The 70,887-nt window shown below is 48.1% G+C and overlaps 1 protein-coding gene across 1 annotated transcript; it reads left to right on the forward strand.

The window, feature by feature from the left end:
* Window positions 1–4,227: 4,227 nt before the first annotated feature.
* SEC14L1 (SEC14 like lipid binding 1) lies at window positions 4,228–55,849 on the forward strand. Its single transcript, XM_082861287.1, has 16 exons — window positions 4,228–4,252; window positions 6,744–6,836; window positions 38,398–38,547; window positions 38,662–38,793; window positions 40,036–40,164; window positions 40,920–41,154; window positions 42,374–42,483; window positions 43,923–44,112; window positions 44,954–45,042; window positions 46,142–46,212; window positions 47,154–47,325; window positions 47,630–47,764; window positions 49,650–49,784; window positions 51,828–52,079; window positions 53,200–53,378; window positions 53,604–55,849. Exons 2-16 carry the CDS (start codon window positions 6,774–6,776, stop codon window positions 53,707–53,709), a joined length of 2,148 nt encoding a protein of 715 aa, XP_082717413.1. The 5' UTR covers window positions 4,228–4,252; window positions 6,744–6,773; the 3' UTR covers window positions 53,710–55,849.
* Window positions 55,850–70,887: the final 15,038 nt, after the last annotated feature.

Below are 70,887 nucleotides of genomic sequence, written 5' to 3' on the forward strand. Positions count from 1 at the left end.
GGATTGACATATATACATTACTATATATAAAATAGATAACTAATAAGAGCCTACTGTATAGCACAGGGAACTCTACTCAATACTCTATAATGACCTATATGGGAAAAGAACTTTAAAAAGAGTGGATATATGTGTATGTATAACCGATTCACTTTGCTGTACACCTGAAACTAACACAACATTGTAACTCGACTGTATTCCAATAAAAATTAATTTAAAAAAACCCAAAACCCCAAAATTATCAGACTTTTAAATTTTGCCATACATTAAAAAAAAGTTTGAATGTTGTAAAAAAAATAAAATAAAGATACTATTTGTAGTATGGAGGTTCCTTAAAAAACTAAAAATAGAACTACCATATGACCTAGCAATCCCAATACTGGGCATATGCCCTGAGAAAACCATAATTCAAAAAGAGTCATGTACCACAATGTTCACTGCAGCACTATTTACAATAGCCAGGACATGGAAGCAACCTAAGTGTCCATCGACAGATGAATGGATAAAGAAGATGTGGCACATATATACAATGGAATATTACTCAGCCATAAAAAGAAACGAAATTGAGTTATTTGTAGTGAGGTGGATGGACTTAGAGTCTGTCATACAGAGTGAAGTAAGTCAGAAAGACAAAAACAAATACCATATGCTAACGCATATATATGGAATCTAAAAAAAAAAAAAAAGGTTCTCATGAACCTAGGGGCAGGATAGGAATAAAGACGCAGATGTAGAGAATGGACTTGAGGACACAGGGAGTGGGAAGGGTAAGCTGGGACGAAGTGAGGAAGTAGCATGGACATATATACACTACCAAACGTAAAACAGATAGCTAGTGGGAAGTAGCTACATAGCACTGGGAGATCAGCTCGGTGCTCTGTGACCACCTAGAGGGGTGGGATAGAGAGGGTGGGAGGGAGACGCAAGAGGGAGGGGACGTGGTGATACATGTATACATATAGCTGATTCACTTTGTTACACAGCAGAAACTAACACAACAATGTAAAGCAATTATACTCCAATAAAGATGTTAAGATCACATGACCCAGAACTGCAAAGTGAGACCTCTGGATCCCCCTGATCAAAAGATTGGTTCAGGGATGGGCATGTGATCCAGGTCAGGCCCTGGGATTACTGTGTGTGTATCTTATTTTCTTGAGACATTTTTCAATACCTCATTTGTGATTATGCCATGATTTGGCATCCTCAGTGGTGACAAGCCATCTTTTCTGTTAAAAATATTTTCCTGTAGGTAACGTCAAGCACATACAAAAGTGTACAGAGGAATATAATAAACAATGATCAATTTACAGCCAACCTTCTTTCATGTAGGCCCTTCCTCCTCTCTTTCCCCATCTGGATTATGCCGACACTAATCCCAGAGATCACATCATTTCACCCCCAAATATTTCAGCGTGTATTCCTAAAAAGAGAAGGCTTCTTTAAGAGATATCAATATTAGCCATAATACCATTATCCCACCTAAACAATTAATCATAATGTTTTAGTTATTTTTTATTGACGTATAGTTGATTTACAATGTTGTGTTAATTACTGCCGTACAGCAAAGTGATTCAGTTATACATATATATACCTTTTCAAAAATATTCTTTTCCATTATGGTTTATTCCAAGATATCGCAGAGTTCTCTGTGCTATAGTCGGATCTTTTTGTTTGCCAATAATAATTTCTTGTTAATAATGTTTAAGTTACCCTGTTTCATAAAAGTTTCTTTTACTATTTTATTAAAATCAACATGGAAATAAAGTTCATATATTGCAATTGGTTGCTACCTCAAGTATCTGGGTTTTTTTTTTTTTTTTAGAAATTTTAATTGAAGGGTGGGCACCACGGCGGAGGAGCTGCTTTCAGGGGTGTGGCAGGCAACCAACTTCAGGGAGCAATTCTCCCACTTAGAGAGCGAGAAGCAATGGAAGGTCCACGTGGAATTCACCCTGTGTCACCTGTCCAACTAGCGCGACCCACCCAGCATCTACCGCTGCCTGGCCAGCTGCTTGTCCCTCTCCATGGTCTGGGCCAACCACTTCTTCCTGGGTTACAGTTACAACAAAGACCTTTTAGACAACGTGATGGAAATGGCTGATGACGTTGAAGTGGCAGACCAGTCACAGTTTACTACCAGAAGTCCTTTAATTAATGAAAAACCATCAAAGCTAAGGCAGAAGATTCATCACATTTTCATCATCAGCTGCAGACTGGAACAGGAGGCTGGCATGAATGCCCACATTGACAACAATGGCTCTTTTAAGCTCTTGGTATCATCAATGTGTAGGAAAGAGGCATTGGAATGGAAGAAAATCTTGTCTAGATTGGCGTTTTAAAAAGTCTCATTCTGGGACATCCCTGGTGGTCCAGTGGGTAAGACTCCATGCTTCCAATGCAGGGGGCCTGGGTTCGATCTCTGGTGGGGGAACTAGATCCCACATGCATGCCACAACTAAAGATCCCGCATGCCGCAACAAAGGTTCCATGCTGCAACTAAGACCCAGTGCAGCCTAGATAAAAAAAAAAAAAAAGTCTCATTCCTCCAGTAGCTATCATTCTAAAAGCATGCGTGGGTATTTATGTATTTATAAATCCTGCCCTCTTTTTTTTCAGTTTTTGAGTGTCTAAATGTTTGTTAAAAATGCCTATTTATTTAAATGTTAATGTAATAATGGCAGGTGATGATTTTTACAGTTTGGATTTTTCAAAAATGTACATTTAACTGTGAAAAAAGTTTTAATTGAAGTATAATATATACATAAAAAGCAAACAAATCATAAGTGTATGGCTCAATAAATTTCTCAATCTCTTTTGATCTGTAGTGTGGCGCTTTCCCTATTTTTTCCTTTGTACTTTGATAAGGAATGTGTTTGTCATGCAGTATTTCCCATGATTTATGCTTGGCTGATTATTTCCGCCTGGTATTATTTAACATGTTCCTCTGTTCCTATTTCTTGTAAATTGGCCGTTGCCATCTAGAGGCTTATCAGATCAGGTCAATTTCCATAAGTGCTGCTGTTTACTGGGTTGTCTCTTTCTCGGACCATCTTTTGAAGGTGGATGTGATTTTCACAAACAGGCAAAAGCCAGCCCTAGCTGAGTCTAGTAAGCAGGGTGGGTGATCAAGCTGGAAAAATGATGGTTTGAGGTGAAAAACAAGGTGTGATCAAGTAATGAATGATTTTCTTGTGTGGCTGGTAAACTGGCCCTGAAGGAAATTCCGAAACTGTTCCAAAAATGTGCTGTGCACTGGCAGCGTCGAAGGCACAGCCACCGAGGGTGACTAACGCAAACGGAACAACAGTGACATTGATGGAGAAACTGTATGTTGGCTATAAAACCATCTTTGTTGTGTGGGTGGACATGCGTACTGTCCTTCTCTAGTCATTAGCTCCTCTTAAGAACCCCTAAATGTCTCAGTGTGCATCACACTTGTGCTTCAAAGTTGGAGCTCTTGCCGAAACGCCAGATCCACTTGTCTTAGGTCCATCGAACAACTCGAACGTGTTGACAAGATGCTGCTGGGTCCCACCCAGCCCCTCCCCAGCCCTGGCGTTTGCCTCATCTGCATTACTCGGCGAGAATGTGGTCAGGGCACCGCAGAAGTCAACAAAAGATGAGGAAGTACGGGGAGCCTCCTGCGCCGATCAGACAGACCAGCTCGGCCCTGAGCACCCGCAAAGCCGGAAGGCCCGGGCTATTTTGATGCCTCGCAGACTTCCCAATTCCAAGTCAGCGGAACGCCCCAGGGCCACTGCTGGACGCCCCTTTTCTGTCTCGGCAGCCTCCGCCCAGCTACTCGCGAGCCCCGCCCCTCACGCTAGGCCCGCCCCGTGACGCAAATCTGGGTGCGGCCAAGCGCCTTTGGGCAGACCTGCCTTGCTTCTGGGCCGACGCCTACTCCGAGCTGCTCCCACGCCCTCCGGCCTGGAGTTGGCGCCTGCGCAGCTCGGCTCGGCCCAGGTTGTCACCCCTCCCCCCTTCCTAGCAACCGTCGTCGCTCCTGCTTCTGCCCCTCGGCCGCTTTCGCGCACGCGTACCCCTTCTCCCGGCCCCGCCCTCCCCGTCACCCGTAACAACCACAGGAGCCTCGCTGGGCCCCTCCGGCTCCCGCCCCACGGCCCACTCCCCGGAACCGGCTGCTGAGCTGCCGTCGCCTGCAGTGGAACGGCGACGGCGCCGCGGAGCCGCCGGCATGAGCAACCCCCGCCGCCCCGCATCCCCGGCCGGGCCCTTCTGACAAGAGGTAGGCGCGCGTCTCCGTGGCGGGCTCCGAGCGCGCCCCCGGCCCGGCCCCTCCGGGAGGCGCGAGGCTCTCGCCTCCGCCTCCCCGCCTTGCCTACCCTTCCCCGGCCCCCCGGCTCCCCTCGGCTCTCCCCGGCTCTCCCCGGCTCCCCCCGGCTCCCCGACTCGGGAGCGGACTGTCTTCCCGCCCGCCTCCGGCCCGCCGACCCCCGCGCCGCTCCTACTGTATTGGTCGCCCCCTCCCCGCCTCCACCCGTCGATATTCCCACCCGGGACCCCTCCTGGGGGAAGCGGAGTTTGGGGTCCCAGCCGGCCTCTGGCGCACCTCCCCGGGTCGGCCCGGGCTGGGGGCCCGAGGGGCCGCCGCGCCGGACCCCCGGATCGAACGGAGGGCCCGGCTGCCCCTTGAGCCTGCTCGGGGTGGACTCACTGGGTTTGGCCATTGGCTAATTTTTAAGCACCGATTGTCATGCAGTAGAGGTTGCCCTGGTCCACGGTGCCACTTGGCGGTTGTAACTCCGGATTCCCACGTAGGACGTTTCTTCGGACCAGAGCATCGGAAGCTGGGAACTGGCAGGAGTTCAGAAGCTCGTGAATTAGCAGGTTCTCGAGCGTAGTCGCTTTGGGTTCTGCCGGGCAGCGGAATCCCGAATGGGTGTTACCGAGTCTTAACCGAGCATTACTTTTTTTTTTTTTTTACATTCTCCCCCCACCCCCTTTGATACCCCGTAATCACCCTCTCCTTCTGTGGGAGACACCCTAAAATTAATTTTCCTAATTAAAAATTTAAAAGGTTGTTGAATTCCTGCTGTGGACAGGCATTATCAGGTTGGCAAAACTAAATAGAACGCGGTCCCAGCGCACCAGGACCTGCCAGTCCCAGAATCAAGATTATAGAACACGGTCCCAGCGCACCAGGACCTGCCAGTCCCAGAATCAAGATTAATGACGGCAGTACAGTTGATTGTGGTGGATTCAGGAGTTTGTCTCTGAGTTTCATGATTTTAGAGCTGGAAGTCTTTCAAGATTATCTCACCCCAAACCTCACTTTGCAGAGGTGGATCTAATTCCGGGGGAAGTCAAATGACTTGTTTGAGGTCTCCCAGAGTTATTCTTTAGCAGTTTTCAGAGTGCCAGATATGGCTGTTTTCCGCCAGAACCTGTTCTCTCTGAGAGATATGCGAAACATACCAGAGGAGGTTCCAGACCTGTTTAAATGTAATAATATAGGTAGGAATCTTATGATATAAAACGTATCTTCGTAAAGTTTTCTTTTTTTACAGCTAGACTTTGGACTCCTTGAGGATATTACATTTTGTACTTCTGAATATCCTCTCACCATATTCAGCATAAAATAACATTCTTAATGATTGTCCTCCGCAGGACAGGTAGCCTCTTTGGATTTATTTTTCTTCCTCCCTTTTAAATAGGGAAGTGAAGTCCCATAGAGGACTCCAAATAAAAGTGTGTTTTCAGAAAAATCCAGGTAGGCTGGGGCCAGTGTGTAAATGTGTCCCTGGCAGGAGGATTCCTGACTTTGAAGCAGGCTTCAGCACTTAGTTGATTGCTTCCTGATATTACAGCTGTTTGAGGCTGGAGAAGTCAGTGGAGCCTCTAGCCAGAGTGCTTGGTGGTATCTCCGCCATTTGAAGGTAGATCCCTGAAGTTGTCTTTAAAAAAAAAATAATAATAATAATAATTAATTAATTTAATTCTTGGCCGCGTGGGGTCTTAGTTGTGGCATGCGTGATCTTTGTTGCAGTGCACGGGCTTCTCTTTAGCTGCGGCGTGCGGGTTTTCTGTCTCTAGTTGTGGCACGTGGGCTCAGTAGTTGTGGTGCGTGGACTTAGTTGCCTCGCGGCCCATGGGATCCTAGTTCCCCGACCAGGGATGGAACGCACTTCCTGTGCATTGGAAGGCAGATTCTTTACCACCAGACCACCAGGGAAGTCTCTGAAGTTGTGGTCTTGCACTTAGAAAATGGGGATTGACAAGTTTCCTTTCAAAATAGCTTTTGAGGAATATCCCATAATTTGAGACACACTAGTGTTTTTTTCCACTTTTATTTTTGTGTGTCCTGGGCTTAATATCTTGAAGTGCCACCATTTTAATTTGGCTTCTAATGGAAGTTGTTGAAGAGAAAATGATTCAAGAACTAATTGTATGGGTTATCAGAATAATGGAATCATGACATCTCACTGCTGGAAAGGACCCAGGGCAGCCCCTGGAGAGGCGGTGAGGCAGGTAGGGCAATGGAGTCCTCCAGCCCTCAGACCAGAGCTGCTTCCCTCACTCCACTTGGGCTTTTCTCACCTTTTCTTACTGTCTTTATCGCCTTCCCTTGTCCTTCTATAATTAAGCCTCGTCTTTTGACTTTTGCGTGCATAGAATTACGACCCGCTGAGATTCCTTAGACTGTAGTATGTTGTGTAAATGCAGATTTAATTTTTTCTACATCATGTTTATTTATCACAAATGTTTGTGTTTTGCAGGTGTGAGAGGATTGCTGTTTTATTGCAATCATGGTGCAAAAATACCAGTCACCAGTGAGGGTGTATAAACACCCCTTTGAATTAATTATGGCTGTAAGTACTTTTCCGTTTACTATTCAGCTTCTTATTTTTTTAGGTATTCAAATTTGGTGACCTGTTGCTCCACTTTTATTTGTTCTGTTTTTATACTTTTGAACTTTATCGAATTTGTGAAATGTTTTTAAACTACAAGTCTCTGAAAATCAAAATCTGCATGTTTATTTTTAAAATAATTCACCTCAGGGTAATGTATGAATTTCAGTTAATTGTCCATTTGAAAACACAGAAGTGGGACTGTGACTAAATAATTCTTCCTCTGGATTTGGCTCTTTTTTTGTTGTTAAAGTAGAAAAGGGGCGTGGAGGGTGGGTTTTCCCTCTGCAGCTCATGTAGATTATGGATGAGTTCACCATATGGAACTGACACTATAGGATGGAGTTTAATTTACCAGATTCTAAGGACTCTGATGAATGAATTTCCTCCGCTAATATCAAATTCATGAGTCATATTAGAATTCTACAAATGGGGTAACTAAAGTCTTAATTTTCTTTGTTACTGCCTAAAGAGTTGGGTTCAAAATAAGCATTTCACTAGAGGCAAAAAAATCCCCCCAAAACCCAAAACAAACTTTTTGCCAATCCCTTTTAGATTAGTATAAGGTATTCTTTCCTTTCCCTTCTCTTTTGTGTTATTGTTAAGGTGTAATATAAGTGGATGTACAGGAAGATGCCTCTGTCGTGAAGTATGCCCTGATAAAAGTGTCAGTCTGAACCGCGATGAGAAACCAGAGCCTTCCAGCCCGACGAGAGCCCCTCTGGGCTCCTCCTGGTCTCGCGTAGTTAGCCCCTACTCTGACTATGACGCGGAGATGAATTTCTGTGTCTGTTCCGTGTATAAATAGAAACTCAGGTGTTTTTGCATATGGCTTCTTCCTGCTCAGCATTGTATGTGAGATTTATCCAGATCAATTTAGTTTTGGAAAACAAAACAAAACTCAAGTCTTCTCAAGGGAACAATTTAGACTTAGGGCGTCTGTTTTTTAAATTGATGTATAATTTATAGACAGTGAAATGGTCACAGGTTTATAGTTTGATCAGTTTTCACTGAAGAGTGACACGCATCTCTGTCAAGATGCAGAACCTTTCCATCTGTTACCTCAGAAAGTTTCCTTGTGCCCCTTCTCCATCAGGTGTGAGGTTTGGGTTTTTTGTTGTTGTTGGGGGGGTACTCTTTAGTTCTGTATGTTCCTTCAATACTAGGACTGTTCAGTATTTTATGTCTAGGGCTTATCAGAAAGGCTTGCTTCCTGTTTGCATGTTCTGGGTGCTGGTTTGGCATTTGGTCACAAGGAGCAGAGGCCCACTCCGGCCTGAGAGCGGGTATTGTCGGTGGAACACATGCTGTGTGCGATGAGATCGCGCAGAAATCCAGGAATGCGAGCCGGCAAGGCTGAGCTCCAAGAGCCCCGCATGGGCGGGTGGTTCCTGGCAGCAGTTGTCCCCGGAACTCACCCCCCCCCCCCCCCCCCCCCCCCCCCCCGGCTCTGCCTCCTCCATCTGCCTCTCCCCACCCCACCACCAGGCTGCTTTGCTCTCTCCTGCCTTTCCCTCCCCTGCGCCTTCAGCTCCTGTGCTTTTTCAGCTGGTCATAACCCCTCTGGCTCCAGTTTGCCTTTGTGGCATTTCTTGTTGCCTTCTTTCAGTTTCTAAGTGACCGGTTCTTGTCACATTTCCTAGTTCAGATTCTAGAGAGACTAGATCTGGTCCTTCCCCCTGGGCCCAGGAAGTCGGTTGCTGGCCGGCCTGTGGATTCCTTGTGGGGCTTGGTCACCTATCCCTTTTCGGTTGGCAGGGGCTGGTGGCGCTGGGGGATTGGTGTGGGGCCGTGGAGGGCAGTGAGCCCGGGAGGTGCCCGGGAGTGGAGCGGGCAGGCATGAGACTGGTGTCTTATGTTTTACAGAACACTAAGGACGATTTTAAAATCTTGATGCAACCCTGATCATTTGAGGCAAAGACTAATCTCTTATGCAGACACTAGCTTTAATAAAGAGGTATTTTGATTGTCTAATGTTCAGCTTCCTTATTTCCCTTTCTTTACAGTTTTCAAAGTGGTACAGTTTGCCTTGCCACTTTTATGCATGGATTTACAGAAGAAATTGAAATTGAAATTCTCAGCCACCCCTCAATCTTTTAAAATTAACTGATTTTTCACTTGCTTTTGTTTTAAGCAGTAGTAAATTTTTTTTGAGTTGTTAGAAATTATCTTTTAATCTGAAAATGAAATGTTACCTTTCTCCTTCCAGAATTAGAGACGGACGTGCATGTTCGTTAAGCCTGTAGTGATTTTTGTGGTGCCACTTGCCGCTTTTCTGATTGTAATTGCACAGCATAAAATCCTCAGTATTTTCCTTGCTCTGTTTTTTCTCTTGTTGATGAAAAACAGTGGTATAAAAGAGTTACTCTAAAAACGTTCTTTTCATTTCATTCAGGATGAGCAAAGAGGTATATAGTTAATGCAAGAATGGAACTATAGCTTCAACAGAAATATTTTTGAGAACCTCAAAAAGTGATTGTGCTTCAGTAATCACAGCATGTGACAGTGACAGAAGTGTTCGTCAGGTGATCAGCTTGTGGTATTGACAGGTGGATCCAGGTCCTAATTTACAGGGTCCTGTGATGACCGCTGGCGGAGATGCTGTCGTTCACTTAAGGCCTTTGTTTTAACCAAGAGTTTTGTTGTAATTTAGCATTGCCAGGATATGCTGAGGTAGGAAGTGCCTATGTCAGTAGGTATACAGTGGGTATCAAGTATGTTAATTGATTTTGATTGATTTAATGACAACTGATGATTTGTTTTGGGGTCAATATACTGGTAGAATTAAGAAATCATGTAAATGTTAATGGTGAACAAAAAGAATTGAAGTGAAGGTGTTTCAGGAGGCATTTGTGGCACCTGAGGGACATTCTGTTGTTAGATGTGAGCCCAGAAACAATTGTTGGAGCTTCAGTGAGTTGAGAAGTCCCCCAGCTCAGCCCCCTTTGAGGGTGAGGCATCTGAGCCTCAGAGAAGTTAAAGCTTCCACAGTTAGCTGAGGTAGAGAGTGCGGTGTTCTTTTTATCATAATGTGTATCCTGGAATGTGTTATGAGGGTTCTTGTCCTTGAAGATGTCTGTGACCTTTCCAAGCTCAACCAGAAACATTTCCTGGGGCTGCTCTGCCTGACTTGTGGGAGGAGAACTTAATCAGTGAAGAACATTCCAATGGATTGTGCCTTCAAGGATCTGTGGTCTCACCCGGGCCTAGTGAGGTGCCCGCAGAGAAGGGGCTTAAGGTGGGAGGCGTGGTTCCGAGATGCTTGGGTTTGAGTGTTTCATTTGGGAATTTCTGAGGTAAAATTCAAATTTTGGAACTTTCAGCTTTCTCCCTCCTGGTGTTCATGGCCCTTTCATAAGGGATACAGAGGGAGGACGAAGGAGAGAGTCCATGGAACAGAGTAAAGTGCAGAGGCAGGGGGTCGGGGCACGGGCCGAGGCCTCTGTGGTCACAGTGGCGGGGGAGGTGAGGACCTGTCTCTGATCCTTTTCTCGCCGGGGGACAGCTGCCGTTGGGACTAGTTGGAGCGCGTGACAGGAGAGGCCCCACTGCTCTCTGTGACGTGCCACGAGTCGCTGCCTTGTCCAGCCCCGTTTCTAGTGGGCTTCCTGTCATCCGACGGATTTGGTCACGTCGCTCTCTCCTCTCCGCACCCGCACACTCTCCCTGTTCTCTCCATCCTGTCATCGTGCTCCCAGACCCCCTTGGCCATCTGTATCCCTAGCAGGTGCCTCTTTTAGATTGTGCCCTCAAGTCACATCTCTGTCCCTTTCTCTCCTGAGTACCGCCTTCGGTCCAGCCTTTGGAGGGCATGACCAGAGCTGTTATTTCCTTACTTACACATGCCTCCCTTTGGTCCGTACTGTGTTCTCCTGCCAGACACTGTTTCCACTTGTCAGCCCTCTGTTGAAGTGATCTCTTATCAGTCATATCCGCTCTAAACTGCTTTGCTTTTTCTTCAGGGCCCTTATGTCCTACCCTCTCTGTTTAAGCTTATTTCATAATTATGCAAACTTCCCAGCATGAATGTTTACCTCTATTCTGTGCTGTCCCTGTTTGCCACTCGGTGTCTTTTCCTGCCCCCACCCTTTCTTTTGACACTTCCTCCCCCGCGTTAGATGCTCGCCTCCCCCAGCTGTCTACTCCTACTCCTGCTGGCCCACCCGCTGCCCTCATGCTGCTCAGAAGCCCTTCGCGTTTCTCTCCCTTTCCTCCGACTCCTCCTTAATGGTGTAGTCAGTGGCAGGTGATTAGTTTCTTTTATTCTCTATTTTGTATGTTCCTCGAGGGCAGAGGCTTTGTTTTTTCCCTTGTTCCCTCCAGCTTCAGTACCAAGCACATAGCGGGCACTCAGATATCTTTGATCAGCTGGTGTCTGTTTGTTCACTTGAGCTTTTCGTGTGAGGATATGGGAAGTGGGTTTGGTGGCTGAAGCTCAGATCTGTGGCCTGTCTTCAGACAAGGGCTTTATGTTTTCTCCACGGAAAAGAGGTAACATGCTCTGACCCTTCAGTTAACCAATGCCTCCCTTAGGAGCAAAGCCCTTTTGTGATGAAGTTGGCTTTTTTTTTTAACATCTTCATAAATTATGCAAAACCCATTTGATAAATTTCGTAGTAGTTTAAGTGATGTACTTTTACGAGTTGAGTAACCGAAAAGCCCTCTGTGCAAGCGTGTGGTTGCTGATTGAATGGCCCCCAGAACAACATTTGCTTCTGCTCTTTTCATTCTCTTGTTTGTTTCGTTCTCTGGTTTTTTCCGTTCATTTTCTCTTTCCTCAGATACCTCATGTCTTCCCACCAAGACTAGAGGATGAAGGGAGGAGAAAGAGATTTGATGTGATACTAGGTGCAGAGCTGGGCCCCGCCACAGACGTGCTCTGTAACCTAGTGTCTAGGCCGGTCACTAGTGGAGACTGTTGTGAGGACGTGATAGAACTAAGCAGACCACAGACGTGACGGTGGGTGAGGCAGGGCCTGGAAACATCCACAGCCTCCCCCATCCCTTTCTGACAGCCAGCCCCTGTCCCGCTCCCAAATACAAGGTGAAATGAATCAGCAGAGTCATATGCTGGCATATAAACTCCGAATGTGTGTCTCTTTTAGATTAAATAGACATTTGTATTTATATTTAAGCTTTATTTCATCCATTCACAGTTTATACATCAGGACAGCTGGGAAGATACGTGGGGGACCCCAGCGTAGGCTCGTGTATCACAGCGTAGTCTGAGGGGAGCCTCACACCGAGGGCAATCAAGTTGGCTCTTTCTGGGGCGGGGGCGGGGGCGAGGTGCACAGAAATCCGAGCAGCAGAGCGCTTCCCAAGGAGGGCCCCCCATGCAGCCCTTTCCAGATTGTTCCTCTGTTGGTTGGGGTCCTGCCGGAGCCCGGCTTGCTCTGCCTTCTTGCTCCGAGGCGGCTGACTGCCTCCTGAAGCCCCTGTGTGTTCACCCACCCCTTCCTCCGTGCCTGAAGATATTGGGAGCCCCAGTCCCCTTTCCTCTGATTTCGTTTTCTTCCTCTGACCTGAGTCCCATGCATATTGGGTTTTTACCTTTATTTCAGTTACGAAATATTTTCATTCCATCTTTTGCTTTTCTTTTCGAAGCACATCCTTTTCCTCTCATCCTAGATTTTATCCCTGGGCCTTTTTGTAGTTTCCAGGTTTCTGATGGTTAGGTGTGATGTTGAAATACATCTTTTTCATTAATTGAGGTATTGTTAGATCTTCAGTGAGCCTAATATGCAATAGAATTTGTTTTTACTCAAAGGAATAAGCAGTCTGCATTTTGCGGTCGCTAACTTTAAAACCAGTTTTATTCAGTCTAGGAGTGAAGGGAAATGGTCCAGTTTCTCTAATGTTATATTAAGGATCCTGGGTAGTTTTTAGTGGGGGAGATTGTACTCTTTTCATTTATCAAGTTTTTGAATGCCATAGTGTAAATGCTATTGCATTTAATCAAAGCTGGGAGTGTAGTCAGACGTGCTTAGCTTTGAAAATGAGCAATTATAGTGTACTTCCATTGTACACTATTTTGTACAGAACCAGGCATTTTCCATTCTCTTAAACCCACTCTCCCAATACATTATGCACTCTGAATTACTTTTAATGTGCTAGGGTGAAGACAGTTATGGTTCAGTAGGAGATATTTCAAGAAGAAATAAAGCAGGATCTGATTCAGCTCCTTGCCTCTTTGATTTACCTGTTTTTGTCTAAAAAAACAAACAGGTAAACCCTGTATTATGGAAAATTTCAAGCATACAGAAGTAGAGAGAAAGGTACCCATGGCCCAGCTCCAAAAGCATCAACATTTTGCCAATTTGTTTCATCTGCTCTCCCCACTTTTTCCCCCGCTGGTGTATGTAAAGCCGATTTCAGGCATCTTGTTAATTCATCCCAAAACACTTTAGCATGCACCTCAAACTATAAGGACCTTTTTCTTTTTAAAAGGTAACCTCCGTGTCATTATCCAGCCGGCAAGAGTACTGATAATTCCCTGATGTCATCCAATAGCAAGTCCATGTTCAGACTGTCTCAGCTGTCTAAAACAATGTCTTTTTCTTTTAAATTTAATTTATTTTTGGCTGCGTTGGGCTTCGTTGTTGCGCATGGGCTTTCTCTAGCTGCGGCGAGCGGGGGCTACTCTTTGTTGCTTTGCGCAGGCTTCTCATCGTTGTGGCTTTTCTTGTTGCGGGGCACGGGCTCTAGGCGTGCGGGCTTCAGTAGTTGTGGCACGTGGGCTCAGTAATTGTGGCATGCCGGCTCTAGAGCGCAGGCTCAGTAGTGGTGGCACATGGGCATAGTTGCTCTGTGGCATGTGGGATCTTCCCGGACCAGGGCTCGAACCCGTGTCCCCTGAATTGGCAGGCAGATTCTTAACCACCGTGCCACCAGGGAAGCCCCTTAAGCAATGTCTTTTTATAACTTGTTTGGATCGTGCTTCAAATAAACCTTTGTGTTTGGTTATTATGTTTCTTCAGCCTCCTGTGTTCCTTTACATCCTCCTTTTCCTTTGTTTCCTTTCCTGCCATGGCTTTGTTACAGAAACTGGGTCACTTGTCCTTTTCAATTACCTTAACCTTTTGCTGATTTAATTGTTCATGATGGCAAATAGGCACAGGGAGTACACACAGGCCTCAGATCAATCAGTTCATCTACTTTTTAGCAGCTCTGTTTAAACATTCCCTGATAGAGATTGAAGTGAGTGGTTAAAACCGGCTGCTCCTTTTTCGTCCTGGTGATTATCCTTTGTAATTTTGAGTTGCAAATAGGATGCAAAACATTTTTTTCCCAAATTAAACTGGGTTTTTCCATTTATAGTTACTTTGTAACCCACTTCATTGATCCTACTGTTTATAGTGAGCAGTTGAAAGGAGTTAATTTATTGGCAGGTCTGATTAAGAGGGTTTCTGTGTAGCGTCTGCTGTGAGCGCTTGGGGACCCCTGAGGTGGTGGGGGTGGCAGTGGTGCTGGCCAGTCCTTTGTGCTTCTTTCATTAGAGCCCCGGATAGGGATGTCGGTCTAGTTGGGGAAGTGCCCACAGAGAAATTCACTGAAGAGAGGATTTGCCTTGGCAGGTGTGATAATTGATCCTTCTATCTTGATTTTTAACCTGTGCGAGAGTGAAACTGACAATTTTATATACTTCTAGTGGAATAATTTTACATGTTGCAACAGAAAGCATGTATCGCATTACAGTTCTCTTGAAAGGTACAATTTGATGTTAGGAGTACTGGCCTTGGTTTTGTTTTTCGTATGTAGGTTTATGTAATTATCACTCTGTAAGATAATTGCTATATATATCGTGATATGTATTGAATCCTTTTTCCATTCCGAAGTCCGCCACGAGTATTTCATAGATCTCTCCTACATGGTTTTGCACTAGAGTATCCCTAGTGCATTGTTCACATGCATAGTGCAGATCTGAGTGATTGACAAGTGTCCAGTTCTAAATGTCTCACATGTTTGATTAGACGGCTGGTGGTAGCTCTCTTCCTCTCGGGTCTCTGGCCCTCCCTCTGGTCGCCCTTGCTTTTGTTACTCCACCTACCTCCTTGCCTTCTTGGGTACAGATGGACTCTTCCTTTAATGATAACTTGTTTTGCTATTTTGAGACCCCCTAGTTGAATATTTTGTGTTTTCTGGACATCACAGGTGTTTTAATTGGTAATTAATGCTATTTTAGGAATATCCAACTCTCTCTCACCCGACGTCTCTTCCTGGGCAGCCTCATTTAAACCCATGGCTTCAACCGTCACTTTATAAACCACAGCTCTGAAAGCTTATCTTAAGCCTACACGCAGGAGCTTCCAGATTTCCAGCCAGCTCCCTGCCAGGACATCTCCACCTGGCCATTTCAAGGCAGGTTTAGTACATCTGAAACAGAGTCCACACTTTCCTTCTGCCCCACAAAGAGCACACCAACAGAAAACACACACACACACACACACACACACACACACACACACTAAAATTCCTCTGAAAAGCTCTACTTTTCCTCCGAGCTGCTGCTTCTGATGAGTGCCACTGCCACGTGCCCAACCCTCAGACCCGGAACCCAGACATCCCTGACAGCCCCCCTCCCCCCTCAGCCCTGGTGATGGCTGGACCCTTGCCAGTTGAGGAGGTCTTCTGACCTGGGTCTGAATCTGCTCCTTTGACCCTGTTGGCTCAGCCTCAGATCACAGCTCGTCCCTTCACGTCCAGGTCCCTGCAGTGACCTACGGGCTCTGCATCTCAACCCTGTCTCTCCCACCCGCTCTTTCTGAGGGTTGCTGCCGCCCAGGCTTCCAGTTGTACATCTGACCATGTCACTTGCTAGTTTAAAATTCTCAAGTGGCTGCACCTCACCTCCGAGACAAATTTGGACCCTTTAGCTCCATCCCGGAGCCCTTCTCCTTCTACCTCTTAAGGTCTTCTCGTAGCCTTGTCTCCGCAGGCGAGACCCTCACGTGCTCCCCGCTCGAGTTCTGTAGGGTCACTGGCCGCTTCCCAAGTGTGCCATTCTGCTTCCTGGCCTTCGTGCCTGGAGAGCCTTTCTCCATCCTTCTCACTGGTCAGATCCTGTTCTCAGAGGAGTTCCTGCTCTGGGCTCTGGTGTCCCACTGTCACCTCGCCGGTCCCTGCCTTCCTGGGGTCGCTAGGCTTGTCACCTTCCCTTACACTCGAGCATCTTGAGGGTGGGAGCCAAATGTTCTGCTTTTTACCCTGAGCATAGAGGAAGGCCCCAGAAATTGATGTGTCTAAAGAATAAGCGAGGGCTTCCCTGGTGGCGCAGTGGTTGAGAGTCCGCCTGCCGATGCAGGCGACACGGGTTCGTGCCCCGGTCCGGGAGGATCCCACATGCCACGGAGCGACTGGGCCCGTGAGCCATGGCCGCTGAGCCTGGGCGTCCGGAGCCTGTGCTCCGCAACAGGAGAGGCCACAACAGCGAGAGGCCCGCGTACCGCAAAAAAAAAAAAAAAAAAAAAGAATAAGCGAGTCCTGGGATGCGTGCTCTCGCTTCCTGCATGACTCTGCTTCTGGCAGTGAAAATTTCAACAAAAGGTCACATTGGAACATACTCTTTTGGTTGGATTTACTGCTTATACTTATATCGTGTTTTGAAGGAATCTGATGCAAATTGGTTTTTGTAAGTAAAATAGGGTTTATGATCAGTGAACTGAAGCCTATAATTACTATAGTTGACTGACAAACGTGTCCTGGTTTATGTATCACTTGGTGTTTGAGTGGCTTTTTTCGCATAGCAATGAATGCCAAGTATATAAAAAATTTTGTTTCTGTGGTTCTACAGAACATAAAATTCATTTAAAAATTCTTGACTCTGATAGAATAGTATTCTAATTTTCTTTTTGAGATCTCTACAGGTTTAAACCTGAGAGGTTGGTGATGCATGACTCTTCTTTTCTTTTCTTTTTTTTTTTTTTCCGGTATGCGAGCCTCTCACTGCCGTGGCCTCTCCCGTTGCGGAGCACAGGCTCAGACGCGCAGGCTCAGCGGCCATGGCCCACGGGCCCAACCGCTCCGCGGCATGCGGGATCCTCCCGGACCCGGGCACGAACCCGCGTCCCCTGCATTGGCAGGCAGACTCTCAACCACTGCGCCACCAGGGAAGCCCTGACTCTTTTTCTTAATGAATAAGTTACTCTGTAACATAAGGTGGTCCTAATCATAAAATGTGTGTTTTTCTTTTTGCTTGTTTAATGCCTATATATGTTTTAAAAATCAAGTCCAGAACTAAAAGCTACAGGTACATATTTTAAGAAGTAAATTGATTTAAGAGATGGTTGCATTGCAGGATATATGCTGTTAATATTGAGAAAGCTCTTCCCCAGATGCATGTTATCTTCATTTTACTGAACACAGAGTTGGTTTAGAATGCAAATTCTAACAGTTCTAAATTCTGATTCTCTACTGAATCAGGATTTCTGGGGGCAGGCCCAGCAGTCTGGTTTCACAAGCCCTGGAGATGGTTCTGATGCCTGCTTGGGTTTGAGGACCACTGGTTTAGATGTCCTTAATTTGGTTTGTAGTAAATGGAATAGGAAGAAAGGAAGTTGGTTTCAGTTATAACTTTTTTTAATTTAAAGATTTTGAAAGGATAGATTATTTAACAGTTGTGTAACAGAGACTCTTGTTACATTTTGTTTTCTTTTGAAGGATTGAACATACACTAAAAGGAGACTGTTTGCTTTGTGTGCTTCTCCAGACTGCTGTTCTTGAGTTTATTTAGTGATACCAAAATTATATTAACAAGCATGTGCTTCCTTGAACTGGTCTTAACTGAATTATTTGTATGGCTTTATTTGCTAATTTTCAGGTGGAGTAGATTTGCACTTTTTTTTATGTGGTAAAATATACATGACATAAAATTTACCATTTTAACCAGTTCCAAGTGTACAGTTCGGTGGTATTAAGTACATTCACATGTTGTACAGCCATTGACACCATCCATCTGCAGAACATTTGCATCTTCCCAGGCAGAAGTTCTGTCCCCATTGGACACTAACTCCCCTCCCCCTCCCCCACCCCCAGCCCCTGGTACGCCCCACCCCTTTTCTACTTTCTGTTTCTATAGATTTGACTATTCTAGATACCTCACATAAGAGAAATTACACAACGTTTGTCCTTTTTTGACTTGCCTATTTCACTTAGCATAATGTCTTCGAAGTTCTTTCATGTTGTAATGTATCAAAAGCTTTTTTCTTTTTTAAAGTTGAATAATCCCACATATGCGTGTATATATAGATATACACACTACAATTTGTTTATCCATTCATTCATCAGTGGACAATTGGATTGCTTCCACCTTTTGGCTATTGTGTTTACTGTACATTTTTAAAGTCTAGTTTTTGACTATTATGTCAACCAAAAATAAGTGCATATCTCTCTAGGTTTCTTTTTTTGGTCTTTTATATTTGATAGATTCCAGATCCAAAAGACAAGTTCCTTGAGTTCAACCACTGTATTTCATTCCACCTGTTCAAAATAGATCTTTAAAGTTACATCTCATGATTGCCACTGCTGTTAGTTTCTTAACAAAGAAAGAAGAGCATCTGAAAGTAGATGTAGAATGATGAGCTGGGGGGCATGCACTGAAACAGAATGGGGGCTCCTGCCATAAAGGAAGGGAAGTGGTAGAGAAAACAGAACCGAACACGTCAAGGTCTGTGAGGTACAACTTGTATCATAGGCGTTTAATAAGCAGCGCTTGATAGATATTTTCCTGATACAGTAACCCAACTCCTACTATCAGCCTACTGACGATAGATTTTTTTATTCTGGTTCATGAGACCGGATAATATTTCCATGGCTCATTATATTCTTTTATGTGGGCAAACACATGGCATCTTTAAAAGCTGACAGCTGCAGGTCCCTGGAATATCAAATGCTCTTCTGAAGTCCACGAATTTATTTTTTACACTCTGGAAAGTAAAACAGTTCTCTGCCAAATACAGCTTAATTTGAAGAAGAATATGCAAAACTGCTATTTTTATTGTCACATATACTCAGTTTGCTCTCTGTTAGACAAAAGATTTCATGGATTAGGAATATTTTTGGAAAATCATGGCATGTTTTGGATTCCGTTGGGTCACGGATCAGTCATGTGACTGTTTCAAAGACAAAAAACGAAGAGAAGAGAAACCCTTCATAGCACTCCAGACATTCCTGTTTGCCTAGGACTTAAGTAACTGTGGTCTGTGAAACATTTGACCTTCAAGATTTATTGACAGAGACAAGATATCTTAAGTATAAAGATGTACTTAAAGATGTGTATACCTCTATTTTTTCTGACTATTATCCTTTAATTCTCTAACACGATTGGTTAATGTTGTGCTTTTATTTATTTGTTTATTTATCTATCTATTTATTTATTTATTTATTTTGCGGTACGCGGGCCTCTCACTGCTGTGGCCTCTCCCGTCGTGGAGCACAGGCTTTGGACGCACAGGCTCAGCGGCCATGGCTCACGGGCCCAATCGCTCCGCGGCATGTGGGATCTTCCTGGACCGGGGCACAAACCTGTGTCCCCTGCATCGGCAGGTGGACTCTCAACCACTGCACCACCAGGGAAGCCCTTGTGCTTTTATTTTGATAATTGAAAAACATAAACACATTGAGATCATCTGGATACCTATCATATTCATAGCTAAGTGCTGTTATATGTTTTCTTTTAAGTTTATTTTGGGGGCACCAAACAGTACTTTTTTCTTTTTATTGAGGTATAGTTGATTTACAATGTTGTGTTAGTTTCTGGTGTACAGCAAAGTGATTCAGTTATACGTATATAAATTCTTTTTCATATTTTCCATTATGGTTTATTACAAGATATTAAATATAGTTTTCTGTGCTATACAGTAGGACATTGTTGTTTATTTTATATATAGTAGTTTGTATCTGCTAATCCTAAACTTCTAATTTATCCCTCCTCCACCCCCTTTCCCCTTGGGTAACCATAAGTTTGTTTTCTATGTCTGTGAGTCTGTTTCTGTTTCATAAATAAGTTCATTTGTGTCATATTTTAGATTCCACATGTAAGTGATGTCGTATGGTATTTGTCTTTCTGTTTCTGACTTACTTCACCTAGTATGATAATCTCTAGGTCCATGCATGTTGCTGCAAATGGCATTATCTCATTCTTTTTTATGGCTGAGTAGTAGTCCATTGTGTGTGTGTGTGTGTGTGTGTGTGTGTGCGTGCGTGTGCGCATAAACACACACCACATCTTCTTTATCCATTCATCTGTCGATGGACATGTAGGTTGCTTCCATGTCTTGGCTGTTGTAAATAGTGCTGTGATGAACATTGGGGTGCATGTATCTTTTTTTTTTTTTTTTTGCAGTACGCGGGCCTCTCACTGTTGTGGCCTCTCCCGTTGCGGAGCAAAGGCTCCGGACGCGCAGGCTCAGCGGCCATGGCTCACGGGCCCAGCCGCTCCGCGGCATGTGGGATCTTCCCAGACCAGGGCACAAACCTGTGTCCCCTGCATTGGCAGGTGGACTCTCAACCACTGTGCCACCAGGGAAGCCCATCTTTTTTAAAAAAATTTATTTATTTATTTTATTTTTGGCTGTGTTGGGTCTTCGTTGCTGTTCACGGGCTTTCTCTAGTTGTGGTGAGCGGGGGCTACTCTTCGTTGCGGAGCTCAGGCTTCTCATTGCGGTGGCTTGTCTTGTTGTGGAGCACGGGCTCTAGGCGCCCGGGCTCAGTAGTTGTGGCTCGTGGGCTCTAGAGCGCAGGCTCAGTAGTTGTGGCGCACGGGATTAGTTGCTCTGCGGCATGTGGGATCTTCCTGGACCAGGGCTCGAACCCGTGTCCCCTGCATTGGCAGGCAGATTCTTAATCACTGCAACGCCAGGGAAGTCCCTGTATGGATAGTTTGAATTTTATAATTGTATGAGTTTTTGCCCAGTTTGTTTGTACGTATTTAAGTAACATTATAGTAAAAATAACTGGTTAACATTAAAGGTCCAAGGAAACTTTTATCTTTTAAAAGGAGTTGGTACGTTACTCAAACCGTTTCTCTGAGATAGATTTTGCTACACTTTCATGAATCCAAGTCAGTTAGGTCCTTAAATTGGGTTTTGTTTGACACTCTGCCAAGGTTGAAACCAACCCGAGGGTGGGGAGGGAGATAAACATTCACTTGAGTGAATTGTTGGCTCAACTGTTTTCAGTGATAGTGGGCAGCCCTTTTGCAGATGGATCAGGAGTCACAGTTCTTTGACTTAAAATTGAGTATTGACTGGTGAGGCTGAGAATGGAAAATAGGGATAGCACTGTCTTCAGCTTCCAGGTCTGACTTAAATCTGTGGAAATTAACACAGCATAAACATTTTGATTCTGCTGTGTCACCATACAGGGGAATGGTGGGGAAAAAAATATCTTTTTTATGTTTTTGTGATTCTCATGGTCATGTTTGCTTTTCATGAAGGAAATTTTAGATTGTGAATGGCCCTCAAATGCAGCTGTTTCATGTTTTTAACTTAAAGCTTAAAGCTTTTAAGGCAATTTCGTTGGAGAATGTTCGTCATGTAATGGGAAGGCAAAGTAGGCCTGGATGCCACAGGGGGATGGGAGAGAATTTCAAAACGAGTTCTGCCTTCAGAAGTCTTCTTATCTTATCTCCTGGAGGGGACTGGTAGGGCATTCCTCTGTGCTAGGCCTTGAGCACGCAGTGGGCAACCGGACAGCATACAGCCCCGTGAGGAGACCTGGTTGCCTGGGCCCCTGTGCGCAGACGGGGGTCTCACAGCTGAACCACCATTTAAGAAACACTTAAAGAACGTCTAAAAGACCTAAGAATAATGACGAGCGTGTACTGGGTGCTGTATGCCAGTATCTCATTCATTGCTCACACTGGCTTTGTGGGGTAGGCTCTTCTCCCCTCTCCTCCCCCCCTTTTTTGAGATATAATTGATATATAACATTGTATTCATTTAACAATGTAATGATTTATGTACATATTGTGAAATGATTACCCTAAGTTTAGTTGACATCCATCACCTCACAGTTACACATTTTTTTTTCTTGTGATGATAACTTTTAAGATCTCTTACCAACTTTCAAATGTACAATACAGTATAGTTAACATCCCCAGGACTTACTTAGCTTATAACTGGAAGTTTGTACCTTTGGGATAGGCTCTTCTCTTAATCCACTTTACAAATGAGAAAACTGAGATTTAAATTGCTTGCCAAGTAACCATCCCTGCCCTGGCTGCCTCACCCACTGACCGTGGTGCAGACGGCCCAGGTGGCATGGCTCTGATCCGGTTGCATGTAAGCCCAGACTGCCTGCAGCTGGCTCGCCTCCAGGCAAACCCGATCTCGCCCCTCCACAGGCAGCGCTCAGACCCTTGGCTTTCCTGATTCTGGACAGGGCGAGTTTGCAGTCTTTGCTTTGCAGTTCCTCCCCAGTCCTCTTCCCCCAGCCTCATTCTCCCTATGATCTGTCTGTGCCTGACCTGGTTCCCAGCTGGGCAGTAAGCTTTCCCCCTAATGCTCCATCTTTGGTGGCTCGCAACCTTTCTTGCTCTTTTCTGTAACAGAAGGCTGGCGCTTGTAAGTGGTACCACTGAGATTCAAATCAAGGCCTGGTGATACTCCAGCCCAGGCTCTCTGTTGGCTCTGCCGTGTAGCTCCTTGGTTTGTGTCTGAGTCCTGAAGTGACAGTGCTGGAGGAGAGGAGGGAAAGGGCGCTGTTGTGTAGTTGAGGTGAATACCTGGTAATTGGGTGGTAGGGGTGGCAGGGAGGGAGTGGACGGCAAGTTGCTAGGAGCTCTGAGTTTAAAATAGTGTGAGGCCGTGAGTGCTGGCGCCCTCGGGTAGTCAGTTGTGCAAGGTTACCCAGAGAAGGCTTTTGTCCTTGGAACAGTAGATGACGTTCCAGGATTGTGGGAACAGCAGTCTGATGTTTACGTTCATTCAGGCCATGATGGGAGCTGAGCAATTCGTTTCCTGACGCGAGTTCTTTCCCTTCCAAGTATATTGTGTTTCTTCATTCTGTGGAAAACGTTAATACCATTAGCATTAAGCCTGATTCAGGGCTACCTGTAACCCTAACCTTTCAGAGAACATCTTGTTCCTCAGCAACTTCCCTTCCCCCCATTTATTTTATGAAAGTTCTCTTCCCAGCTTTGGTCATTTATCTTTGGGGCCGTATTTTCTGCTTCTAGCAACTGAGTATAGTATATTTAGCTAATTAATGAGTTATATAACTAAATCCATGTGTTTCTTGTATTTCATATTACAGAGGGAATATTTTACTCAGTGCCTAAATTGAAATAGTATCATTTCTATCTTTATCCCCTCTTGGCTTTTTCTTTTCCTTAAAGAAGGAAAGAGGCCTATATGATATTACTTACACCGAGTTCCTTTTTTTTTTTTCAGTTGGCTAATTATAAACTTAAAATAATTAGTTTCCAACCAAGCCTCATGATATTTACATCCTGTGTTTTTAGGGCCATGGAGGATATAATTAATTTTAGCTTGGTGAACACATGGGTTTTGGGGGTGCATTTTCAAAGTATAGTAGAGAAGGTAAATGTCAAATGAAAATGTTTAGTTTTTAAAGCCATTCACATTAGAAATTTCTCTTCCTCTTTTTGTGCAGAGCCAAGTTGGTTCCTGGACTGTGGGTGGCAGTGTCTTTGCTTAGTGATCACTTTTGTCTTCTTTGAGAAGTTTGTGTGCAGCCTGGAACGGTAGCTACATTTTTTGTACTTATTCTGTGTCAGGGCTGCTAAACACTCTACATTTTCTTTTTTTAATTTCCACAATTCTGTACGTTAAAGCAGATGAAGAAACTAAGATGAATTGAAGATGAAGAAATGGAGGCTCATTGAAATTGAGTAGCCTTCCCAAGGCCCTCTTCTGATGGTAGGACTGGGCTTGAAGGCAGGTCTTCTCTCCCAGGGCCTGTGCTCTGAGACATGACGTTGCTCTGGGACACGCCTGGGTTCAGATCCCGGGATGTGACTTCTCTCCGCCCCTGTTTCCTCATTTTATTTTATTTTATTATTATATACTTTAAATAAATTTATTTATTTAATTTTGGCTGGGTTGGGTCTTCATTGCTGCGTGCGGGCTTTCTCTAGTTGCGGCGAGCAGGGGCTACTCTTCATTGCGGTACACGGGCTTCTCATTGTGGTGGCTTCTCTTATTGCAGAGCACGGGCTCTAGGCGTGCGGGCTTCAGTAGTTGTGGCGCACGGGCTCAGTAGTTGTGGCACATGGGCTCTAGAGCACAGGCTCAGTAGTTGTGGCGCACGGGCTTAGGTTCTCCGCGGCATGTGGCATCTTCCCAGACCAGGGCTCAAACCCATGCCCCCTGCCTTGGCAGGCGGATTCTTAACCACTGTGCCACCAGGGAAGCCCCTGTTTCCTCATTTTAAAGTGGGGAGAAACTTGTTTCACAGGAAGAGTCTGCCCAGTACATGCGTTAATCTTCATGAACCTGCTTATGGTGCGGCTGTGGGGAGGCAGTGCTGGCTCCTTCCCCCTTGCCCACCTTGGTGAGAGCTCTTGGCAGGGTGGGCCCTGGCCTTCCATTCCTGCGTCCCTGGTGCCTGCTCTGCAGTGCCTGTCATGGGCACTGGAGGGAATGTTTGTTGAATAAATGATGTTACGAATTTCTCTAGGTTCTTCTTAGAAGAAGTTTTTTTCTTTTTGTTTTTTTTATACCACAGGTAGCTAATAGGCTTTTACCTTTGGCCAAGGTGTTACTTGATCCCTTTCTCTTTTCTTCATATTTAATAGATTTTAGAGCAGTTTTAGGTCTACAGAAAATTGAGCAGATAGTACAGAGTTGCTATATACCCCTCTACAGCTTCCCCTATTATTAACATCTTGCGTAGTGTGTTTGTTTTAATTGGTGAGCCAGTGTTTATACGTTATTATTAACTAAAGTCCACTGTCTACATTAGGATTCACTCTCTGTTAGTACAGGCCTGTGGGTTTTGACAAATGTGTAATGTCACGTGTCCACAAGGACAGTGTCCTACAGAGTAGTTTCACTGCCCTGTAACTCCTCTGTGCCCCACCCCTTCGTCCCTCCCTTCTCCCATCCAGCACTGGCAGCCCCTGGTCTTTTTATTCTCTCGGTGGTGTTGCCTTTTCCAGAGCGTCAGATAGGTGGGATCATACATTCTGCAGCCTTTTCACACAGCCTTCTTTCATTAAACAATAATCATTTAAGTTTCTAGCACATCTTTTTGTGTCTCGATAGCCCATTTCTCTTTATTGCTGAATAAGACTCCATTGTGTGGATGTACCACACACTGTCTGTTTATCCATTCACCTTTCGTAGGACATCTTGCTTGCTTCCAGTTTTGGGCAATTGTGAGTAAAGCCTTTATGCTGCGTTCCTTTTCACTTAACCTTGAGTTTTCCAGCTGTGCTGATGATGGCGAATCAAGCTTCTTTGTCAGGAAATACTGGTCACTATTAGCAATGCTTCCCTGAGTTGGCCTCCATTTAAATCTATATGTATTTATGTTTTTATTGCTTTTTTCAGCTTTATTGAAGTATAAATGACAAACAATAAACTATATGTTTTAAAAATACATAGTTGGATAAGTTTTGACATATGTATACCTGTGAAACCATCACCATAATTACGATAGTGAACATATCCATCACCCCAAAAGTGCTTTATGTCCCATTGTAATTTCTCCCTCCTTCCCATACCAACACACCTCCACCTCCAGGCAACCACTGATTTGCCTTTTGTTACTATAAATTAGTTTGTATTTCCTAGAATTTTACGGAAATAGAATCATAACCTTTTTTTTTTGTCTAGCCTCTTTGATTCAGCATAATTATTTTGGATTCATTCATTGTGGATGAAAGATAGTTCATTACATTGTATTGCTGAAGAGTGTTCCATTATTTGTATACATTGCAGTGGAAAACATAGGCATTAAAAAAAGATAATACTTTTTCATTCAGTAGTACCTTTCTAATATTTTAGATGTTAGAATCAAGAGTAAAACCTATCATTTATTTTCAAGTTAGGATTAATATTTGTAAACTAGAAAACAAAGGGTTACTTTTCAGTTGGTAAACCAAAAAAGAAAAAAAAGAAAGAAAGAAAAAACCAGTTACTGAGGTTATATTCTAGGCAGAAAACAAAACTAGATCTTTAACTCTTGGGGAGCTAGAGAGGGAGGGATACAGTGGGTAAAGTTGGGGGAAGAGTTGAACAGGAAGGGAGATTGCAGGGGTGGGAGGTGTGGCTTCCAGAGGCCACACCTGGGAGGGGCAGGGCCGGTGGCCTGACAGTGGTCCCTCTGCCCCCAGAATCTCTTCAGAAAAGTCCTTTGAGCCACCTCAGTCAGCTGTCCTTGAAAGAATTAGCTGATGTTTACCTGTAAGTTGGCTTTATGATTGGTGTGCGTTCAGAGGCTGCCTGTTTTTTTGTTTTTTTTTATTTTTCCCCCTGGTACGCAGGCCCCTCACTGTTGTGGCCTCTCCTGTTGCGGAGCGCAGGCTCCGGATGCGTAGGCCCAGCGGCCATGGCTCACGGGCCCAGCCGCTCCGCGGCATGTGGGATCCTCCCGGACCGGGGTACGAACCCGGGTCGCCTGCATCGGCAGGCGGACTCTCAACCACTGCGCCACCAGGGAAGCCCTGCTGCCTGTTTTTTAAAAAATTTCCCTCTGATGCCAGAAAATTTTAAATAGGTAGCGCAGCCTTCTATTCTACTTCTAGACAAAAGGCTTTAATTAGAAAAGCCTAGTTGATCAAACAGATTTGAAACTCATACTAGATTCATTTATCAACAAGTACGAATGACTCTTGGGTTTCATGGAGAGAAGAAATTTATCATAACACTTATTATTTTGGGCATGTGCCACCACAGCCTTACAGACATTCTAAGGACAGTAACGAGGGCAGAGATATGTAGTTGTCAGGTCAGCATGTTTGCTGCAGATTTAAGTTATTCATGGTGAGTCAGTCAAGAAGATCAGAGCAACTTCTTGAACTTGAAATGTGGCCAGTGAGACTGAGGGACTGAATTTTAATGTTATTTGCTTTTAATTAAATTTAAATAGCCGCATGTGGTTTGGTGGCTGCAGGTTATAGAAGAGATGGTTCTGGAGTGCATTCCATTGAGTGGAATGGTAGGAGTTACCTTCATTATTCACATTCATTCTTTCCTCTCCCCTCCTCCCCACTTTCTTTTCTGGGGTAAACGTACGTAGTCCAATTTGTGTATGTAAGTTAGATGTGCATTTGTTGGGACCCCTCTGTATAACGGAGAACAGCTAAGTACAAGTACAGTAAGTGGCAGTCCATTGGTTTTATAGTCCTTTCTATTTTATTTCAAGTTTTTGTCCTTCACAGTTTTGACTGGTTGGCATTGAAAATAACTCTTGAATTTTTGTGAGAAAATAATTAAATGGAGCCTGTTACAGTTAATCTCTTCGATCAGGAGTGGGCACACGGGGGCCTGCTGTCTGTTTTTGTACACAAGCTAAAAATCATTCTTACATTTTCTGGTGGTTGGGAAAAATTCAAAAGACTATTTTATGACATGTGAAAAGTATATGAAATTCAAATTTCAGTCTCTGTAAATACAGTTTCATTGGAACCCAACTGTACTCAATTTGTTCACATATTGTCTGTGGCAGTTTCTGTCCTCAAAAGGCAGAATTGAGTATTTGCCACAGAGACTGGCCCAGGAAGCTGAAAATATTTACCATTTGGCCTTTCACTTACGGCAAAGGTTTGCCCACCCCTCTCTTAGAGTTTTGAAGGCTTTTATGCAGAAATTGGAAACTCACCTTGAACACCGGACCCTTTGAAAGTTTGATAGTAGAGGATAATCACTTGGATTGAAGCTCATTTGTTTGCATTTTGAATAATGTATTTATAGGCAGAGGGATTTGTGAATGAATGAATAAAATTTAAAGCACTTGGAGCCACAGTTCCCAAACTGTGCTCTGAGACACCCCAGAGCACCCCAGTGCTATGGGATATTTTTAATTTTTGAGGAAGCATAGTGATACTCCACATTTCTTAAACACTGCAGGCTCCTAGTTCAGGTAGTTCACGGTTTCAGGATCGCACTGCATTTCTTTTGATGGTGTCGCATCTTGGTGAAGCTAGGGTTGCAGTGGTTGCTGTGCTAAAGGCAAGTGCCTCAGAGGAGTTGGTGTCCGACAGGAAACTGGGGCAGCAGTGTGGCTCCAGCTTGATTCTTAAGAGGCGCGCGCACCCGCACGTAGTTCTGGTCATTTAGGAATGAACCAGAAACATCTTTTCCTTCAACTTAAGTGCATTATTTCTTTCAAATGCTTACTAAGTTATTAAGACACAAATGCTTTTTAAATTGTTTGGACCTAATAATCTAATAAATGGTATTTCTTTTGGCCTTGGGGCACTGTGAAAAAGTTGCTGAGATTCCAAGGGTGCTGTGAACCGAAATTTGGGAACCTCTGACACAGAGCACCAAGTGACAGTGCTTTAAAGGACAGATGACCCCAGATAAGCCAGTCAGAAATGTCATCAATGATTATCTTCAAGAAAATAAACCCGCTGGAAGTATGGAGCCCCCAGGCTATTGACTTAGATGTCAATCTTGAAATCTTTCAGAAAGTGACACAGTTGGACAAGTGTGGGTGGCTATCGTTTTCTAACCTAAATTAACATGCAGAAGATGCAGTTAATCAAGCATACTGATTATCCTTTGAGTTTTATTTGAAAACTCAGTAACTTTGTCAGTCTATTAAATTGTGTTAACAAAAGTTTGCAGGTGGTCTTGCCTGGAAATTCTTGAAGAAGAACACATTACAAGAACTTTGAGGTACAGTATTCTGGAAGGCCTCGCTAAGTCACGGCTTTCACGATACAGCACCCACATACGTGTTAGGTTTGGCAAGGAGAGAAGGGGTAATGTCTGCTCCGTCTTCCACCAGGGCCCACCTGAGACTGGCTTCCTGTTGTGCATTGTATCTAAAGCAAGAGCCCTGTGCTAGTCTTGCTTTAGCCAATGTAAACAAGCCAGTTTGTAAGCAGGTTTAGATGATTCTTTTTCTTCTAAGCAGAATTCTTTGTTTTCCTACTTGTTTTGACCTCATAGCGATGGCTCAGATACTTAGATGCCATGGTACTTCTTGCTGAACATGATAAAATATTAACATGTAGACATTTCCCATGAACCAGGAACAGTTTGTTAGCAGGACGCGTGACTGTCGTATGTGCAGTGTAAGATCGCAACCACAGTTCACTGTATGTTGCAGGGAGAGTTCAGGGGGTGGCGGGCGCTGTCCGATTATACTCTATGGGTGACGTCCCAGTTCTTTGCTGATATTTGCCTGCTCCTCTGTTGTACCCACTCCTTTGTTTCTTTGCTCGCTGATATTTTTTTTTGCGGGGGAGAGGTCATGAACTAGTGCTTGTTTCTAGGACCCAAAGGATTAGGAAAATTTGTGGTAGAAAATCTTAAAATGGGGGCTTCCCTGGTGGCGCAGTGGTTGAGAGTCTGCCTGCTGATGCAGGGGACATGGGTTTGTGCCCCGGTCTGGGAAGATCCCACATGCTGCGGAGCGGCTGGGCCCGTGAGCCATGGCCGCTGAGCCTGCGCGTCCGGAGCCTGTGCTCCGCAACGGGAGAGGCCACAACAGTGAGAGGCCTGCGTACCACAAAAAAAAAAAAAAAAAAATCTTAAAATGGGTAGAACTCTCTAGGAACAACTTATGTGGCTGTTCGGGAAGAGACCATCGCCCTGAATTTGGGTTCAGAGCACTTCCATCCCACTCATCATTCAGATCTGCAAGAATGCTGCCTTTTGGAGTAGAGTCAAGTACATGGGCATCACGAACCAGATATTTTAAGAGGTCAAAAACCCTATTACTGGGACTTCCCTGGTGGCGCAGTGGTTAAGAATCCGCCTGCCAATGCAGAGGACACGGGTTTGATTCCTGATCCGGGAAGATCCCACATGCTGTGGAGCAACTAAGCCTGTGAGCCGCAACTACTGAGCTGACGTGCCACAACTACTGAAGCCCGTGTGCTGCAGCTACTGAAGACCATGAGCCTAGAGCCCATGCTCCGCAACAAGAGAAGCCACTGCAATGAGAAGCCTGCACATCACCCCAAAGAGTAGCCCCTGCTCACCACAACTAGAGAAAGCCTGCATGCAGCAACGAAGACCCAACGCAGCCAAAATAAAACAAAAAAACCCTACTACTGTTTTTTTCTTTTTGGATACTATTTTAAAATATCATAGTATGGATAAATCAGATTATTGACCTCTCTGTGGAATTAAAACTTTTTACGTGTGAAGTCTTTTAATTTTGTGGGTAATTTTTACCAGGTCCTTTAGAATTGTCACTGTTGCCTGGTAATAGTCGTCTGAAGGTCCGTTAAGGGGCAGGTGGTGAAGGTGTGAGTGAAGTGCAGAGGACACAGACGGTCACTGGAAGTAGTGACTTTCCTTCGTGCAGGCCTGACACGCCAATTGGCACAAAGGCCCTGAGTCTGTGTGCTGTTTCCCAAGAGAAGAGGTGTGGATTTTAGAAGCAGTTCTGAAGCGTCTTATCCTTTAACAAAAATATTTCATGTTTAGGACCGTTGAAGCAAAGGAGTGGATTTATGAGTGAAAGAAACTGTGATGTGTTGGTGCAAAATTCCCCACGTTTCTTCTCAGTGTTTGCACATTCCCCCTCTGTTGTGCAGGGTAATGTATGTTGAAATGGCTCATTTATCAAAAGTAAACAGAGCTGGTTTATATCACTGTGCACTGTGGGAGTGCGTGTTGGGAGAAAGGGATACGTTCCTGGTAAAACTGTCTAAAATGTTTGGAGTTGCAAGAGTTTTGGTGCATGGTATGTGAGCAATGCATTCACCATCTGTTCTTTCAGCTCTAATTGTGCCCTCCACGATATTCATCAAAATCACATTTCAACGAGAAGGTTCTAGAAAAGAAATCAACCTCTTATTGGATTATGTGCCCTTTCCTTAGACATTATGGCACCATAGGTTGAACTCAAGTCTTTTCCAGACTAAGTATTGCCGCTGGGAAAAGTGTGTTATGTGTGGATACCAAGGGGGAAAGGGAGGGGTGGGATGGATTGGGAGGTTGGGACTGACACATATACACGATTGATACTATGTATAAACTAGACGACTAATGGGAACATAGTGTATAGCACAGGGAACTCTACTTAATGCTCTGCAGTGACCTAAATGGGAGGGAAATCCAAAAAGGAGGGGATGTATGCGTGTGTGTGGCTGATTCATTTTGCTGTGCAGTAGAAACCAACAGAACATTGTAAAGCAACTATACTCCAATAAAAATTAATTTAAAAAAAGTGTTATCAGGACCATGGAATTTGAGGTTGTCTAAGATGAAATTCATAATTTAAACGTCAGATATGTTTGATCTTAAAGGGAAATGGCTTGGAGTATATTAAATTTTTATATATATCTTTTTAGTTTTAGTATAATCATTTTATTTTCTTGTTTGATTTTACCGGTGGGTATCCAGCCTGTTGTTGTGACTTGATACACTGGTCTATCTGAAGACTGGTGATTGAGGGAAATGACTGGGATAAATGCAGCACTTACTACTACAGCTGTGTGTGCCATGTTACCGTTGTTCCTTTGTTGGTCTTGTACTGGTTTGAAAATAGCTAATCTGATAGGGTTGTCAATAAGTATTTGGATGAATGAAGTATATCATGACTAACTGGATTGTAACTTTTCTTTAAAAGGGCTCAGATTTCTACAAATTTTGGTTTTATCCATATCTTGTTGAGTATGAACACATTTATTCACAAATGGCCTGTGATTTGGAACCTCGGCTGAGGGGTGGAGTGCGAGGGCCCACCGAGGGCTGAATTGGGACAGGGTGCAGTGCCAGGCGCCGGGTTCCCTGGGCAGTTGTCACGTTTCACGTCTGGAATTAGCTTGGACGTTTGTCTGCTCTTGAGTTTCAGCCACAGACGTGGAGCTTGCCGCTGTCGGGGCAGCGACCCTCGCTCTCTAGCTGCTCCCCGGGGCTCGTCCAGTTTGGCTTCCTTTTGGTTCTGCTCCTGTCCCTGCCACCAGGGACTTTTCCTTCCCTTTGGGTTACTTCTGTAAAGCTGCCCACCCTTGAAGACCCCTGGCAGACGTACTTCCTCCGAGAAGCCTCTGGAACCACCCAGCCGGGGCGTTGTTGTCATACAGCCCCTTCGGTGGTGGCTCACCTCTCCCTGGGGCCTCTCTGCTGCCCTTGTGTACAGTCGTATGTTTCTGTGTCTTCCACTCGAGCGTTTTCCAGAACCTTAGCCTAGGGCTGCGTTATGGTGGGCCCTCTTTACGTAGCTGTTGTTTCGAGACTCCGTGAATTGTAGAAATATAACTCTGAGGGGCTTTGATCAACTTGCCATGTTTTCTTGATATGTTGTATATTTCTTTGAACACTGGCACCTTCTAAGAGAGACTTAAGCCATGGTTAGCTTTTTCACTTACTGATTCTTTCCAGGGTGGAACCCTATCTGTTCATGAGGGTCAAGCCTGGTGCCACAGGATAGCCAAGTTGAGGGAAAGCAACGGGCTTAGTTTGTTGGCTAAATTGGGTATGAACATAGTTCAATTTAAAGGTAGGTTCTTTAAATGGGTTTTCCTGGCACTATGCAGTCTTAAGCTCATTAATGCACAAGTTGAAATGTCTTCACTAAAATATGGTTTTCTTTGGCACAGTACCAGCTTTTAATATGTCACAATTGCATTCGGAGGTTGGTTAAAAACCGAAAGTACTGTTTCCAAGCTCGCAAATTGCAGGCTCAGAACCCTTTTGAAGGAGGAAGAGTGGGTGTAGGAAGGTGGGCGGGAGTTGCTACCCAGGAGCAGCTCTCCTCTCAGGGGCAAGTGGACAAGGCTTTAGTGCTGCTTCTACCATTGAAACGATCACTGAGTTAGACAAAAAGAGTGAGCAAATGACTACAATGGTTATTCCTCTTCCAAACGTAATTTTTCCTTTTAAGAGGAGACATCAAAGAACATTTCTCCCCCTCTGAAGAAACTACTTCTGGAAGAGTTACTTTTGTTCGGCCTTTCTTGATTTTTGTATTTGTTAAATATCGAGTGTGATTAGGAAATGACTTGATAATATTGCAGATAGTTGGCAAAAAAATAAGAAGACATTTGAAAGTTACCTCTGCTCTTCTGACGCAGTGATTGGAACCTGGTGAGCGTTGAAATATGGGGTTCTTCCTCACTTCTCTCCTAGAGATTTCTTCCTGCGGAGATAAAATTGAAGGCCTGCTAGTGGGGGCTCTTTGGACCAAACAGGGTTTTATAAAAATAGGGAAGCTTCATAAAATGAAGCTTGAAAAACCATAAGCTGGAGCTCCCTGGGCCTGCGTCTCCTCCGAGCTGCAGTGAACGGCCGCGGGCAGGAGGCCCCACAAGGAGGAGCAGGTGCGCCTTGGGTTAGGGCTGTGGGCAAACCTAAAAGTTGTGTACATTTTTACGTATAAAATGGAACAATGTTGTATTTAATCGGTTACTTGGAAAAGCACTGTTGGTTTACATGTGGACTTCCCCCCCAGGGTTACCTTTTCCTATTAATATTTTTCCCAGCTTTCTAATTTGAAAAATTTCTATTAAAAAACAGTTGAAAAAGGAACTTCCCTGGTGGTCCAGTGGCTAAGGCTCTGCGCTCCCATTGCAGGGGGCCTGGGTTCGATCCCTGGTCAGGGAACTAGATCCCACATGCAGCAACTAAAGATCCTGCATGCTGCAACAAAGATCCTGTGTGCCGCAACTAAGACCCAGCGCGGCCAAATAAATAAATATTTTTAAAAAGCCAACAACAAATGTCATTTAAAAAAAAGTTGATAAAGTATAGTGAGCACCTCTATACATTTCACCCAGGTAAATTAACACATTTGCTTTATCTCGCTTTTTCACACACACACACCATATATTTTTTTTTTTTGCAGAACCATTTGAAAGTAAGCTGCATATTAACACTTTTGCCCTAAATACTGAAGAATAGATGTTCTCCTTACATAACTGTCATCATTATCACACCTGAGAAATTTGACACTGATAGAATAATATTATTTAATAATGAGTACATAGAGTTATTTTTATTCCAATCCAGGAACCAGGACAGCATTGCATTCTTCAGTTGTCTTTATTCTAGACACGTCCCTGCTTTCTTTGTCCACCTTTCAAGACGTGGACGGTTTTTCTTTTCTAAGCATCCGGGCTGGTTAGTCTGTAGAATATTCCACAATTTGGATTCGTCTGATTGTTCCCCACGATTAGCTTTAGTTTGCCCTTTGCGTCGTGAGGACTTCGTGGGTTTGTGTGTGCTTCCATTGCAACCATTGGATTGTCAGATTGTCCCAAGTGCAATCGTTTGGTTAAGGTGATGTCTACTAGATCTTTCCATTATAAAGGTACCATTGTGCCTTTGTCACTAATGATCGGCAGGACGATAATTTGAGACTGTGGTATCTTCCAACAACTACCTTTCTGTAGCAACCATTTATGATCCTTGCCTGAATCAGTTATTATAAATTGACGGTTGCGGAATGATGATTTTTCCTAATTCTGTCATTCCTTCTATGATTATTAGGTGATCTTTTTCTGTAAAATTTCCTCCCCCGCCCATTTTTCTTGAGGATCACTCTATGATTTATAAAGCTTTACCACCTTTTTTCTTTCTGTTGCTCAAATTATCCCGGGATTGGCAAGTGGAACCCCTTCAGGCTGGTTCCCCATCAGTCATTGAGCACTTCCTTGATTTCTGGTAAGAAATACTTCAGACTAACCTTGACCTTTCCTTGCCCCAGACTTGTGATCAGCCATTTCTCCAGGGAGCACAGCTTCCTTTCTAGTAGGGAATGGTATTTAGGAAACAAGATCTGGATGCCAAGTTTGCTCATGGCAGCTGAGGTGTCATCACTTGTAGGCCCTTCCTGTGGATGGAGCTAGAACATATATTAATTATATTAATAATATCTTTTATTTTGAATGAAATCAGAATGCTGCTATTTTTCAGAGGCTCCAGAAACTTTACAGGTTGTAGTTCATGCTGGAAAACTAGGGTACTGGTATCCTAAGCAGTTTCAGAGACTAAAGTTTTGTCAACTTCTTGCAGTCTTCCTTTTCCTTAACCCTCTAGAAAGTTAGGGTTTTCTATGCTAACAGTACGCAGGACTCATTAACCTCACATATCTCTGAAAGATAGGCCAGGGTAAGTGAGCACAGAAACAAAAAGCTGGATTCATTGGTTTATTTAGGAAGCTTTTATTCCGTATTTCAAAAAATGTTTATTGAACAGTGACTCTCTTCTTACTAGGCATTGAGTAAGGTCCTTGTTCTCCTGGATAATCAAAGAGAAAAAGGACTTGGTCTCTGCCCTGTGGCTGAGTGTCACCCTGCATCTGGTGGCAGGGTGACGGATGTGGAGGGAGGAGGGTAGATGCTTACTAACCACTTTCCACAACGACAGAGCTTTGGAGAGGAGCATACCGATTCCTGTATTAGTGGCTTGTTAGCCTGGATACCTCAGATGCCATTTGGTTGGGGCATACCGAGGTAAAAATGGATGTCTCTGCAAATATGAATCTGCATGGAGGGATAATTTTACAGGGAATGGAAAGTTTTTACTATGTTTTAAATTCAGGGCTAGCTTGTGTGGGTAATGCCTTATGCTGACCACTCTATTTCAAGAATTTAAAGATGTGGGTATTTTGAAAATGATACATAACAGGTACTTAAATAGGAGAGATCCGAGCCTAGGTTGTTTCTTGCTAAGTGCTTACTCTACCTTTTATGTAACTTAAAAAGAATTGTTTTGTTTGAAGCCCTTGTATTCTCAATTTCTTGATATGTCATAGTGCTGCAATGGACAAAGCCAGTTTTTTTTTTTAATGTAGTAAAATTTAAAAGTCAGTTTAGACAGTGTCAGTGTGGAGAACAAATGATAGTCAGCAATTATTTTTTCTAGAATTGTTTGTGTGTGCAGTACTTAATACTAACAAATTTTAGGGCCTCGTGGAGGCCTAAATTATCTATGTTACGATCTCAGCGGCTGAATAAACTTCTTAAACGTGGTTTATTATAATATGCATTAAGAGAATTATCGTGCGATTTATCATCCCATGGTAGCAGTCACGGAACTCAGAATATATTTGAATGGCGGGGAGTACATAAGTGTGAAGACTATATTTTCAACTCCCAAAGTAAACACATTTAAAAAGCAAATGTAATTGGTCACCATGTGGGTTTTGCCTCCCTTCCTGACCATCTGGTCACATGGTAGCGTTCCCTCCTTCCCTGCAGAAGAGGGCGGGGCCTCCTGTTGGTCCTGGTATCCCCCCACCCCCTTCGTGCTCTCGGGGCCTGGCTACGTGGCTGGCGCTGAGCAGGGATGTTCCTTGTCACGGCGTCACTGCAGGCCCCCGTTTCCCTCCTCTGCCGGCTGTGGTTCTGTGCTCACGCCCCGAGGTATCCTCGAAGTCGCGCTCCTGGGTTCTCTTTCCTGGGAATGTTCTCCCCTCATCACTGACTATGAACAGCCCTTTCCATGCTTTGAGGCCCGGTGTAAATGCCTCCTCCCCCTGGAAGCCTTCCGAAGCCTCCGTCCCTCTGTTCCTCTAAGCTGTGTGTTTTCTTCTTCTTAAGCCCTTACAGCAGTTGCTATTCTTACGACACTCCTGTGTATTTCCCTGACACTGTTTCCCGAACTGTCCGCTTCCTCTTCCCCTTCCTCCCATGTTGCCTAGCTTGGTACAGTATAAATATATAAAGAGCAGGAGGGCAGCATACATTTTTCAGATTGGGGTAACTTTATAATGTTATGGAGAGAAGATGAGATACCAGAAAACCGAGAATTACTTGGAATGAAATGGTCGTGAACATCCTGGGTGGAGGAATTGCTAGGTCACTCTGGTGTTTTACGGGGTCTTCTGTGACCGCTCGTGTGATGAGTGTACTTACATTCAAATGGTCGAGCCTGTTGAAGGGGAACGTCAGGGAACTTCTCCAAGAAGGCCAACTGTTTTAGTATGATGGTGCTCTGAAACCACGTGCACCTTGTTAGAAGTGCAGTCAGAGCAGTCTGTGCCATTTCCACACTTTCATTAATCTTTCAACACCGTAAATTTCTTCCTTAAATCTGTGCTTGGTTGTCATTAAAGATGGGGTGTCTCAATTCCCCTTGCCCCCGTTTCTACTCCCGCCTAAGAGGGGAGTGACGTCCGTCAATCTAACATGACAACATCTCACGGTACCGTCCCTTATTATAGGGGGAGCAGAACTGCGAGGCGAGCCCTGGGCCTTTTTCAGGTTTCTCCTTATGGCCAGACACCTGTCATCCCATGCCCTGTGGTTTCCTGTGTTTGCACACCTGTGATCCTTTGGATGGCTTAGGTTTTAGTGTGAATTCAACAGTATCTTTAGTTCGGTAATCTTCACAGATTGCTACAGAGCAAACTAAATCTGGTGCCTAAGTACATTTTCTAAAAGTTTGGATGAATTATGTAGCAAGTCTTTTTCTTTCTTTTTTCTAAATTAAGTTTTTTTCACTTTGAGATAATGGTAGACTCATAGTATATTAATAACATATTATTCCCAAGGAATATTATGGAGCGATTCCACGTGCTCTCTACCCGTCTTCCCCAAATGGTAACATCCAGGGAAACTGTTGTACATCATCACAACCAGGATATTGACATGATGCAGTCAAGACAGAACATCTCCCACGTGCCCCCGTCTTGTTGAGTCACACCCACTCCCCTCCCACCCCCCACCCTTCTTTAACCCCTGGCAACCACTCATCTGTTATCCATTTCTATAATTTTGTCATTTCAAGAATGTTACAGAAACGTTTAGGTTCATGATCCACTTTGATATAATTTTTATGTAAGGTGTGGGGTTAGGTCGAGGGGTCGAGGCCTTTTTTTCTTTTTGCCTGTGGGTGTGTAATTTCTCCAGTAATATGTGTGAAAAGGCCATCCTTCTTCCATTGAATTGCTTTTGCAGCTTTGTTAAAAAAAAAAAGTCAGTTGGGCATGTTTGTGTGGGTCAGCTTGTGGCTCTCTGCTCTGTCCGTTGACCTGTGTGTCTTTCCCTCCACCCGTGCACGAAGCCTGGATTCCTGTAGCCGTGTAGTAAGCTTTAATCCCCAGGAGAGGGCTGCCTCCCAATGTGGTCTTCTTTTTCAAAATTGTTTTGGCTATTTTCGTTCTTTCTCCTTTCCATATAAATTTTTAAATCTTGTCTATAAGCTACAGAAGAAAATCTTGCTGTGATTTTGATAGGAATTTGTTAAAACTCTATATCCACGTGGGGAAAATTGACATCTTTACTATATTGAGTCTTCCAGTCCATTAACGTTGAATGTCTTTTTCTTTTTAAAATAATGAAAGCTTAAGGTGTAAAGATGAAGATGGCTGTGATGTAACGTGTTGCCATGTATTAAGAGGTGATTTTATTCCAGGGAGACTATCAAAGACAGACTGTCAGGTTGCATCTTTGTTCAATTCCTTTTTTAAAACATTTTATTCATAGGCCTATGAAAGGAGATTCCCTACGTGTCCTTTGATTCCGATGTTTGTGGACAGTGACACTGTGAATGAATTCAAGAGTGAAGATGGGGCTATTCATGTTATAGAAAGGCGCTGCAAACTGGATATAGATGCCCCTAGACTGTTGAAAAAGGTAACTGAAAAGGACACCTTAAAAGGCAGTCCCCCCAAAACCAAAATGAACTTATGCTTATAGCTTCTGTTGCTCTTGTTATTAACCCGTTTTCTTTCTGTTTCTGTTTTAAAGATTGCAGGAGTCGACTATGTTTATTTTATCCAGAAAAACTCACTGAATTCTCGGGAACGTACTTTGCACATTGAGGCCCGTAATGAAACGTTTTCTAACCGCGTCATCATCAACGAGCACTGCTGCTACAGCGTGAGTAACCGGCGCTCAGGCAGAGGCGCAGAGTGTGCTGGCGCGGAGCTTCTGAGAGTTGCTTGGCCACTGCTTTAGGCAGTGCGTGAGGGCTGCCTCTGTCTGAGAGGGCGGTTCTTCATCACATAAAGTCACCGGTTTCTGATGAGCGGGAGCGGCAGGTGTGGTGTACTGCAGGGTGGATTACGTTGTTGTCGCAGTTCAGGTGGCCAAGTGATGGCCTGACTTGTTCTTTAATATGCCACGTCTTTTCTGGCCACTCTGACACTTTAGAAATGTGTATTGAGGGACCCAGGCTACTGTGTCCCCCGAAGATTGGAGCCGAGTGTGTTTATCTGCCCCCCGTCTTCACTGCTCACCACCCTTTTTCAAGAACTTCTCTGACCAGATTATTGGAAAAACCTAATAGGTCTCTCTGCTTCCACCCTTACTTTCCTACAATATATCCTCGACACTGAATCCAAAGTGATCCATTTAAAGTATGTCAGATCATGTCATGCTTTCTTTGGGCTCAAACCCCTGCAGTGTCTCTGCATTTCACTCAGAGGAAAAGCCCAGAGGCCTTGCAGTGGCTCATGAAGCCCTGTTTTCTCCTCTGCTGTCCTGCCTGCCTTGGGCACAGCCTGCCCGCTGTCTCGCTGGCTGTGGTCGTGTAGGCGAACTTCCCGGAGGACCTCTGCTCCTTCTGCCCCCAGACCTCCGCTTGACTCCCGTCCTTCCCTCCTTCTGGCTTTGCTCAGCTCTCCCCTTCTCGGTGGAGCCAGCCCTGAGCACCCTGTTCGGTTCTGTAACCTGCCCTCCATCCCTTTAACCTGCACCAACTTGGCTTTTGTCCATAGTGCTTATCTTCAACAATGATATCATTTCTTACCTGTATGTTTGTGGCCAGTTGTCAGTCTCCTCCTGCTAGACTGGAAGCTTCACAAGGCAGGGATCTTGGTTTTGTTCATGGTGGAGAACATGGCACGATGAATATGGTGAATGAATGAATAAATGAATGACTGAACCAAGAACGAAAATGAAGCTCTCCTTCTAATAGTCACTTTTAGACTATTTTAGAAGCATTATTTGAGGCTTTTCATGAATTTGAACCTCTCTGTGTAATTTTTCCATGTGCTGTTTTCATGGTAATAACATCATTAGTAAAATAAGTGTTTCTCCTGGGTACCAGTTGACTGAGGAGCAAATGATATTCTCAGTTGTCAGTATAATCAGTGGGAATACTTTCTCTTTTACCTGCAGGTTCACCCTGAAAATGAAGATTGGACCTGTTTTGAACAGTCTGCAAGTTTAGATATTAAATCTTTCTTTGGTTTTGAAAGTACAGTGGAAAAAATTGCAATGAAACAGTATACCAGCAACATTAAAAAAGTGAGTCTGTCTTGGGATTTTAAGGAAGCGGGTGGGCGGGAGTCTCTTTGGGAGGCTGGGAACGGGTTAGTCAGGGCTCCCGGGGGTGGAAGGGGTGGGCGGGGCTGCAGGTGATGCTGGTCGCTGGGGGACGGAGGAGGAGGGATCTGCGGGCGCTGGCCTGGCCCCCACCCCCCCACCCCCGTCCGGGCTTTCTGGGAAAGGCGAGCGCTGCAGTCAGGCCGGGCAGCAGCCCCCAACAGCCCCGGGGCCAGCAGGGCCCTGCTGGGTGAAGGCGCTGCTGTCCTGAAGAGGCATTTCGGGGGGGGTCTCTCGGGTCCCAGGCGCTGAGAGGTGAGGTTCGTCTTCCTTGGAGTCTTCCTTTCCTTCTGGTTTTCATGCTGCTGCTCATCATTGTGGCAGTTGGGTTGCGAAACGTATCAGTATGTATGGGATTAGGAGTGCTTTCTGAAGGCTTGTTTTAAGTGATACTGGAAAGCATTTGGATTGAGACACAAAGCACATGTTGAGTACCAGTGTGGTAAATCAGTGCTTTTAACTGGTTATATAAAAAATTCCATCTTAGATATGATTTCCTAGACCTTTAGAGAAGAGGAAGTAAGATTATGAAAAAAACAAACAGCCCACAAAGGCATTTGGCTTTTCTTTTTCCTATTTATGTAACTCAGTTTTTATCACGGTTTTAAAAACCCGTGAGGGATGAATAATTTGAAAACTCAGTATATACTAACTTTAAAACCGCTTTTGCTTCAAAGGGAAAAGAGATCATTGAGTACTACCTTCGTCAGCTAGAAGAAGAAGGCATCACGTTTGTGCCCCGCTGGACTCCACCTTCCCTTGCACCCTCTTCAGAGATGTCCTCATCCTGCAAGAAACCAGCAGCGCCGTTGGCTGTAGTGGTCCCAGACCCTGCGCTAAAGGAAGGGCTGAGCAGCGAGCCCCTCAGCACCCCGAGCGGGGTGCCTGAGCCCGCGGTGGGGACCCCTGACGGTGGGTCTGAGCGAGGCTTCGCTCTGAGAGCAAGACTCCAGGCTTACCTCGAGCCATTGCCTCTCGGGACGCTTAGAGGTTACACGAGCAGAAAATTGATCTCGTTACTGTCCCCTTTCCTCTGGCTTATATAACACATTGATTTTATTTTTCTCTTAGAATGAAGAAACTTCCTTCTAAGAAAAAAATAAGTTTTTCTTATTTTTATGAGTTTTTAAAAAATGGGCAGGAAGGGACGTATCAAGTTATTCTTTTACTGAGACCAGGAAATGTTTTTCATTTTGGTTGAAGGTATCTTCAGGGAATTGTAAGGTAGGAACTGATCTTTCTAACACAATTATATCATCACCAAACACATTTTAGGCTTACTAGATTCAAGGCACTGTTCTAAGCACTTTATGAATGTTCATTCATTTCATGATTGTTCCTTTTAGGTAGGAAATGCTTACTGTTCGCATTTTATACGTGAGTTAACTGAGGCTCAGTGCAGGCTCCGCCATGCTGCGCCGCCTTTCTCGTGTGTTATGCCCGTGCGCGTGCACGCGCACACACGCACACCTCTTTTTTATTTCTCAAACGTGTGCCCATTGTAAAATAAGAAAATACAAGAAAATTCTGCCCTCATAAGTTTTGTCGAATTATTGGCATTTATCTTTCCATACCTTCTTCTCTGCGGCTCAGCTGTGCCCTTGGTTACTTTTCAACAGGTGGCAGGTGGCAGGTATTTTAGTTGGTTTGGCAAAAATACGTTTTATTTTTCACTTTGGGAATTTTTCTTTGCTATGCTTAATTTGAAATCTCATTCTTCCAGTTTATGTTACCTTATGAGGAAGATTTCTTGTGTTCTTGAATATCCAAAATAGGTCTAGATCCACTTGTTTGTTTTATTTCGTAGTTTTATATGATGTGCGTCCTCCTTATGTAACTTTGAATTAAATATCTGTAACAGCTGTCATTCTGTCATGAATAGAGTTGATCTGGTGGTAGTCGGGGGCGTGTAAAGGAATCGGCACGTTTCTGTGTGGCTCTGGCAGTGATTGGGCTTAAAGACTGTCATTGGGGGTCTCTAGGGTAGCTGGTTTGAGTCCCCCGTCCCTGTGGTTCAGTCACCTCTCAGACTCCGGGACCACACAGGAACGTCACCAAGCAGGAGGACTTTGGAAGCCTTCGAGCTTCCGTGTTCTTTGTTGTAAATGATGTCCTGTAATTTATATTCCAGACAAACTAGACGCAGACTACATCAAGAGGTACCTGGGTGACCTGACTCCACTGCAGGAGAGCTGCCTGATCCGACTTCGCCAGTGGCTCCAGGAGACCCACAAGGGCAAAGTGAGAATTCACACTCATGTGCAGGGGCGCTGTTGTGAAACCTCGGATCCCTGGTCCTGTTCATAGTGACTCAGAGTAAATGTGCCCGATTGCCATAGCTGGGAATGTCCCTTGCAGTCTAAAAGTCATTGAATCCGTATCCCTGTGTGTGGCATCCGAGTCTTTCGTGGCAAGTTATGGTCCCCTACTGTGTATAATTAGCTGTACTTTTGTAGATGTTACAGAGAATGGACTTGCTGAAAAACAACTATATGTCAAGTTGCAAAGCAATATTGTGTCCCAAGTATTCATACATTTAATTTTCAGAAGGTTTGGAAGTGGCTCACAGATTATTCCGAGGTTCGAACCGTCTGGGCTTTGATTTTGAGGGTTTTGGTAAGCAACCTCATAGGAATTAGATTTTTGTAACCCTCCAGCTGACGGGGACTAGTGAGGAGCAGAGGGATTTGTGTGTCGGGGTGGGTTGCTCACCCGCTGGCCTGCCCTCTAAGTCTGTCAGTCCTGGTCACTAGCGCCCAACATCTGAGGACCGTTTGTATTAGTGATTGAGAACACAGCCCCTGTGGTAAGAGCTGCCATTTGTTGTGTGCTGACCGTGCACCAGCCTCTCTTTTAAGATCTTAATTAAATCCTCCCAGCAGCCCTGTGAGGTGATGCTGTTTTTATCAGCCCCGTGGTACACACAGAGGAGTTCAGTAACTTGCCCAGGGTCTGTCTTCTAGTGAGTGGTGGGCTGGGGTCGAAGCCAGGCCTTTAGGTTCTGGAACCGCCATTCCTCGCCACTTCCTTGTAACGGTGCTCCTTTCTGAGAGAAGGTGATGCCATCTCAGTGCTTTATTTTCCCGGGAGTGGGGTAGTTAGGGGGTGCCAACCGCACGTCCCCCATCTGTGCACCAGCAGCATGCGGCAGTGAGTGCGTGGCCGGGGTCAAGGGCAGCCAGTCCACGGGAGACCCAGACGCAGCCTTGGCCTGTGTTTTACTTAGGGAAGCCGACCTGTCGAACTTGTTGATTGCCAGGAGCGGAACGTGGAGAAGGTTCCTGTGTGTCAGGACACCAGCACCACTACCAAAACCAACAGCACTGTTTTGTGTTCTGGGTTTTTATTTACGTGTAATATATACACAGAAAAATGCACAGACCATAATAACTCGTAGGTTAGCTCAGGGAATTGAAGCATCTGGTGTTTAAGAAATTCCTTACGCCTTCACTCTACTTTGCTGAAACTAAAATGGGAATAGCATGAAGATTATTCAGACTAATCATGCTGATTTTCTAAAGCATTAAGGAATTTCTGGTAATGGCTAATTTTACATAGTGCGATAGTGCAGCTCGCTGTTGATAAGAAGTGAGACTTTCAGAGTCTTATTCCATTGGTAACTTGGTTTTTCCCCTTAGCAGCTTTTAACATTGCTTAGAAACATCTCTATCTCTCAACAGATCCCGAAAGATGAGCATATTCTCCGGTTCTTGCGCGCCCGGGACTTCAACATAGACAAAGCCAGAGAGACCCTGTGTCAGTCTCTGACCTGGCGAAAGCAGCACCAGGTGGACTACATCCTCGACACCTGGCAGCCTCCCCAGGTCCTTCAGGACTACTACGCGGGAGGCTGGCACCATCACGACAAAGGTAGCTGGGAGCTTGGCATCGGGACGCGCGTAGAGACAGGCGGGCCCGTGGGCACGCTGCCCCTCCCTCCCCCGGCTTGAGCAAGTGGATGCCCGTTTCGCCGCCGCCACCCTGGGGATGCCCTGCAGAGCGGAAAGAAAGGCCTGAGGCTGCTGCTCCCTCCCCGCTCTCGCTGCCCTCGGGCAGCTGCTCCACTGCGGTCCTTAGTTGCGTGGAGTTTGACTTTATTTAAAAAACTTCGAAGGCAGAGGTTTTTCAGGAGCACAGTGCTAGGAAAGGTACTTTCCAGTGACTTAACCCCTGCAATATCTGTAAAAACGTGTAGCCAGGTTTTGTACATCAGAATTTCAGCTCTACCTGGAGAGTGAACAAAACTTAAACCAAGAACAGTGATCCCGAACATGAATGATCAGGTGTGCATGGGTTGGTTGGATTACCCTGCACACGGTGCCCTGCAGGGCAGCCTGCGCCATCGAAAGGCGTGCCCGGTGCTTCCTGACTCGACTTGGTGGCGGGTGGAGTGGGGTCACGGCTGAGCCCGGCAATGGCCGCGGTGTGGGTGGTAGAGCCGGACGGAGGACAGAGCTCCGCTGGGCCCCCTCTCTCCGTGCAGAGCGTCTCCGGGGCCCTGCTAATAAGCTGCTCCGTCGGCTGGCTTTGGTGGGGCAGGGTTGCAGGGGCCCTGTGGGCAATACAGAAGGCAGCTGCTGCTCCTCAGCGGGAGAGCGCTTGAAGCTCCTTTGGAACTTGGGTGAGCCCGTCTCCCTGTCAGGGCCTCAGAGCTGTGTCCCCAGCCTCATGTCAGGAATGGCGCTCACAACGCCTGTCCTTCCCCCTGCAGACGGGCGGCCCCTCTACGTGCTCAGGCTGGGGCAGATGGACACCAAAGGCTTGGTGAGAGCCCTCGGCGAGGAGGCCCTGCTGAGATACGTGAGTGCCCCCTGCAGAGGACACCGGGCTCCGCTGGGGCTTCACTTTCTTTCTCTGCCCGCAGGGGAGGGATAGGACAGCTGTCCTGTTGCAGCAGCATGTTTTACTTTCATAATTAGAAAGGAAGATCTATTACTATATTTCAAAAACTTCAAAAGAGGGCACAAAATTATAGAAGTGTTTTTCACAGTGGGGCAGCGTGAACAGAAGAATCAGTACAGCCCCTTGAGAGGGTACGGGGAGCTGGTCGCCTTTTCCCTTCTCTCCCACTGGCTCGGGCCGTCCCCGCCCACCCTCACTCTCTTTTTAAGATGCCCCTCAGATCGGACCTCTTAATAGCACTCTCTCCACTGGCACGTCCATGATCCAGGCTCTTAGCATCTTTCATCAGGGCTACTTCCCTGTCTCCCTGACCCCTTCCAGGGCAGCTTCCACCGCGTGGGCAACTATGAAGAGAAGAATATTGTCCTTAAATTAGAAACAAACAAGCAAAAACTTTAAAAGGCATATCTATAATCCATTATCCCAAAATATCCACTGTTGGCATTTTGTTGCTATTCTGCTAGCGCCCGCCACTGTGCGTGTGCTGACATGGGCGTACGTATGCATCCACACGTACACACGTGTGCGCACAAAGATACGGGTGGAGTACATCTGTTGGGGAAGGGCTTGTTACTCCAGATTGAAGGGTTCCCTTCAGCTGGACTTCAAGTCAGTTCTCAGACTGCCTCTTCTCTTGGCTGGTACGTGTGGCATCACAGTGTCCCCACTTGACGGACACTGACGTCCGACACTTCCGGACGTGTCTGCTCTGGAGATAGGTCAGCAGTTCGTGCCCTCCCCGCCCATCTGGAGGCTCCTGTCATCTCACTGGGGAGCTGTCCCCTTTGCCACACAGGACAGCGCTCGTTCTCTTTGAAAGAGGTGTTCTTCATCCGTGCTGTGTTTTGTGTGTATGAATGTGTCAAGATTTAAATACATGACTGGGTTTACACACCTACCTAAAACACGCCGTGTTATTGTCAGTCGCATAGCTTTGATACAGTCGTGGTAGCTTCTTAGACTGATAATGGAATCTTTATGGCCCTTGTGTACGTAGGTCCTCTCCATAAATGAAGAAGGGCTAAGACGGTGTGAAGAAAATACAAAAGTCTTCGGCCGGCCTATCAGGTATCTGTGTGGTGCTGTCTGTCCTGCTAGCTTATTGAGAATATGAGTTAAGTATTTCTAGTTGATTTTTAGAACCAAAATCTGGTTTGATTTTATAGGACCAAGTGGAAATAGTTTACTGTTTACCATAATGCTCTAGGAGGCAGGTAAGAGGGAAACATGTAGAGCATGTAATATAGTCAGTTGTGAGGGACCGTTGCTAGAGTTTGGTGTTTCTGCCCGCAGGCATTGCCATCCCCTCGGTCTGAGTGGACTGGCGTGTCTGAGGTCTGCATGGTCCTTGGGAGCCCAGAGTCACAGGTGGTTGGTTTTTGCTCCTTTATTTTTTGGTGGTGGGGAGGTGGGACAGAAAAAAATTAGTCTGTGCTATTAAACCAAACTCCTAGTTATGGTAAACCCTTTTGAAAACATGCAGTGGTTCAGAGGTTGGCATAGAGCAGGGTATAGATGGTTAACTAACACGTAAGTTCCAGGAGGGCAGGGACTTTGAGGGCCTTTGCTCACTGCTGTATTCGCAGCTCCTGCCACAGTGCTTGACTCGATAACGTTTGTCAAAGACTAGGTTATCGCCGTTCAGTCACACCACGTATTTAAATGCCACACACACACCCCACTGGGTCAGTAGAGGGGGCTCAGCAGGTCAAGGGCAGCACGTGGCCTCCTTCGCTGGATTGCTGAGTGCGTCAGACTGAAGCTTTGAGTCACGGTCCCTTAGCTCTTGGTGGCTTTGAAGTTTCAGGGATTAGTCCTACCACACCCATCCCATATCTTGATACAAGCAGATATAAATAGAGTTCATTACACTGTGATTTTTAAAACCTTGTGTATCTTTGGAAATGGAATCAAATGACCGTATATAACATCGAAAAGAAAAGCAAGTCGCTCTGGGCCGCGGTTTGCTGAGTGTGCCGTGTACTGAACGGAGCTCATCTCACCTGCAGTTCGTGGACCTGCCTGGTGGATCTGGAAGGGCTGAACATGCGCCACCTGTGGAGGCCGGGCGTGAAGGCCCTGCTGCGCATCATCGAGGTGGTGGAGGCCAACTACCCCGAGACGCTGGGCCGCCTTCTGATCCTGCGTGCCCCCAGGGTGTTTCCTGTCCTCTGGACTTTGGTGGGTTTCCGTGTCGTTCTGCATAACTGGTAGCCGCTTGGAAGGTGCACGCACGTGCGTTCATGTCTGTGTATGTGTCTATGACTCGAAGTCATAAAGCAAAATAAGCACGGAGACATCAAAGTTTCTCAGATTATTTAAGGAAAGAAAGAATTCCCGAGGGTCCTAATGTCGTGCACTCGGGCTTTATAGAAAAAGCGTGTCAAACTTGAATCCGCCCCGTAGTACCACTGTGTAATTTTAATCTTTGAAATACAGACAGCAAACCAAATATGACTACGTGGTTTTTTCTGATTATTTATAGGTTAGTCCATTCATTGATGACAACACCAGAAGGAAATTCCTTATTTATGCAGGAAATGACTACCAGGGTCCTGGAGGCCTGCTGGATTACATCGATAAAGAGATTATCCCAGACTTCCTGAGTGGAGAGTGCATGGTACGTATCTAGGAGAGCATCCGCATGTTCGGCTGCTCACGAGGGTAGCAGAGGTGGATGCTGTTTGCACAAAGGAATTTCAGAGCTTTTAGTTTGGATTATTTGATTGTCTTTCCGTTTTTGTTTTGGCTGACATCTCTCTGATACTGGGTTAAACTAAACAGAACCATGTTGGTAATTTTTGATAACACATATTCTCCATTGTTAAATACTAATGAGAATTTGTTTTACAGTCAGTGTAATCGCAGCTCGCTTTATTCACTCAGCTTTGTGTGAATCAGATTCTTTAATCGTTTTAGAGGAGCTGTGCATTTTTTTAAGACATTAAAAAATCAAACTGATTCTCAAAAAGATTTCCCCCTTGACAATAAATCAGGATAACGTTTTAAAAGGGACAGTTAAGGGAACTAGTTCTCTTGTATGTGATGTGGGGTTTTAAATACATTGAGTTGCTAGGTTATCAGGCAGGTGGTTCCGCTTCTTTACCCTGTACTGTGGCGATGGAGTCAGAGAAGTTTAGTTCCTTGAGGACCGTACAGCCTCGGGGGCACAACGGCCTGACGGGGCGGAGGGGGTGTGTGAAGGAAACAGAAGCGTGGTCCATGCATCTAGCTGACGTGACAGGTGACGGGCGCCAGCAGGGAGTAGTGGTTCTTCTCAGAGAAGGGACTTCCATCATCCTTCATAGTAAATAAGGTTAGCCGTTGAGATGTTGAGATGTGGCCCCCCGGCTGACTCACGTATTTAGCTGATGATTGGGCGCTCGGGGGAATCCCTCTGGACTGTTCGAGGAATTTAACCGGCACTGAAATCAGCTCTGAGGCCTTCAGTCCTGCTCCAGGGAATCGCAGTGCAGCACAAAGGAGCAAGTGAGGTAGAGGACCTTCACTCACCCAGCGCCCGTGAGATTAAAGCGCGAGGTCAGATCTGTAGAAACCCACAGACTTCGATTATATCAGAGCAGGACCCGGCGAGGTTGCTTCTTCCAGTTACGACGAAAGCAACTGGGCTGCAGCAGAAGCAGACCTGACTCCCCCGTGAGGTGTTCAGGATGCTAAGAGTCCCGCAGTTAGCAGAGATCTCCCCACGCTGGCCGTTAAGGCTCCTTCTCTGCTCTTCCGTGCCGCTGTCGGGCTGGCGTTGAAGAGACAGTGCTCGCTTCTGCCCGCTGCCGTCTAACGTGGCCTCGGCGCTGTGGCGTGTTTGCGTCCCGCTGCACTGCCCGTGTAGACGGCCGTGTTTCTTTCCTGTGTGGTCGCCTCCCAGGGCTGATAATGTAAGCAGTGCTTGGATTTTATGAGCTCGAGTGTTAAGTCATTACATCCGGGTCAGTTAGGAAATTTATGAAACGTGCAAATTCTCATTGAGCCTGTTTCTAGCAGATTCGGAAGTTGCTGCTCTTTACTATTTTTTGGCTGGTGTCACGGACTAATCACTTGATCTGGCTTAGACACAAAGCTTTCTTTATAGATTATATATCTTGACTGTAATTGTATGTAATAAGGATAGTGCCTGTAGCTGCGGAGAATAAAACTCTTCCCTTAACATAATGTTTTCTTCTGCAGCGCAATATACGTACTTAACTATTCTTACATAAACCAGCTTCAGTAGTTGGATGCAGTCCCTCATACGCACTAGTGTGACTTCTGTGGCAAATCAGCTTCAACTTGTTTTCATTTATTTAAAGCGAGACACATGTATTTAAGTGGTTTTTCACAATTATTTTGCTAAGTAGTGTAGAGTGTTCTGCGACTTGGCAGGTGTTGTCCATTTCCTAAGCGGCTCCGAGGAGTCGCGTGTGTCAGGACGTGGCGCTGCCGGCGTTTGGTTCTCAGAGGAGTGGCCTGCGTTGGCTCAGCTCGCACGACTGCGTTTACATTTCCAGTGTGAAGTGCCAGAGGGGGGCCTGGTGCCCAAGTCCCTGTACAGGACCGCGGAGGAGCTGGAGAACGAAGACCTCAAGCTCTGGACCGAGACCATCTACCAGTCCGCGAGCGTCTTCAAAGGGGCCCCGCACGAGGTAGGTGCCGGGACGAAGCCACAGGGGCCGGGCGCCCGCTTCCCACCGAGGTTCTTCTGTGGGTCTCCCCAGTGGGGTGTAGTTTAGGAGACTCAGATGCTTTTCTCTGGTCTTGGTCTTTAGGTTTGTGTTGACACTGATCTGCAGTTTAGGTAGATGTCGACACAGGAGAGCAGGGCTCGCTCAAAGGGAAAGGTGGCTGCCCTTGGTCAGGGCGCCTGGAAGGAGGGTAGGCAGCTCGCGGTCCAGTTCACCTGAGAGCCTGGACACACAGGGGCGCGCAGCAGGTCTCCCCGTGGGAAGGTTTGTAGCTCTTCAGTTTAATGTACTCAGTGATCGGGACCAGTCGCATCTTCTGTTTTGTCTTGACTGGATTTGGGTATTTATTACCTTTAAGGAATTTGCCCGTTTTTATAAATCTGATGGAGTGAGGAGAAACTAGCACATGTGTTTTCTCTCCTTGCTGTCACGTGGTGGTGCAGAAGCAAGAGTGTGCCTGTGTTTTGACACGCGTGTGTGCTGTGGCGTCATGAGGGACTCAGCACAGACTGGCCCTTCCTGGACTTCGGGCTGAGGTTTGTGGCTCAGGATCATGGGAGGGGTGGCACCTGGCGTGGAGAGGCCGCTCAGCGCGCTGGGCTGCTGGCCGGGTGGACAGTGGTGGCCGGGAGCTGACGCCGTACTGCCTCCTCCATCCTCCTGGCCAGAGTGTGTCCCGCACGGCCCACCTGTGCCTCGTGGGGCGAGTGGACATGGGGCTGTGGCTTGAGCGAGCAAAAAAGACAGGTTCGATGTACCTTATTCACAGCCTCTGTAGGGGGAAGTCGACTGTGTCTTGAGGATTATTTGTATTAGTTTTTTATTTGGAGGCCGGCAGGCGCGAGGAGGCCAAGTTCTTTCCGTAGGTTGTGGTTGCTCTCATCCAGGGTGGAGAACTCAGTGGTGTGATGTGTTCTTGTGAGTCACGTATCTGTGCAAGTGTTTCTACATCAAAACTGAACACTTCAGTTCTGCTTTGGGGGTTCAGTAAAGCACAAATCGAGAACGGTGGTCTCATGAAATGAGCACTGAATTCCTCGTCCCCGCTGTGAATGCAGGAGCGAGAGTGCTGGTCCGCAGAGGGGCTGACGTCCAAGGGAGCTCTGCCCTCAGAGCCACTTTGGTGTCGTTGGTGCCACCGCTGTGCTTAGATGCAGCTCTTGTGCTTACAGAATCCGCTCTTTAGGGAGATTCTGTGTGGCTCTGTCAGCGGTGAGAAGTGGCCGTGGTGGGACCAAAAGGGCTGCTTGACGAGAAGCAAAGCGCTAACACGCCTCCCGGAAGGCTCAGCGGGCAGGCTTCCAGGGCAGGGTGGGGTGCGGGGCCTGGCTTCTGCTGGAATTTTTTAGTGAATACATAACTTTTTACAGCTGGTTTTAATTCTCACATCCCTCCCACAGTAATCTTTTGAAACTGTAACTTTGATCATTCCCTGTGGGGAAGCTGTATGGGCGCCGCATGAAATTCAGCTTTTAGGTTGGCACTCGACACCCGGGGCCCTTCCCCATCCCAGGGCCACGTGGCGCCCTTTTCCCACCTAGCGCAGCGGCCACGGGCAGAGGCCACTCAGCCTGCGCTCGCGTCCACCCCGCTCCCCGCTTGGATGCTTCCTTCCTGTCCCTCCTGGGCTCTTCTGCGACCTTCCCTGTGCCCTTCAGCCCAGAGCAACCCACGGAACCACTTCTGTGGTGTCTAGCGTTATTTCTGTTTTGTATTAAGACACTTTTTACAGCCAGCACTGGGTGTTTTAAAGCACTCAGGGAATTGAGGGGAAGCTTGGACCATAGGTGTGGCTGACAGAGCACAGAGCTTGGCGCTGACGCGTAGCAGGAGCAGCTGGGTGAAAGAAAGAAAAGAGCGAGCAGAGGCCTGGAAGGTGGGGTGAGGTGGGTCGGCCGTGCGCGCCCCCCTAGCCGGGGGAAAGCTGCCGGGGGGCCTGCTGCCGCGGCGTCGCCTCAGAGGCCTGTGCTTATTTTGGTGGGTTGATGCGACCTCTTTTTCCAGATTCTCGTTCAGATTGTGGATGCCTCTTCGGTGATCACCTGGGATTTTGATGTGTGCAAAGGGGACATCGTCTTTAACATCTATCACTCCAAGAGGTCGCCGCAGCCACCCAAAAAGGACTCCCTGGGGGCGCACAGCATCACTTCCCCGGGAGGGAACAACGCGCAGCTGATAGACAGAATCTGGCAGCTGGGCCGTGACTACAGCATGGTGGAGTCACCTCTGATCTGCAAAGAAGGGGAAAGTGTGCAGGTAAGGTCTCCTGGGAGTCCCCGCGGCGTGGCTCTTCCGTCTGGAGAAGGAAGTCTTGCTTCGGCCCCGTGCTGCGTCTGTAGACAGGCAGTTCAGTGTGTCCTCTTAGTTACGGTTAGAGTCGCTCAAGAAACCGAGCGGATCCCAGAAGGACCTAGAGCTCAGCAGAATCCATTACTTGTATCTAAAGTCATGAATTATTTCTGGAAGTATTTTCACAAAAGCGACATGGAAGAAAGGGAAAGGCATTCGGCGCACGTACAAAGCTGGGATTGAGAAGGCTTCTGCTAAGACGGCCTTTGACCTGGCGGCATTCTTCTCTTCAAGGAAAATCACCCCGAATAGAAGGGAGAGAAACAAGTAATTAGGGAACTATTAAGTGTCATTACTAAGCATCCTAATTTATCTTAAATGCTCTGTCAGCTCATTTAAAATTTTGGCTAGTTATTCCGAGTGCCTGAGCTCAGAGTGGTAGCTCTCGGGTGCCTCTGGCCTTCATAATAGATGCATAATTTTGCTGTCTTTACGGTTTTCAGGGATAAGCCTGTCAGTGTTTTGGTGGTCTTAGAGGCAGGGTAAAAGAGAGTATTTTATTCCATTTTTAAAATAATGACCATTTTAATCTGTATCACAGTCTTTAGTTCCAGAATTAAGGGAGGAAGTAGTTTTCACAGGTTGGCACTCCACTTTAGGTGGCCGTCCTTTCAACCCAGAATACACCGGTAAGGTCGTTGGAAGCACATCAGAGAGAGCATTGCCTGGTCCAAGTGGCCTTTTTTGACCCCAGGCCCTCAAGGGTGAGCAGAGGACCCCTGGGCGCTCCCACCCTGCGGGCGCCTGCATCCTCCTCCCAAGGCGGAGTCCTGGGGGCGGACAGCCTCTGAGGGTCCCTCCCGTGGCCTCCCCTGCGCCTGGCAGAGGCCTGGCTGCAGTGCCGACACCCGGGAGGCAGCGTGGGATGGACCCCGATCGTGAATCAGGGCAGCCGGTCCTTCCCCCGTCGAGATGGTCAGTAATCGGTGTTGGATCCGAGTGGACCCGGTCTCCTGGCGTTTGTCAGACCCGTTGTGGGAGGGCACGCGAAGCAGGTCCTCAGCTGGTGCCGCCTGACTCGTTCCAGGGCTCCCACGTGACACGGTGGCCGGGCTTCTACATCCTGCAGTGGAAGTTCCACAGCATGCCGGCCTGTGCCGCCACCAGCCTGCCCCGCATGGACGACGTGCTGGCCTCCCTGCAGGTCTCTTCCCACAAGTGCAAAGTGATGTACTACACCGAAGTGATCGGGTCCGAGGACTTCCGGTGCGTGAGGCCGGGGTCCAGGCCGGGGCGGCCTCCGGGCCCCCTGTCGCTGGCGGTTCACGGCGTCATCAGTGTGGGAGGGCGGTGGGGGGCTGTGTCCCCCTGGGCCCTGCACGGCCGGCCGGCTCTGGGGGGCGCTGCGGGGAGCGGGCTGGGATCGGCCAGGAGGGCGGTGGGCGGCCGCGGTGGGGTCCTCACACCCCCCCCTCCCCGTGCTTCTTACAGAGGCTCCATGACCAGCCTGGAGTCCAGCCACAGCGGGTTCTCCCAGCTCAGCGCTGCCACCACCTCGTCCAGCCAGTCCCACTCCAGCTCCATGGTCTCCAGGTAGCGCCCAGTGCGCAGAGGGGACGCCCACCGCCTCGCGCCGCCGCCCGCCCGCCCACCCCGCAGCCGCGTTGTGCAGACTCCTCTGGCCCTCTAGGTAGCACGTAGCTCTCCAGGTGGCAAACGTAGTCACTGACCCCGAAACAGTCTCGACAGGTAGTTTTGACTCCAGCTCAATAGCCATAGGTTTTGTATACAGTGTGCACAAAATCCAACCAGAGCACAAGGGCTCTCTCTTCAAAGAAAAGTAGTTTATATACCAGTTAAGAGGTTGACTTTGTCTCAAATGTTGATGCAAAAAATGTTTCCAAGCACCTGCACACCATCCCTTAGTGGATGAACTCCCCACCACCCGTCAGAGGTGACCCACCTTCCTTCGCGGAGCAGAAGCTGCCAACCTGTCCCCTGCCCTGCATCTGGCCCTCACCTCCTCCCTGCTGGTGGTCGACGCGGTCCGAGGATTCAGTGACTGCCTGCTAGGCTCCTTTTCCTCTGAGCAGACAGCGCTTAATCAGAAGGACTCAGAGGGAGCCTGGGGGCACCCCGGCCCGGCTCCGGGCCCAGACGGACCCACTGTTGTAAAGTGGGTCTGGGGGGTCAGGGGCTCTCGCGGACTCCCCACAATGCCAGGAAGAACACCGCCATCATTAAACATTATTTTCTCTTTCCTCCTTTCAAACCTTTTGGTACTCTGAGAGCAGGCTTCCTCTGTCCATGAACTTGGGCCGAGGGCGTCCTCTCCCTTTTCCTCCCGGTGTGTTGCTCTTCCTACCTGCACGTGTTAGTTCTGAACTCATTCTAGATTGGCCTCCCCTAGGCCCCTCACAGCTTGGTAGCATCAGAGCCCAAATGGTTCTTCTAGTCACTAGAAGGGTACTTAAGAGACAGTGAGTCCCATCTGCCGTTTTGAAACTGTCCTGTGTTCATTGTGTGGCCATATCGGGGCAGCCTGTGGCCTGGGGGAGCCCTGCTTCTTTGTGACAGGAAATTGTGGGCGTGTGTGTGTGTGCCTGCAGGCATGTGTGTCTCGGGGTGGGTGTGTGTCAGCGGGGGACAGGGCGGGTAGAAACTTAGTTCAAGTAATGAAGGGTTCGATTGCATAGAAGCAGGTCAGATTGTGAGGTCGGTCTGCTTTTTACTTTTTCTTTTTGATTCCAGTTACCAAGCCTGGTCTACCTTTTATTGGCCCTCGTTTTCTCGGCTTGTTATGGGAAAAGCAGGTTCTTTGCGAATCTGTCCAGGTGTTGCCTTGGGTCAGTCTCCGTGGTGAATGAAGACGTGTGTCGTGGTGGGTGCGTGGCGGAGGCTGTGCTTTTAAGGATCTGGGCCAAAAGCCAGGCGGCCATCGTCAGTGTGTGACGGGCACGGAAACCCTGAGCTGCGTTGTTGTAAACCTGCCCTGGAGGTGCTAGGTGGGTGCCGCGTGGCAGGAGAGCTGTGTGGACGGGCGTGCGCCCGCGGGGAGGTGTCTGCAGGGCTCCGGAGGGGCGGAGCAACCCTCCCAGGCAGCGATACTCGGTGGCTGCCTGCACGCCGAGGACGTCCCTGGGCGTCTCCCAGGGCTGCTGGCCCGTCCGGAGCACAGCTGTGTGCTTCCTGCACAAGAGAAGCTCACCATTGGCACCTAAAGGCTTGTTTCCAGAAAGCACAGTAGGGTTAGTTAGTGCATCCGTTTCCAAATTCTCAGGACCTGAAGACGGTCCCGTCTCCCTCCTTCTCTCTCTTTCTCTGTGTCTCAGCTGCCAAGAAAACACTTCACTCGACAGCTCACATCGGCCCAGGGGTGCTTGCAGAACTGTCTGAATCGCAGCCACCCCTCCCCCAGTCTGAAGAGCGGCTCATTTTGAGCTGACTCAGAAGTGGCACTGTCCTGTCCCCAAAGAGTTGAATGCATCCTTAAGCGTTCACAGCACATCACTGCACAAATCCTTACAGGGTTCCTCCTGAGTACCCATCGCCCTGTCCTCCTTGGAAGGGGGCTGTGAGGCAGGTGGACTTCGAGCACGCAGTTTATCGTGACTCTCCTTCAGTGCCCTGCACTCTTTTTAAAATGCTGCTGTCGTTTCACCTGTTCTCAGCACTAACGGTCCTTTCGGTTTCCCCTCTGTTACTAGTGTCTTAATTCACTTTCTTTCCTAATTTCATTATTTACGTATCAAATTCTGTAAATGTTTTGTAAACATATTACCTCACTCTTGGTAATACAATACTGATAGTCTTTAAAAGATTTTTTTATTGTTATCAATAATAAATGTGAACTGTTTAAAAAAACGAATGTCTTTTTCTTACTGTGAATCGGCAGTCTCCCTTGAAGGGTGTGACGTCCTTAGGAGACTTTAGAGACTGAAGGAAGGGGAGATTCTGGAGCCAGAGGACTGGTGTTCGAGAAGCTCGGGAACAGTGGCTAGCTTGTGAGGGGCCATCGTACACTGCCCTGCACACACGCTGCAGCTGTGGGCTGCCGATTCCTCAGGAGTGTGGAGCCCGGTACTTACAGCTCCCTTGCTCCTGGAAGAGAACAGGCTGTAGTTTTCCTTAAACTCTATGAGGTCGAACAGGACTCAGCCACGATGCAATGTTTCTTTAGTAACAAAATGGGTCCTTCTGTCAGGTGGCCAGCGTGGACCCTCAGAAACCTGGGCCGCCTTGTCCCCGGCTCCTGCAGTTGGGCCTGCCGGGGTGGGACGCTGCAGATGCAGGAGCAGTGCCTACCCCGTCAGGAGCCTCGAGGGCCCGTCCTTGGTGGCAGCGGCCGTGGGACCGGCCCGGTCCAGTCTGAGCCCCCATGCCCACGGCCCAGACTGGGTTGTGAGCCCGCCCCCCGGCAGTCGACACAGGAGACGGGCTTCAGTCCTCCCTCAGCAGCACCTGCAGGACGTGCAACTGATGACTCAGCCAGCCTGTCCCCGAGGGAAGGGAAAGGCTTTTCCCATGAATTCCTTCGAGCTCTGCCATCTCCTGGGCCCACTTTACCAAGCCTTTGGTTTAGCGTCAGGTTCTCGCAGTGGTGGCCAGAGCAACGTGAAAAGCAGATGAGGCTGTGGGCACCTGTCCCCCGCTGCCCGTCTCTGACTATCTCAGGGCCACAGTGAAACGGGGCGTCCTGACAGTGGGCGTCAGCTTTTTGTACCAGGCCACCAAGCCATAACATGTATTGATCTGTAAGTGTGTCGTTCCCTTTAACACCAGGTCTCATCAGACGTCGACAGAGCCTAACCACAGGCTGCATTGCAGTCCTGAGTCGTGGCAGGGGTGTTCTCGGTAAAGTGTTGGTGTGAAACAAACCAATGAATCAGTTTTGTTTGAAAAGTTAGGGCTTTGGAAAGCAGGGGATTCTGGGAGGATTGTAGTGTCGTCCCCAGACGAAAACAGAAAGACCGATGTGGAACCTGAAACCTACGTACAACTGACTTGTACCCTAGAAAATGGTTAAATGGCAAAGCTTATGATATATATTCTCCACAGTTAAAAAAAAAAGAAAAGAAAGAAAAAGCTATGGACATAATTTACAACAAAGCTAGGGGATAAGGCCCAAAAGAGGCACAAACCAGCTATAGTCACAAGACTCATGTTAAACAATGGAGTATCTGGGAATTCCCTGGCGGTCCAGTGGTTAGGACTCTGTGCTTCCACTGCAGGGGGCACGGGTTCTATCCCTGGTTGGGGAACTAAGATCCCACATGCCGTGGGGCACAGCCAAAAAGAATGAGGGGAGAGTGGGGACGGCATATGCAAGAAATTAACATGGTTATTCTGAGCGTCTTGGTATGTAATATATGTGTGTGTGTGTGTGTACCCACACACACATATATACATATACATAGACATACATAGGTCACATACTAAGAATAACCATGTTGATGTATATATGTGTGGATACATATATAACATGTTTGTGTGTGTGCATGTGTATATGTGTGTGTATACAGGTATAGCCTGCTTTTCCAGAGTTCGTCTTACACCATTTTGCTTTTATGAAAGACCTACATTAATACCCACTTTCGGTAACAACTCCGAAGAGGATTTTTGCGTTCATGAAGAAAGGCAGAGAGTGAAAACAGCATTCAGTGTTGGTTTTGCATGGGATGGAATGGGAGGCGTGGGGCAGTTCTTATTCACTGAGTCGCAGATTCGACATGTGTGCTCTTCCATGTCTGTGTTTTATCTTACAATAGAAAGGTTTTTTGTTTTAGTTAGGGCTTTAGGTGGGTTAGTTTGCCTTCAAGGAAAGTAACGCAGGTTCTTGAATTGGGAGTTTCCTTCTTTTACCCAAATCACCATGTGGGGACTGCTGGCACCTATGGCCCAGGCACTGTGGCCTGGGATGTACCCTGCAGTAGCTAGTGTTCGATCCTGCGTTTGTTGTGTCTGTGCCCAGGACAGCAAAGCAGAGTCACCCAGCTGGTGACAAGTGACAGCAAGGCTCCTGCAGTTCTCCAGGAGAAAATCTGAGGCCAGTCCCTTTAAAGCTCTGCCCCTTGCCATGTGCTGCTCATGACCCGTCCTTTCTCTTTCTTCAAATAGAAGCAACTAGACTGTTTCCCACTCTGACCTTGCCTTTGGGTTTAAGAGCTCGGTCAGTCACCAGGACCCAGTTTGACAGCGACAGAGAGCCAGCTACGAGCCCTGGGAGATTCAAGTTACTGAGCCTCTGTGCACCAGTCCCAAACCACTCTGTGTCAAAGTGAGACACACGCACAGAGGGTTTCTGGGCTATTTTTCTGGGAACCAAAGAGGGGCAAGTGCCTGGCTGCAGAAAGGAGGACTCTTCTCAGCTCCACCTGTAGAGCCTTCCAAATTTCCATGGACTTGTCTGGCTGCCAAGTCCTTCTCCTTCCCTTTTGCAAGGCTGGTCTACACTCTAGATCTGAGTCCCTGGGGCTACAGCCAGAGAGTGAAACCCAACCTCAGCCCCCGGGTGGAGCCCCTTTCCAGCCGGCTGCAGGTGGTCACGGCTCCATCCAGGGACTCACCTCCGCGGGCGCCACCTTGTGGCCACATGGGAGATGCGCATCCCGGTCACCGAGCTGGGGCGATGAGCGTGTCTTTGCCCCTTTCAGCTCTGCCCCTGGAGTCCGAGCCATGGGAGCAAAGTCTCCAGCCCACATGTCTACCGAAATCTTACCTTGGGAGGGGTGTGATGGTTAATTTTGTGTGGCAATTTGGTTGGGCCATGGGCCAGATATTTGGTCAAACTAAGGTTCTGAGTGTGTCTGTGAGGGTGTTTTGTTTTTTGTGTTTTTTAAAATAAATTTATTTTTGGCTGCATTGGGTCTTCGTTGCTGCACGTGGGCTTTCTCTAGTTGCGGCGAGCAGGGGCTACTCTTTGTTGCAGTGCGCAGGTTTCTCATTGTGGTGGCTTCTCTTGTTGCGGAGCACAGGCTCTAGGTGTGCAGGCTTCAGTGGTTGTGGCTCGTGGGCCCAGTAGTTGTGGCCCATGGGCTCAGTAGTTGTGGCTCGCTGGCTCTAGAGCACAGGCTCAGTAGTGGTGGCACACGGGCTTAGTTGCTCCGCGACGTGTGGGATCTTCCCGGACCAGGGCTTGAACCCGTGTCCCCTGCATTGGCAGGCGGATTCTCAACCACTGCGCCACCAGGGAAGTCCCTGTGTGGGTGTTTTTCGATGAGAGTAACATTTACTCAGTAGACTGAGTAAAGCAGATTGCCTTCCCTAATGTGGGTGGGCCTCATGCAGTCAGTTGAAGGCCTGAATAGAACAAAAAGGATGACCCTCCCCCAAGTAAGAGAGCTTCCTCCTGCCCAATGGCCATGATATGGGATACTGGCTTTTCTCTCCTTTGGACTGGAGCACTGGCTCTTCCTGGGTCTCAGGCCTGCTGGCCTCCAGATGGGAGTTATGCCATCAGCTCTCCTGGGTCTCCAGCTTGCCCACTGCAGGTCTTGGGACTTGTCATCCTCCATCGTCACGTGAGCCAATTCCTTATAATAAGCCTCTTTCTGTATATATGCATCCTATTGGGTCTGTTTCTCTGTGGAACCTTGACCGATTACAGGAAGTTTGCTCCAAAGTCCTGGCATTGCAAAGCCTTTGACATTTACCAAAAACTGGTTAATCTGGAATCATCTCTCGTTGGGGTGTGTGTGTGTTTTGGTTTGGGTTTTTTCCATCAATAGGCTTATCCTTCTTTATGTAGAATAAAATTCCAGGCTGGGGACTTCCTTAGTGGTCCAGTGGTTAATAATCCCCCTTCCAATGCAGGGGATGTGGGTTTGATCACTGGTTGGGGAACTAAGATCCCACATGCTGCAGGGCAGCTAAGCTGGTGCGCCACAACTAGAGAGAAGCCTGCGCGCCACAACTAGAGAGAAGCCCGTGCACCACAACGAAGAGCCCGCACGCCGCCGTGAAGATTCCGCATGCTGCAACTAAGACCCGATGTAGCCAAAATAAATAAAATAAATTTTTAAAAAAAGTTAGCAGCCATTAAATTTTCTAAAAAAAGAAAAAAAATTCCAGTCTGTCAGAGCTGGGCAAAGAGCTTAGCCTGATCTGGTTCCAGCTCTTGCAGCTTGAGAAGGTGCAGCCCAGAGGGGTGAGGGGGGTTGTTCCCCGAGCAGGTGGCCGTGAGTCCACCTCCTCAGCCCCGATTTCATCCGCCCACCGTGAAGGCTGAGCCGGGAGAGCTCCCGCGTCCCTTCCATCTCGCTGTCGTTGCCGCTGATCATAAAGTGGGAAGAAGCAGGTTATCTCCTCGGGTCGTTGTCAAGACACAACAAGCAAGCGATACTAGCGCATGTCACACGCACTTGGAAGCGCTCTGCGAACGCGGGGAGTGTGGTACAGCCAGGGCGCACCAAGGACTTGGGAGCACAGCCAGGCCCAGGTCCGAGGAGACACCAGGGCCTGCCCGTCCCCGCTGTGCCTGCGCGGGAGGGTCCTCTGGGAGAAGAACGAGCTCGGCATCAACGGAAGGCAAGCCACCACAGGGGAGATCAGAAAGGGCAAACAGTAAGAAAGCATTGTGGCGCCCTTTCTTCCCTCTTCTGGGGAGGAAATGAGACAACCACAGGGCATGATTAAATGTCCCTCTGCTCAGGCGCCCGTGAGAACCGGAGGACAGACGGCTTGCTGCTGGAGCCAGGGGCTGGGTGGTGGTGGTGGTGGTGGTGGGGTAGGTGGCTGCCCGGGAGAGCTGCTCCCAGGCCTTCCGGCACCTTCTCTCTGCCCTCACGCTGGCCTCCGGCTGGCCTCACTCATCGCGCTCCGTGTGGGGCGCTCAGCACAAGGCGTCGGGGCGGGCTGGGCGGAGACGAGGCGCCCGCGTTCAAGGGCTCTGGCCCTGCCGGGGCTTAGGACAGTGCCTGCCACAGGGCACACATCCCGAAATCTCTGTGCAGTGAGAGTGGAGTTCTCATCATTCCGGCTCGCAGTCAGGGCGTTATTCTGACCCCACGGGCCGGGCACGTTGGCCTTCCTCTATTCGACAAGGTGGCTGAGGACGTTTCTGTCTGGAGGCATAAAGGTGCACGTAATCCGGTCTGGACTCATTGTACACTCAGCCCTGGGACACAGTCGGCCCTCCGTGGCCGCGCGTTTCGCATCCTCAGATTCAACTGACCGTGGCTGCTTGGAGCGAATCTGCGGATGCGAAATCCGCAGCTGCGGGAGGAATTCTGGGTGAGGGACTCACGCCACCGCGGGGTCTGGGCGCTACGGGGGCGCCTGGAGCCACTCCCCCAGAAACCAAGGGACGGCCGTGCTCATGTTTCCTTCTGATTTTAAGAGAAGTTAAGACACGTTCGGGGGACCCCGGAAGAATCCTGGGCCCTGGGTGCCGGCCTCCCGGGCCTGGTGAGGAAGACGGCGCAGGCCCAGTGGCAGGGCAGCCCAGAGGGCGAGGGGAGGCACCTGCCAGGTTTCCAGAAGTCCTGTCCGGAGCCACCCAATGACAGGTAAACCCTGAGCCCTGCCGGGCGGTCCTGTCCCTACAGCGCTTCCCAGAGGAGATGTTGCCCCCTCACGGCCCCAGGCATTGGCATGTGCGTGCATGTGTGTGCGTGTGTGTATGTGCGCACGCTGGGTCTGTGTTGACCCTGCAGAGGTCTCTGAAGGACCCGTGCCCCATAGACCATGTAGGAGAAGCCTGGAGGAGGGGAAGGGTCCCTGGTGGTCGGTGGGTGGGTGTATGTGGAGGGTGGCGCTCAGCTTCCTGGGACCTGATTACCTATTTCAGAACCGCTCTCTGCCGACCCACAGACAAGCAAGTAGGAGACCCTTTGTGTTTGGAAGCGAAATAGGGCAAGTCGGAGTTCTGCACGGGAAAGAGAGCGAGGACAGGTGTGAGTCTGGGGACAAGCACCTGCTGCTATTTTCTCCCTCACCTGCACTTTCATTTTGGCACCGCAGGACTTGGCTGTTAGGGACGGGGACCTGGTACCGGGGAGATGAGCTGCCTCTGGACAAGCTCAAACAGTGATGGCCCCGTGCCCAGGATGGACTGGATCCCTGAGTCACCGCGTGGAGTGGCTGCTGCCTGTCTCTCACTGGACTTGGCGTGAGTGGGGGTAAATTCATACTGCATTACGCCTCTGTGACGTCAGGGTTTATCTGTCACCACTGCAGAAAGGAGCTTGTCCTGACAAATACAGGGTGAGGTCAGAGTCGGGGGGGGAAGGGAGGCTAGGTCCCCAAAGGCTATATGGGTCCTGTGAGGCCACCAGCTTTTTGACTTAAGCTCTGAATGAGTTGGGAGCAGTTGTCTTTTCTGTCCTTTGGCCTTGACTTTTTTCTTTTGTTTATTTTTGAACAGAAAATTTTAATCTTTATGAGATCAACTCTATTATCTCTTCCTTAGTAGCTTCTGGGTTTTACATCTTGCTTAGAAAGGAGTTCCCCATGCTAAATTCTCCTACATTCTTGGGGAGTTCCCTGGTGGCCTAGTGATTAGGATTTCGAGCTTTCACTGCAGTGGCCCGGGTTCAATCCCTGGTCGAGTAACTGAGATCCCACAAGCTGTGTGGCACAGCAAAAAAAAAAAAAAAAATCTCCTACATCCTTAAGGTGCTTTCCTGGTTTTATTTTTCCACATTTAAATCTCTGATGCATCAGATGTTGGTTTCTATGTAGTGACTTTTGATTCATCTTCAGTGACTCTGTAGATTCAGCCGCTGCAGGGCCAAACTCATTTCCAGCTCCTTGAGACAATCGTGAGAAATCCTTTAGGGACTGGTGCCGAGTGGCGGGTAGGAAGGGCGGGGAGAAAGAGGCGGACGGTAGCAGGTCCCCAGGGAGGGCCAGGGCTAGCTGGGTAGCTGCTTGTGGACAGACAGTTTTAAGGGTTGAAAAATCGCAGTGGGAATGCCAGTCGGCTCAGGTGTTGACCGTGGACACTTTCCATACCCAGCGGCCACAGTCGTGATCACCCTCACGTGGACACAAAGCTGACAGCATCCCTGCGTCAGCGCTGAGTCCCAGAAACCGGCGGCCAGATAACTAACCAGCTGTTGTCTGAGGACAAGTGATTTCTTTCACCGCCTCATTTTATTTATTTATTTAAATCACGTGGTCTTTAAAAAAATATATTTATTTATTTATTTTGGCTGCGCCGGGTCTTAGTTGTGGCATGTGGGATCTAGGTCCCCAACCAGGGATTGAACCCCAGGCCCCCTGCATTGGGAGCACGGAGTCTTACCCACTGGACCACCGGGGAGGTCCCTTGCCTCATTTTAAAACATCAGTATGCTTCCCAGGACGCTGTTTGGTTTGGAAAAGTTACAAGAGAAAGCTGAAGAGAAAATGCAAACTAGAGGCAAGTGGGGAAGGCTTTGCCCCGAAACCTTGGCTCTGCTCGGCTGTGGGTCACCTGTTAGGGGTCAGTTTTGGGGCTTCTGGAGCAGGTGGCTGTTTCCTGGGCAGGGTCTGATTCCCAGTACAGATCTGAAAGAGGCACATGGGCTTTTATTAACCAACATAAAGAATATTGCTTCCACCGCCTCTGGAAATAGGCAGGGAACATCTGTCAGGTTAAAGGGGTGCCTACCTGTCTCTGAAGCTATTAGGAAATGAACAAACGAAGGCAGGATGGAGGAGAGAGGGCAGGCCCAGGCCTCGGTCACCCTGTACTCTGAGCCCCGAATGTGACATTTTGACCCCGAGTTCCCAGGGTTCACTGTCACGAGCTCCAGGCTCGGCTGCCAGCTCCTCACATCTTCTCTGCTGCTCCCAGAGCTGGAGGGAATCCCATAGAAATGTCACCAGATTCCCTGGAAACCCTCAAGGACGGGGGGAGAACTGGGCAGTGAGCCTTCTCTGCCTTCCCGGTCGAGTCCTGCCCGGCCAGGGCTGGCTACGACCTTGGTCCTGCCCCATCATCCTGACAAATGGCATCAACTTCGGCCCCACTGACATTCTGGGCGGGGTCGTTCTTTGCAGTGGGGGCTGTCTGTGCACTGTAGGGTGTTTGGCGGCATCCCTGGCCTCTACCCTCCAGGTGCCGGTAGCATCCCCCAGTTGTGACAGCCAGTGATGTCTCCATACGTTGTGCACTGTACCCCTGTGGGGGTGAAACCATCCCCCAGTTGCTGTTCTAATCCAACACTCTCATGAGTGGGAGGAAGAAACTGAGGTCCAGAGAGGTTAAGACATTTGCCCAAAGTAACACAGCGAGTCCCTGGAGGTGGAGCTGGAGCTTGGCTTCTGGTTCTGGGCCCCCAGATTGGTGCTCTGCCCATGGCAAGTGCAGCAGCCAGTGCAAGGAGTGTGGTTTTGTTTTTTTGTTTTTTTTTTTGCGGTACGCGGGCCTCTCACTGTTGTGGCCTCTCCCATTGCGGAGCACAGGCTCCGGACGCGCAGGCCCAGCGGCCATGGCTCACGGGCCCAGCCGCTCCGCGGCATGTGGGATCTTCCTGGACCGGGGCACGAACCCGCATCCCCTGCATCGGCAGGCGGACTCTCAACCACTGCGCCACCAGGGAAGCCCAGGAGTGTGGTTTTAAGGAAGGGTGCAACTCGGACTCCTCCAAGGTCCAGTTCTCCCACGGCAGTCACTGAGATTGCAGATGCTTGGGACGGGCAGAAATTAGTCTCCTTGGCTGGACCAAGAGCCGAGGGAGTTTGAATTCCAGGCCCCAACGTGGACCCTCCCCGGCCTGATCCTGCACGGAGAGCACAGCCTTGCAGATCCAGGCCGGGATGTCTGGGCCGGACAGTAACGCGCTCACCTCCGGACAATGCCCGGGTTGTTCCAGCTTTGTGCTCAGCCTCACGGACCGTCTTCATCCTCCTAATCATCAGTAACTACTCACTGCAGACTCCAAGGTCCAGACGTGACTGCAGGCTCCTCAGTAAACACCTTCCTAGGCGAGCAGATCAGATTTGAAGATGTGCTCTGGGAAAAGGGTGTAGAAAGGAGCCCCCAGCAAGAATCCTTTAGGGGCTTCCCTGGTGGTGCAGTGGTTGAGAGTCCGCCTGCCGATGCAGGGGACGCGGGTTCGTGCCCAGGTCCGGGAAGATCCCACATGCCGCGGAGCGGCTGGGCCCGTGAGCCACGGCTGCTGAGCCTGCGCGTCCGGAGCCTGTGCTCCGCAATGGGAGAGGCCACAACGGTGAGAGGCCCACGTACCGCAAAAAAAAAAAAAAAAAAAGAATCCTTTAGTAATGCCAGATTCCCCTTGTGGTTACTTCCTGATTTTCTGTTTAATAAATGAAACTAGACACGGTGGGGAATTTCCTTAAATCACGAATACAGTTATTTGGGGGCAGCGATAGAAGTGTGTGCGTGTGCTGTGGGGGTCAGACATACCCTAAGGCCTGAGTCTGTCTGTCCTAGAACAGGGTGCGTGAATCCAGGCACGCATTTGACGTCATCCAGACGGGGTCAGCGGCTCCCGCACACGACGCGCACATCTGAGGGAAGCCGCCGCGGATGAGCAGAGCCTCGCTCCTGTTTTTAGCCTGCTCTCCCGACTCCCTTGGGACGGCCTCGGTCAGAGCCAGGTGGGGGTTTCTAATCTTCATCCAGGCACGTCCCACAGCCCTGGGGTCCGCGTGTGTCCCGTCTCACGCCTGCAGGCTGGACGTCTGCAGACCGAGACACGGGAGCCCAGGTGTCAGGGAGCCGGCGAGGGCTCGGGGACTGCAGGCCTCAGCTCTGCCACGGGCTACCTGTTCGGCATTGGGGAAGCTATGGGAGGGTTATTCTCCGGGTGGAATGAGCTCACGTGCACGGTGTGTTTAGCCTCGAGCCTGGCACACACACAGCGAGTCTTTTAGAAATATTCAGCACTGGAGGAGGCCCGTGATGACGCTGACTCAAGGTGACCTGAGGGCCTGGCGGTCACACTCAGGGTTCGGTTCCTTCCTCAGATGTGATCAGAGCTGGTCCGAAACTTGCAGGGTCTCGGCTGCAGCAAGACCCCCAGAGCCATTCCGGGCTCCAGCGCAGCCCAGCCGGGTGTTGTCACACACGGCCAGAGGAGGCCTGCTTGGTCTCAGAGGGAAGACAGAAGTAGGGGAGCAGAACACAGGGTGAGGCCCTCCACCAGGCTGTGCACGCCAGCGAGGGCCGCCGGCTGCTTCTGCGCCTGTGGTCCTGGGAACACGGCCACACAGCCCCTCGGGGTCCAGCAGCCGAGGCTCCTCCAGGCAAAGGACTCAGACCCACTTGAGGGTCCCCTGAAACCTGAGAGACAAGCTGATGAACATAATAACATGGTAGAAGTCTGCATTCTCCAATACCTATAGCTGGACTGCGTTAGTTCTTAGATGTCAGCAAACCTGACCCCATACAGCAGCGCTCCTTCCTGGAGACCTTCCCCTTGATTTGGGGCGTCACGTTATGCCTTGGGCCTTTCCAAAGGGCCAACTGCAGACTCGCCCACTCCCCAGACGGCTGAGCCTTCGGGAGAATCCCGGGTAGAGGCATGGCCCCCGAGCTGAGCCAGGGCTGCTAGCGCGTGTGCCCATGACACTCCCGTCCTCAGGTCTGGCTCCCGGGATGGCTGCCCTGGGGACAGCTCGCTGTGCCTCCACCTGTGGCCGAGGACGGCTGTGCACACTCCAGGGCAGTGACCTGGGGGCACCCACGGACCAGCCGGGCTGCTGCATTTGCCGCAGGGACCGGTGACCTTTCTCAGAGACCGCAGTTTCTCAATACTTTTCCTGGCGAGACTCCTACACCCCCAGCCCCCTGGAAACGAATTGAGAGGGTAAATAGCACCTCTTCCATGAAAGTGGCTCAGGGAGAGCCTGCAGCGCACGTCACCAGACAATCCTGCCAGCCTCACACAGGCAGCTCCCGTCCAGAAACAAAGCAGATCCTCCCAATGGGACGATGAAACTGGAGGTGAGTCAGGGGTGACCAGAATCCTCCAGGCAGGGCGCAGACTGGCCTGCGGGGGCCTGTGGCTCAAGGAACACTTTGAACTGGCCAGAAGCCTCAGCAGGTGCTGTGATTGGTCGGAGCGGAGGTCTCAGGTGGAGGCTGTAGTCTGAGCACCGGGGCTTCCCCACTCCCATGCCCCTATGTTGCTCCTTCACTAAGTGTCCCCAGGCTGCCATGCTCTCCAGTTTCTAAAATTGTTGTTCAACACTCAGCTCCCTCACCTACTAACGATGTGGTTTGTGACAAGTCATACAAGTCCTCCGTCTCCACTCTGGCCGTGGGGTGTGTGAGCCACGGACCGGGCGCTGAGCCCCGGAGAAGGTGCCCCCGGGGCCCCCAGGGCTTTCGTCCTCTGGCACCCGTCCCCACCTCCCAAGCACCCACGTGGAATTTCCAACACGGCCACTCCCTGTACGTCAGGGCCATCGACGGCACTTTATTGTTGCCACTATAATTGTGTGCTATCCAACGCCCACGTCTCCCATGTGATCTGTACTTGATCTTTATTGAAAGTTTAAAAAAGACTATTATGAGAAATTTCAAACGTATGGAAAAGTACAGAGAGTAGAATTACAAATGCCTGTGCATCCGTCCTCTAGATTTAGCAGTTGCTAACATTTTGCCATATTTGCTTCCTCTGGTTTTTCCAAAATTATTTTAAAGTAAGTTGCCATCTTTGTGACATTTCCGCCCTTAGTATTTGAGTACACGTATCTTCAAAAAAGGACATTTTCGGGCTTCCCTGGTGGCACAGTGGTTGGGAGTCCGCCTGCCGATGCAGGGGACACGGGTTCATGCCCCGGTCCGGGAAGATCCCACATGCCGCGGAGCGGCTGGACCCGTGAGCCATGGCCGCTGGGCCTGTGCGTCCAGAGCCTGTGCTCCGCAACGGGAGAGGCCACAACAGTGAGAGGCTCGCGTACCACAAAAAAAAAAAAAAAAAAAAAAAAAAGACATTTTCGGGAATTCCCTGGCGATCCAGTGGTTAGGACTTGGTGCTTTCACTGCCGGGGCCTGGGTTCAGTCCCTGGTCGGGCAACTAAGATCCCACAAGTCGTGCAACATGGCCAAAAAAAAAAAAGAGGACATTTCCTACTTCAACAATGCCATTATTGGACTTCCCTGGCGGTCCAGTGGTTAAGACTCCACGCTTGCACTGCAAGGGTTGCGGGTTCGATCCCTGGTCGGGGAACTAAGATCCCGCATGCCACATGGCGCAGCCAGAAAACAAAACCAAGCAAAACAAGAATGCCATTATCACAGCTAAGAAAATTAACAATAATTCCTTAATGTCATTGAGCGCCTGGTCCATGTTCAGATCTGTCCAGTTATCTCCCAGGTGTCTCTCAGAGCTGACTTGTGCAGTCAAGATGTGATCAGGGATGGTGCCTTGCACTGGGTTGTTAAGTCTCTTATGTCACTTGTAACCTAGAACCGGATCCGCCTCCCCTTTTGTTTTTATGACACTGACTGTGGAAGAGACTGGGCCGGGTGATTTGCAGAGTGTCCGACCTTCAGGATTTGTCTGTTTCCTCTTGCTGTTACTCGCTTTGTCGCCCCACATTGGCTATGACATGGGTGTCAGATCTGAACGAGGTGTGAGCAGAAGGTTAGACGTTTGGCGGGAATGTCTTGTAGGTGATGCGTCACATCAGGACGCACGTAGTGGCCAGTGGTGACACCCCTCTCGGGGATTCTGAGGTTGGTCCCTGGGCTCGGGGGTGAGAGCTGGCCCTCTCCGTTCTTAAAACCACGGCTCCCCTCTTGGGGGCCATCGGGTAACCCATGGGGGACACTGTGGCACAGGGAGAACATGTAGTTCCCTGCCAGCCCGTCACCAGCACCTGCTGATGACCCTGCTTGAATCGGTCGTTTCATTCAGAGTTACAAAATGGGAATTTTCTAGTTGATCCCTCCTCCTACGTTTATTGCGTGACGTTCTTCTGAAAGAAGAATTTACCTCATCACCTGGACCATTCTGTTGTCCTTAAATACAGTTCCTACTTGAGTGGCAGTGTTGACACTTGACTTGTTCTCTTTATATCCTGTTTTCAAATTAAGGAGTAAGTGTAATAATTTCCAAGAAAGGCAAGGAAGGTTTTATTTGTTTGTTTTGTCTTTGCTTTTTCTTCGTTGATTATAATGGACTCATGGATTTTTATATATCCAGTGTGTTTCAATCATTATTCTTTCTGATGCTCAAATGGTCACCGCTTTGGCCAGGGGTACCCTCTTGGAGCTGGTTCCTGTGTCCTTTTGACATGACCCTATTAGTCTTGGAAAGCTTCCTTGCTTTCTGGCACAAGATGTCCCATGATCACTTTGTACGTTCTCTGCCCCTAGACCTGGAATCAGCCATTTCTCCAAGGAGCCCTGGTTCCTTTGAGTAGAGACTGGTTTTAGAGACCAAAATCTGAGCACGGGGGTGCTCATGGTCTGCAAAGCATGGACACTCCCATCTCTCATCGATTCCTGGTGATTGCACGTCCTTCTTGAGCCTGGGGTCTGGCTGCATCACACATAATGTCACTTTTCCAGACCCGAGACATTGGGCCTGGGGAGCTGGCTGAACTCCAAGCCTCTCGGCCCACGCCTGGGGGTAGAATGCTGGCCCAGAGCAGGTGCACTGCCCTAGGCAAGGAGACCCAGTCATAGGAAGAGTAGCAGCGGCGTGGTTCAAGTGGCAGTGCTGGTCACTGTGTGGCTGAGTGACACAGGACGGGTTTTGTCTGGCTCTGCGATCTTTCCTTCCCACCTGTAACCTGAGCTTCCCAAGGCCTCACTAGGCCAGAGTATCAGCAAAACCCCCCAAACGTCAGAACCTCTGCCTCTGCCATAAGCCCGTGTCTCCCAGATGATTCATTCACACCTGTTTACGGCAGGTGTGCAGGTGCGTTCTGTCCAGCTCCACTTCTTAACGTCTGCAGGTGAAGGAAGGGGGCGCACACCTTCATGGCTGTGACTCACCAGACCAGAGTGCACTGCCCCGCTTGCCCCTAGCTGCGTCAGGGCCGCTCTGTGTGCCGTATGGAAATGGGAGACCTCCTCCCCACCGCCACCAGGGGACACTTCTCACCTGTGGCGGAAGCAGAACCATTTGTGCCCAAGTCTCACTGATTCCTGATGAAATCAGCTCATTCACCTTTGCCTCCAGCGCCAGGCTCTGTGGCCGTCAGACCCAGAGCCTAAAGTGTCCTCTCTGCGTCCTCACCCTGTCTCCTTGATTGTTTGTGCCTCCTGAGAGATACTGTCTCTGACCCCAAATCTATCCGAGGTAACACGGCTTCAACAGCCCCTCCCCTACACTCATCAAGCTGGGGTCTGAACCTGCAGACCCCCCACTGCATGGTGACTGTTCCCCCTGAGTTTTCTCAGCGGAAGGATCTCCCCCAGGGTATTTGCAGCCTTGGTTCCAAACCTCAGCCTAACCTGTTCATGATCTCCTGGAAGCTTGGTTCTTAAGGATCCGCTTCAAACTTTTGTGACCCAGTTTGGGTGTGAACACTGGGGAATCTGAGCCGATCAGAACAGTGAGAGTGGACGCTGGGCTGGGCAGGGAACTCAGCCAGGAGCGGGCAGTGACAGGACCCAGGGCAGGTGCTGAGCACCAGCTGTTGATTACAGGGCAGCCGTCATCAACACTGTGCGTGTGTCGGGGGGGTCGGGGGGGGGGAGGAGTCTGAGGGGAAGGAGAGCAGAAAGTTCAGAGCTTTAGGAAGGAACTGTGGTGGGGGGACTCGAGGCCTGAGGGGAGTCTGTGCGAGGGATGGGCGGTTAAACTCTGCAAAGTTCAGGGGAACGAGGGGAGCAGAGACTCTGAGACAGCGCATCACAGGGAGA

The sequence above is a fragment of the Leucopleurus acutus genome, assembly GCF_964270905.1.
Source record: "Leucopleurus acutus genome assembly, chromosome: 19".
Taxonomy (NCBI): domain Eukaryota; kingdom Metazoa; phylum Chordata; class Mammalia; order Artiodactyla; family Delphinidae; genus Leucopleurus; species Leucopleurus acutus.

Coding starts and splice junctions, on each gene's coding strand:
- SEC14L1 (XM_082861287.1), top strand. CDS start 6,774: ATGGTGCAAAAATACCAGTCACCAGTGAGGGTGTATAAACACCCCTTT. Junction 47,326..47,629: donor TTCCTGTCCTCTGGACTTTG/GTGGGTTTCCGT, acceptor GATTATTTATAG/GTTAGTCCATTCATTGATGA. Junction 53,379..53,603: donor ATCGGGTCCGAGGACTTCCG/GTGCGTGAGGCC, acceptor TGCTTCTTACAG/AGGCTCCATGACCAGCCTGG.